Raw genomic sequence first — 72089 nt, 5'->3', positions numbered from 1 at the left:
ACTCATCATAACTCATAGTTTTATTGAGTTCAATAGCTGAAAGAGGAGAAAAGATATTAATATGAGTTTGCAGCCTGAAAAAGAGTGTCATTCTAAATATTTCTTTGAATATAAGGAAGGAAGGAAGGAAGGAAGGAAGGAAGGAAGGAAGGAAGGAAGGAAGGAAGGAAGGAAGGAAGGAAGGAAGGAAGGAAGGAAGGGAGGAAGGAAGGAAGGAAGGATGGATGGAAGAAAGGAAGGATGGAAGGAAGGAAGGAAGGATGGAAGGAATATGAATGCTACCACAATAGTCATAAAATATGAGTTGCTACACTCTAGAAACTGAACATTCCACACATCCACTTCAATGTTAAAAAGGGTCCAAAACAAACTTAAATTACATAAAAACTATAAAGAATTTAAAAAATCTGAATAGATCGTTTACTCAGCTAAAGGTCCTGAATATTTTAAACTTCGAAGGAGGTTTCTAGCACAAAACATGAAGGAGGAGATAGGTTTCAAAGCTGAAGAGGATATCAAGGTCCGCCCATAGACTTCCATTGTAAAAAAAATATTGAAAAAGCTGAATATTTTAAAAAGTATAAAATATATTAAAAATCTGAAAGAAGTCCCATCGTGTCCATAAAAATACAAACGTTATGATATTTGAATGGTTTCTGTAGCTCAAAGTATGAGGGAGTTAAGGAGAGCCAAAGTATGTACGGAAGGAAAAAAGAGAGGTATCAATTCTAATACTAGAAAATTGCATTTCCTGCAGAAAATGCGTGTGAATGCTGAGCAGCTGAACGGAATAGCAAAAGCATTGCTGAAAATGCATGAATGTGAAAAATCTGAAATGTCAAATGCATCACACCTGAATGGTTGAAAATCCTGGAAGCTGAAATGCCTGGAAGCTGAAAAACCTTGAAGCTTAGCTGAACTGTGAAACTGGCAGATTTGGAAGTTGAAGTGCATTAAATAAAGAAGCTAAGAACTTAAATGCATTGCTACAAAAGCTGGAAGATAAACTGTTACACTGTAATGATGGAATGTATAGCTAAAAAGATTGGAAGCTGAAGAACCTTGAAGCTTAGCTGAACTGTGAAACTGGCAGCATTGGAAGCTGAAGTGCATTACATAAAGAAACTAAGAACTTAAATACATTGCTACAAAAGCTGGAAGATAAACTGTTACACTGTAATGATGGAATGTATTGCTGAAAAGATTGGAAGCTGAAAAACCTTGAAGCTTAGCTGAACTGTGAAACTGGCAGAATTGGAAGCTGAATTGCATTGCCTAAAGAAGCTAAAAACGTAAATACATTGCTACAAAAGCTTGAAGATAAACTTTTATACTATAATGATGGAATGTATAAAAAGATTGGAAGCTGAAAACCTGGAAGCTTAGCTGAAATATGAAACTGGGAGAGTTGGAATCTGAACTGCATTGCCTAAAGCAGCTAAAAACGTAAATACATTGCAACAAAAGCTGGAAGATAAACTGTAATACTGTCAAAGCTGAAACTGAATAAATTACGGAAAGTATTGCTAAAAAGCTAGTAGGCTGGAAAACCTGGAAGCTTAGCTGACATGTGAAACTGGCAGAATTGGAACTGCATTACCTAAAGAAGCTAAGAACTTAAATACTTTTAAACTTTTCAACCTGAGTAGTTTAAGCTTTGAACTGAGCCTTTAGCTTGAAATATGAGCAATAGAGTAATACTGTCAAAGCTGAAAGATGGAATAAATGATGGAATGTATAGCTTAAAAGCTTGGAAGCCTGTCGGGGACAGTACAGTGATCTCTGGGCAATCTCTATGCACCAGATGGTGAAGACCGTGTGTCTATAGCCCACATGGGCTGAGTTCTGTGGTCCATGGCGTGGATAGTGGCGTGGTGGAAAGACTACTCACCTGCCTTCACCAGTGAAGACCGTGTGTCTCTAGACACCTCAGAGGCTGTGTTGTGAGGTCCGAGGCATGGTAGTGGCGTGGTGGTGAGACTCCGCCCCCTCTGGTCAGAGCCGGTTGTGGACAGTATACGCCGCACTGGACTACCCACCTGCCTTCACCAGTGAAGACCGTGTGTCTCTAGCCACCTCAGAGGCTGTGTTGTGAGGTCCGAGGCGTGGTAGTGGCGTGGTGGCGAGACTCCGCCCCCTCGGGTCAGAGCCAGATGTGGACAGTGTAGACCGCACCGGGTTACCCACCTGCCTTCACCAATGAAGACCGTGTGTCTCTAGCTGCCTCAGAGGCTGTGTTGTGAGGTGCGTGGCGTATTAGTGGCATGATGGCGAGACTCCGCCCCCTTGGGTCCGAGCCGGTCTTGGACAATGTACACTGCTCTGGGCCTCCCACCTGCCCCCACCGGCAATGACCCTGTGTCCTTAGCCCACTCAGGGTCTGAGTTGTGGGGTGCGTGGCGTTGATAGTGGCGTGGTGGCGAGACTCCGCCCCCTTGGGTCAGAGCTGGTTGTGGACAGTGTAGGCCGTGCCGGGCTACCCACCTGCCTTCACCAGTTAGGACCGTGTGTCTCTATCCACCTCAGAGGCTGTGTTGTGAGGTCCGTGGCGCGGATAGTGGCGTGATGGCGAGACTCCGCCCCCTCTGGTCAGAGCAGGTCGGGGGCAATGCACTGACATCCGGGGAATTGCCATGCACCCAACAGTGAAGCCGTGTCTGTAGCTCACTCAGGGGCTGAGATGTGGGGACAGTGGCGTGGATAGTGGCGTGGAGACGAGACTCCGCCCCCTCAGGTCAGAGCTAGTCGAGGAGAGTGTACTGCTCCCCGGGCCACCCACATGCACCCAACCGTGAAAACTGCATCTTTAGCCAACTCGGGGTCTGAGATGTTGGGACGGTGGCGTGGATAGTGCATGCACCCCTCACCCCTCATCCCTCATCCCACCATGTGTCTATAGCCCACTCCGGGGCCGAGCAGTAGATGTGGAGGTGTTGTATGGAAGTTGAGGTTAGAAGCAGTAGTAGTGAAAAGCAGTAGGTGTTTGTTATAAGTACTGCTAGTACTACACTCAAAATTGGATTAGACCACTCATCATAACTCATAGTTTTATTGAGTTCAATAGCTGAAAGAGGAGAAAATATATTAATATGAGTTTACAGCCTGAAAAAGTGTCATTCTGAATATTTCTTTGAATATAAGTAAGGAAGGAAGGAAGGAAAGAAGGATGGATGAAAGGAAGGAAGGATGGAAGGAAGGATGGAAGGATGGAAGAAAGGAATATGAATGCTGCCACAATAGTCATAAAAGGGTGCCTGTACAGAGAGCCTGCGCGTGTCCCCAAATTCAAATCTCAACTGACACTGTGAGCATCCTCTCATTCACTTCAATGGAAAGGCATGCCGGCTTCAGACAGCTCTCCCTCAAAAAGTATGAAGGTCACAGCCTAGATATTGACACCCTAGGAATCCTGAGAAAATGCTGAACATTTCAGGCTATGATATGTCCATGTAGCTTAAAAACTGTAGGCATGGCGACGAGTTAGAAAAAGTGTAAAAATGCAAAATTAGCAGCTCAAAAGTTAGAGGGTGGGCCCATACGTTTCAATGGAGAGCGCAGTTGCCGAACAAATCGTCATACAGCCAAAACTATAAGTCACATGGCTTAGAGACTTACATTGTACGAATCAGCACAGTTGTGTGAACGTTTTAATGTAGAATATGTGTATGAGCTGTTAAAACTGTAGGAGCGACAGCAGTTTACAAAACGTGTAGATGTTTTCAAAATACGAGCTGCTACACTGTAAAAACTGAACATTCCACACATCAACTTCAATGTTAAAAAGGGTCCCAAACAAACTTAAATTACATAAAAACTAAAAGGAATTTCAAAAATCTGAATGGTTACTTTACTCACCTAAAGGTCCTGAACATTTTAAACTTTGAAGGAGGTTTCTAGCACAAAAAATGAAGGAGGAGATAGGTTTCAAAGCTGATGAGGGGTTTCAAGGTCTGCCCATAGACTTCCATTGTAAAAAAATGTTGAAAAAAGCTGAATATTTTAAAAAGTATGAAAGTTATTAAAAATCTGAAATATATCCCATAAAGACCTTAACAAGCTGAACATTTTGATAGTTGAATGGTTTCTGTAGCTCAAAGTATGAAGGAGTTGAAGGCTGAAGAAGATTTCAAAACTCCCCCATTGACTTCCATTCAAAAAAATTGTTGAATAAGTTGAATATTTTAAAAAGTATAAAAGGTATAAAAAATCTGAAAGGATTCCGATAATGTCCTTAACAAGCTGAACATTTTGATACTTGAATGGTTTAAATAGCTCAAAGTATGAAGGAGCTACAGAGAGCCAAAAAACGTACGGAAGAAGAAGTAAGAATAAACTATAAAGAACTGGATAACAATAGTGTGAATGCTCTAAAGCATTCACACTAACTAGAAAATTGCATTTCCTGCAGAAAATGCGTGTGAATGCTGAGCAGCTGAACGGAATAGCAAAAGCATTGGTGAAAATGCATGAATGTGAAAAATCTGAAATGTCAAATGCATCACACCTGAACGGCTGAAAATCCTGAAAGCTGAAAAGCCTGGAAGCTGAAAAACCTTGAAGCTTATTTGAACTGTGACACTGGCAGAATTGGAAGCTGAAGTGCATTACATGAAACAGCTAAGAACTTAAATACATTGCTACAAAAGCTGGAAGATAAACTGTTATACTGTAATGATGGAATGTATAAGAAGATTGGAAGTTGAAGAACCTGGAAGCTTAGCTGAAATATGAAACTGGGAGAGTTGGAATCTGAACTGCATTGCCTAAATAAGCTAAAAGCTGAAATAAATTGCTACAAAAGCTGGAAGACAAACTGTAATACTGTCAAAGCTGGAACATGGAATAAATGATGGAATTTATTGATAAAAAGCTTGTAGGCTGGAAAACCTGGAAGCTTAGCTGAAATGTGAAACTGGCAGAATTGGAACTGCATTACCTAAAGAAGCTAAGAACTTAAATAATTTTAAACTTTTCAACCTGAATAGTTTAAGCCTTGAACTGAGCCTTTAGCTTGAAAGATGAGCAATAGAGTAATACTGTCAAAGCTGAAAGATGGAATAGATGATGGAATGTATAGCTTAAAAGCTTGGAAGCCTGTCGGGACAGTACAGTGACCACTGGGCAATCTCTATGCACCAGACGGTGAAGAGCGTGTGTCTCTAGACCACATGGGCTGAGTTCTGTGGTCCACGGCGTGGATAGTGGCGTGATGGAAAGACTCCACCCCCTTGGGTCACAACCCATCGGGGACAGTACAGTGACCTCTTGGCAATCTTCATGCACCCACCCGTGAAGATCATGTGTCTCTAGCCCACTCAAGGGCTGAGTTGTGGTGTCCGTGGCGTGGTGGCGAGACTCCGCCCCCTTGAGTCAGAGCCAGTCGTGGACACTGTAGGCCGTGCCGGGCTACCCACCTGCTTTCACCAGTGAAGACCGTGTGTCTCTAGCCGCCTCAGAGGCTGTGTTGTGAGGTCCGTGGCGTGGATAGTGGCGTGATGGCGAGACTCCGCCCACTCCGGTCAGAGCAGGTCGGGGGCAGTGCACTGACATCCGGGCAATCTCCATGCACCCAACAGTGAAGACCGTGTGTCTGTAGCTCACTCAGGGGCTGAGATGTGGGGACAGTGGCGTGGATAGTGGCGTGGTGACGAGACTCCGCCCCCTTGAGTCAGAGCCAGTCGTGGACACTGTAGGCCGTGCCGGGCTACCCACCTGCCTTCACCAGTGAAGACCGTGTGTCTCTAGCTGCCTCAGAGGCTGTGTTGTGAGGTGCGTGGCGTATTAGTGGCATGATGGCGAGACTCCGCCCCCTTGGGTCAGAGCCGGTCTTGGACAGTGTAGGCCGTGCCGGGCTACCCACCTGCCTTCACCAGTGAAGACCGTGTGTCTCTAGCTGCCTCAGAGACTGTGTTGTGAGGTGCGTGGCGTATTAGTGGCATGATGGCGAGACTCCGCCCCCTTGGGTCAGAGCCGATCTTGGACAGTGTACGCCGCTCTGGGCCTCCCACCTTCCCCCACCAGCAATGACACTGTGTCCTTAGCCCACTCAGGGTCTGAGTTGTGGGGTGCGTGGCGTGGATAGTGGCGTGGTGGCGAGACACCGCCCCCTTTGGTCAGAGCAGGTCGGGGGCAGTGCACTGACATCCGGGCAATCTCCATGCACCCTACAGTGAAGACCGTGTGTCTGTAGCTCACTCAGGGGCTGAGATGTGGTGAGAGTGGCGTGGAAAGTGGCGTGGTGGCGAGACTCCGCCCCTTTGGGTCATAGCCGGTCGTGGACAGTGTAGGCCATGCCGGGCTACCCACCTGCCTTCACCAGTGAGGACCGTGTGTCTCTATCCACCTCAGAGGCTGTGTTGTGAGGTCCGTGGCGTGGATAGTGGCGTGATGGCGAGACTACACCCCCTTCGGTCAGAGCAGGTCGGGGGCAGTGCACTGACATCCGGGCAATCTCCATGCACCATACAGTGAAGACCGTGTGTCTGTAGCTCACTCAGGGGCTGAGATGTGGTGAGAGTGGCGTGGAAAGTGGCGTGGTGGCGAGACTCCGCCCCTTTGGGTCATAGCCGGTCTTGGACAGTGTAGAGCGTGCCGGGCTACCCACCTGCCTTCACCAGTGAAGACTGTGTGTCGCTATGCACCTGAGAGGCTGTGTTGTGAGGTCCGTGGCGTGGATAGTGGCACGATGGCGAGACTCGGCCCCCTTCGGTCAGAGCAGGTCGGCGGCAGTGCACTGACATCCGGGCAATCTCCATGCACCCTACAGTGAAGACCGTGTGTCTGTAGCTCACTCAGGGGTTGAGATGTGGGGACAGTGGCGTGAATAGTGGCGTGGTGACGAGACCGCCCCATTGGGTCAGAGCCGGTCGAGGACAGTCTACTGCTCCCCGGGCCACCCACATGCACCCAACCGTGAAAACTGCATCTTTAGCCAACTCAGGGTCTGAGATGTGGGGACGGTGGCGTGGATAGTGGCGTGGTGGCGAGACTCCGCCCCCTCAGGTCAGAGGTTGTGGGGGGCAGGTCAGTGATTGCCAGGCCATCCCCATGCACGCCTCATTGGAGACAGTGTGTCTATAGCCCACTCCGGGGCCGAGCAGTAACTGTGGAGGTGTTGTATCGAAGTTGAGGTGAGAAGCAGTAGCAGTGAGAAGCAGAAGGTGTTTGTTATAAGTACTGCTAGTACTACACTCAAAAATAGATTAGACCACTCATCATAACTCATAGTTTTATTGAGTTCAATAACTGAAAGTGGAGAAAATGTATTAATATGAGTTTACAGCCTGAAAAAGTGTCATTCTGAATATTTATTATAAGGAAGGTAGGAAGGAAGCTAGGAAGGAAGGAAGGAAGGATGGAAGGAAGGAAGGAAGGAAGGAAGGAAGGAAGGAAGGAAGGAAGGAAGGAAGGAAGGAAGGAAGGAATATGAATGCTACCACAGTAGTCATAAAAGGGTGCCTGTACAGAGAGCCTGCGCGTGTCCCCAAATTAAAATCTCAACTGACACTGTGAGCATCCTCTCATTCACTTCAATGGAAAGGCATGCCGTATCCAGACAGCTCTCTCTCAAAAAGTATAGATGCTACAGCCTAGCTATTGACACCGTAGGAATCCTGAGAACTTGCTGAACATTTGTATGTATAATTGTCCGTGTAGCTTAAAAACTGTAGGCATGGCAACGAGTTAGAAAAAGTGTAAAAATGGAAAATGAGCAGCTCAAAAGTCAGAGTGTGGGCCCATACGTTTCAATGGAGAGTGCAGTTGCCGAACAAATGGTCATACAGAGAAAACTATAACGCACACGGCTTAGATACTTACATTCTACGAATCAGCACAGTTGTGTGAACGTTTTAATGTCGAATATGTGTATGAGCTGTTAAAACTGTAGGAGCGACAGCAGTTTACAAAACGTGTAGATGTTTTCAAAATACGAGCTGCTACACTCTAGAAACTGAACATTCCACACATCCACTTCAATGTTAAAAAGGGTCCAAAACAAACTTAAATTACATAAAAACTATAAGGTATTTCAAAAATCTGAATGGATCGTTTACCCAGCTAAAGGTCCTGAACATTTTAAACTTTGAAGGAGGTTTCTAGCACAAAAAATGAAGGAGGAGATAGGTTTCAAAGCTGACAAGGGGTTTCAAGGTCTGCCATAGACTTCCATTGTAATTTTTTTGGGAAAAAAGCTGAATATTTTAAAAAGTATGAAAGTTATTAAAAATCTGAAAGATAACCCATAAAGACCTTAACAAGCTGAACATTTTGATAGTTGAATGGTTTCTGTAGCTCAAAGTATGAAGGAGTTGAAGGCTGAAGAAGGTTTCAAAACTCCCCCATTGACTTCCATTCAAAAAAAAAGTTGAAAAAGCTGAATATTTTAAAAAGTCTAAAAGGTATTAAAAATCTGAAAGAGGTCCCATCGTGTCCCTAACAAGCTGAACATTTTGATAGTTGAATGGTTTCTGTAGCTCAAAGTATGAAGGAGCTACAGAGAGCCAAAAAACGTACGGAAAAAGTAAAAATAATAAAGAACTGGATAACAATAGTGTGAATGCTTGCAGCATTCACACTAATAAACTATAAAGAACTGGATAACAATAGTGTGAATGCTTGCAGCATTCACACTAAATATGTGTATGAGCTGTTAAAACTGTAGGCATAGCGACAAGTTAGAAAAAGAGTAAAAATGCAAAATTAGCAGCTCAAAAGCTAGAGTGCGTTGCCATACGTTTCAATGAGGAGCGCAGTTGCCGAACAAATCGTCATACAGCGAAAACTATAAGTCACACTGCTTAGATACTTACATTGTACAAATCAGCACAGTTGTGGGAACATTCTGATGTATAATATGTGTGTGAGCTTTCAAAACTGTAGGAGTGCCAGCAGTTTACAAAATGTGTGAATATTTTCAAAGCAACTGCTGCCACCACTCTAAAAACATAAAGTTTCTGAACATTCCAAAAGCAGTTTCAAGCAGTTTCAATGGGACAAAAAATAGTTTTAAAAGTTAAATTTCTTAAAAACTATAACAAATATCAAAAATCTGAATGGATCCGTTCAAGAGCTAAACATTATGAACATTTTAAAGTTTGAATGAAGTTTCTAGGACAAAGTATGAAGAACTAGTTAAGGTTCAAAAAAGTGGGAAGAAAGAAAGAAAGAAAGAAAGAAAGAAAGAAAGAAAGAAAGAAAGAAAGAAAGAAAGAAAGAAAGAAAGAAAGAAAGAAAGAAATAGTGGGAATATCACAAGTTGGGCTAGCTTCTGCAAGCTAGCCCACCTAATAAAGGAAGAAATAGTGGGAATATCACAAGTTGTTGATTAATCATTAATAATGATTTATTGCTAGAGTCTGGAGTTTGTTGAAGTCTGGGCAACTTTAGCCTATTGTTTTATGTGATATTTTAGTCATCAAGTCATTGTAATTGCTTGGAAAAGTAACTAAGGTACTTTCACTCTGAGTACTTTTTAAATTAGTTACTTTTTTCATTTCACTTGAGTCCTGCTTTACACCAGCAGTATTACTTCTATTTAGTAAAATGCAATTGTAACTAACTTCTACTTCAGTAGGATATCTCTGTACTCTTCACACCCCTGGAATTATATTGAATTAATTAAAGACTAGACCAGTTACAAACTTCTAATCTATAAAAGGCACTGGATATTAACCACAGCTAATCATTTGATGCCATGACAAAATGTCTAGTAGATATGACATAATTTGTTATTGTTCATTTGCGTATGCAGGCCGTTTCAGGATAAAAGTACTGATATGGATATGGGTCACTTCCCAAATGAATGTCAACACTGAGACAAAAAAAAACATTTTGAGCAACAAAAAAAAATAATTAATTGCATTAAGACCCACAGTCTGAATATATCTTAAAATTGATCAAGGATGTTAGGTAGGCTACGGGTAAGGTTCTGTAAGGGGGCCTTAACACAAAGAGTGAGACTTGAGAGAGAGCCAGTCTACATTACTATACAGTGTAGGCTACAATGATGTGTAGGCGTGGTAAATGAACGTTCGTAGAAAAGTAGAAAATAGGTTTATGTGATAGCCGTAATATAGCTGGGTTATATGATGGCTGAAGCGTAGACGCGAGGTTGAAAAGACGTATTGCTTTTTTCCCCCAAAGCGCTTTACAATGGTCTCTCATTAACCCATTCACACTCACAAATTCACACACCAATGGCGGCAGCTGCCATGCAAGGTGCTATCCTGTGCATTGGGAGCAATTTGGGGTTCAATGTCTTGCCCAATGACACTTCGACATGTGGACAGGAGGAGCCGGGATTCAAATCGCCGACCCTACGATCACTGGACGACCCGCTGTACCTACTGAGCTACAGCCGGCCGGCCTACTAAAATGATCGCCAGTAAAACGGCAGTAAAAAATAAAAAAAATAAAGTCTTAACCGAGTGGTTTTAGTACTGGTACCAGCACTCATATAGATAACGTCTAATCAAGAACCAGCATTAAAGTGGACTGGACAAATTGTCTTATTCTGCTCGATGAAAGGCATGACCTATTTCTATTTAAGAAGCCCCGTTTTCTCTCAACTTCTTGATTAGCCCATGTACTAAATCTATATAGCCTAAAGGAAAGCGTATCGTATACCCAAGAGCCCAGTTACTTGTTTGCTGGGACATGTTCAATATGAACACCATTCAGAGTAACCAAACCCAAGTAGGCTACATTCCTATACGATTTGGAGAGTAACATTGATTTGGTTTTATCAGCAACGCCATCATGCCAGGTTAGCGGTTTCTCAAAGGAAGGAAGGATGTATTCAGAGTATTCAGACAGGGTTGGGTTCCAGCTGGTTATTAAACGGGGTCATGAGAGTCCACCAGGGGGCAGTCCAGCTAAAACATTCTGAACCTGTGAATGAGTAGGCCTACTATACTGTATGATCCATGTCTGAGTTAAATTATAACACAACATCATTTTAAATCCCAGAGTGTGATTATAGGATTCAATGTGATTGCTTAGTCAAAATAGGCTGCTCTTGTCCAACCAAGATTCTATATAGATCTATTTGTCGAGCAATAAAGATTGTCAGACAACAAATAGATTACAGGCTATATAACATTATTAAAATAGATTACGAGTTTCCTAATTATATGATTTACAGGTATGTTAAGACTGATGACTGATTGCTTCCATACATAGCCACGGGAGCGTATTTTGAGCAGGGTGCTGCTGAAAAGTTGAAGTCCAGCCCAATCTCAAAAATGCATGGCTGTGCAGCATTGTAAAAGTAGGCCTATCTTTGTTTCATTTTGTTAGGATATTCTATTCGATTTGATTATTTTCTGCTATTCTAATCTGTTCTATGTTATTGTTTTATGCATTATAATAGTCAAAACACAATATCCAAAGACACAGCAGCAGCATTATATAATTTAGACAAAGTGCAATCTCCAAACACTAGACTTCGAGAAAAAAAAGAAAGTCTGACTCCCTTTCACCTCTAGACGTGGAGTTTTTAGTCACAGCTACAGAGTATACAGTACAATTTTGCAAAGACTGTATGATTCAGGTCATTTGCATTAAGACTAAAAACTTCAGATAATATTAAACATGGCTTTACCAGAACTTCAATTGAAAAAGTCTGATTTAAGACTTTGATTGCCACCTCAAATGGGGAGCGCGATCGGACTCTATTAAAACTTGTGATTTTATTCAGACATTGGAAAGTGCATTTATAGAAATCATTTGAATGGATGGACAAGGTCGATTATCACAATTCGATTCAATTCGATTCAATATCGATTCAGTTAGTGTTACTAAAACCTGTTTTATTTACATGACTGCCAAGTTATGCAACACATCAATACTAGGGCTGGGTATCGATACTGATTTCCAAAAATGAATGAATGAATGAATCATTGAATGAATTAATGAACTATTCATTTCTTCATTCATTAAATAAAAGATAGATTTTGGGATTCATGAATCGATTCAGAATCAATTAATCGATTTTTTAAACCCATCCCTATTTTGTATCTATTGTTAATTTGTACAGCACTGCTATAAGTGGAATTTACTACCTACCTATCAGAGGAGGCTCGTCCATTTAGGCAGGGGAGGACAGTCCTCCTCAGTTTTTGGAGAGGGATTAAAATAGAAATATATGCATTTATTTATTTATAATTAATATTTAATAGTATCTCAGTTTTGTTCATACATCAGGTTTTCCCTATGGATAAAAACCCATTATTGAAATTCTAAAACTCCAACAGTGACATCTATAACATGCAGCTGGAGCTTCCATAGATATCTATGGAAGGGAGGCTAGCCTCTTTTATATTAAATCAATGTAATGCATTTTTTTTCATGCTAATTTGTGATTGGCCAAAAACACTGAAAAAATACAGAAAGGGAGGCTAGTACTCCGGCCCTGTCTGAACAGGATTGAGATATTGACATTTTGTTAGTCCAATCACATTCCAGATTTTCATGGAGTGCTCTGTAATGGTTAGTAACCATTTTTGTGCGTGCCTATAAGCCAGCGCACCTAGGATACCGATTGTCCGGTTATCACTCCCTCCCTCCCTCCGTTGAATGTTGACCTGCATTTCTCTGCTGGCACCACAAGAGGCAGTAGTCCCAGCACACCAAAATGAAGAAGGACACCAAAATTATTTTGGTCATGACCAAAAGAACGAGATCACGGATACAAGCGGCCGAAATTAGTTTTCTCCGGAGAGTGGCTGGGGTCTCCCTGAGAGATCGGGTGAGAAGTTCAGTTATCCGGGAGAGACTCGGAGTAGAGCCACTGCTCCTTTGCGTCGAAAGGAGCCAGTTGAGGTGGTTCGGGCATCTAGTGAGGATGCCTCCTGGGCGCCTTCCTAGGGAGGTTTTCCAGGCGTGTCCGGCTCGGAGGAGGCCGCGGGGTAGACCCAGGACTAGATGGCGGGACTACATCTCCGCACTGGCCTGTGAGCGGCTAAAGATTCCCCAGGCAGAGCTGGTTGATGCTGCTAGGGAAAGGGATGTCTGGGGCCCTGCTGGAACTGATGCCTCCGCGACCCGACCCCGGATAAGTGGACGACGATGGATGGATGACCAAAATCATCCCGTCCATTTCCACTGCACAAGTAAAGTAGCGGTGAAAGCAATGGTCTCCCACGCGGGAGATCAGGGATTTTATGGGACTATACCCCAAACATCCCTATGTTCATCCTTTCACTCCGACCTTTACCCCTTGCCTTATAGGTCAGATCCTGTCCCAACCCCAACCCTTATTCTAACCCCAACCTACACTAGGGACAGGAAGAAGGACACCAAAACCAACTCGCCGATCTCCACTGCACAAGTAGAGTAGTGGTGAGAGCATTGGACTCCCACCCGGGAGACCCGGTGGGGATGACTTTATGGGACTACATCTCTACATCTCTACACTACATCTCTGGGCTCTGTCATTCGCTCGCATGGCTTCTCCTATCACTGCTATGCCGATGACACCCAACTGGTTCTGTCATTTCCCCCTTCTGATACAAAAGTGGAGACACGCATAGCTGGGTGCTTGGCTGACATCTCGGAGTGGATGACGACACATCACCTCAAGCTCAATCTTGACAAGACTGAGCTACTGTTCCTCCCGGGGAAGGGCTGTCCGCACCGGGATCTGGCCATCACCATTGAAGACACAGTGGTGACCCCGACTCGGACTGCGAGGAATCTGGGTGTGACCCTGGATGACCAACTGTCATTTTCCTCACATGTCACATCCGTCACACGTTCCTGCAGATTCATGCTCTACAACATCAGGAGGATTCGCCCTTTCCTCACTAATGAAACGGCGCAGGTACTCATCCAGGCCCTGTTCATCTCCCGCCTGGACTACTGCAACTCCCTCCTCGCGGGGGCACCGGCGTCAGCCATTAAACCTCTGGAACTTGTCCAGAAAGCTGCTGCTCGCCTGGTGTTCAACCACCCCAAATTCTCCCACACAACTTCCCTCCTCCGTTCCCTACACTGGCTCCCTGTAGCGGCTCGCATCCAGTTTAAAACTCTGGCGCTAACCTACAGGGCAATGAAAGGAACAGCCCCCTCCTACCTCCAGGCCATGGTCAAACCCTACACCCCCTCCCGACCGCTACGCTCTGCTACCTCAGGGCGACTGGTTGCCCCGTCACTCCGAGGCTCCTGCGGTCGATCGACACGGTCACGGCTCTTCTCTGTCCTGGCCCCGCAGTGGTGGAATGAGCTGCCCACTGATGTCAGGACAGCAGAGTCGCTGCCCATCTTTCGTCGCAGGCTCAAAACTCATCTCTTCAAGAAGTTCTACAACAATCCTCCCACCTAAGCACTTATTGTATTATATTATATTGCACTGTACTTTAGATTGTGATTCTTGCACTTTGCCTTCAGCACTAGATTATGCTCTTAGTCACTTGTTTTAGAAAGAAGATGCACTTGTGAGTTCTGGCGAGTAGTAGTACATTGGCTCTTCCTACGTTAAATGCAATTATTGTTAGTCGCTTTGGATAAAAGCGTCTGCTAAATGACTGTAATGTAATGTAATGTAATGTAAATGACTATACCCCAAACCTCCACACGTTCATCCTTTCACTTTCAATCATTTTATCCCTTACCTTTGTCCAGAAACAGAAGTTGATACAATTGCAGAAAAATAGCTAACATTACAGGAATCATCAGTGTAACTTCTTTAGCCACTGACCATTACCATTAATGTTATGGAAGCTGTTGCTAGTTGTTGTGAGCTCATGAGCTAACTGGCTATCCCGCTCTTATTGTGCTGGATTAGCATTGGAAGCATTGGAACTGATGTGTCCAGGCGAGGCAACAAGACCTATCTTAATTTATCAGACAATATTTCATGTCATTTCAATTCACAGCTATTTCAGTGGCATGACTAGCTTCTGTCCTACCAGTCCTGAACAGAAACAATCCAGCCACGCACATAAGCCAGGCTGGACCTGGTTTATATAACTGCTTGCTTTGAACCCAATTCCGTGAACCCGTAGTCTTTCTGTCTCTCTCTCTCTCTCTCTCTCTCTTGCTCTCTACCCCTCCCATCTCTCTGTCTCAATCTGTCTCTCTATGTCTGTCTCTCTCTCTTGCTCTGTGTCTGTCTCTCCCTCTCTCTCTGCTTCTTTCGCTGCTATGTCTTCCATAGTGAACCACTCAAGTGTGTGAGCTGGCGTTTACATCTGTGGTGAGACAATGGTGTTTGCATAGTGTCAATAGACCTTCCCTGACTCTCAGTAATTGATGGATGAGTCAGGCACACGGATAGCTGACTGCGCTGTTCAAGATTCAAGATCAAGATCTGTTTTATTGTCCATGTATGGTTTACACATACTAATTTGTCTAGGGTAATGGCATACGCTGTTGCAGATGACATCAGGTGCAGGACAGGACAGTGCAAATACAATACAAAAAAAAAACTCAGTGCAAATACAAAATGCAGTGCAAACAAAATACAGTGCAATATACAAAATATGATATACTGATTAAAAAAAAAGGGGGACACATACAATGTAGGTTCTATACAGAATAGAGTGTGGTGAGTGTGTGAGGCAGATTGCAGTGCGATGTATGCAGTGTGTGTGCCGCGTGTGGAACAATCAGAGGTCGTGTGCTAGTGGAGCAAGGGGAGACAGTGGTGTGGTGTGTGTGTGTGGGGGGGGGGGGGTACTGTGGGAATGTGCTGTCGGATATTGTGTGTGTGTCGGCGGGCATGTGTGTTTCTGCGTGTGTGTGTAAGAGAGGGATGGAGGCAAAAAAAAGGTGCCAGTAGAGATTTGGAATTTCATCTGACAGCTGTCCCTCAGGGCAGAGTGGGAGTGGACCCCCCACTGCACACACACACACACACCACACACTTTTGTTGTTTTGGGAGAAAAACAGAACAAATCCATTGCTGGTCAATATCGGGCCACTTGGAGTCTTGTTTCAGATTGCTCCTGTGGAGCAGCTATCGGATTCCCGTCTCCTTCAGTTCCACCGCCGAGCTTTCCCAATGTTTTATGAATGCTGAGAACCTACTGTCTGAGTACATTCGATATTCATTTCATTTTTTATTATTGGTTTCATTTTCGCTATAAAACACAAAAAATCCTAACCTAAATACAAACCAAACATTACTAGACTTACACCAAACATGCAAATTCACATAATTGCTCAGTCCTACATAGAGTATCTACTATATATCTAAACCATTCTCCATAATTCATTTGAACACCTTAGCACCAAATACCTTTTCACACAGCCTCAAATTAACCCATTGTCTAACATAAAAAAAGAGATATTCATTTCAAAAGATTAATTTGAAGTTATTTAGTTAAGTAGATGATAAAAATGAAATGTATGAATATTAAAGTCAACACAAGTCAACGTAGAATAACAGTAAGATGTTCATTATGAAGTGACATTGAGTTATACATGAAAAGGAAATCAAAAGAATAAACAATTGTAGCCTATTGTTTTGTTTCACAATGCATGTACTATCATTCTATCAGTGAGAACAAACCACTTTCCAGTGCTTGTTAACTTGAGTGGCTCGCTAGACGCCACTCCGGGCCCTATCATGTGTGACCGACCATTGTTGTAATCCGTCGCAAGACGACTAGACTCCTTGCCAGAGCAAATGCCAGCCTTTCTCAAACAAACAACTGAACAGATAACGCCAAAATAATCTTTGGTTTCCCCTCCTCATTGCATTGCCCAGAACTTTGCAAATGAATTAGTGACTTTATGAGTGCAACAAAACACGACAAAATCTTGGCACCATGCATAAAGAATCCATTGAGAGGATGTTAACAGTTACTAAAAGCCACATGGGAAGATAAGTGCCACTTCTGTGCAATGTACTGTAAACATTGTGCTTCCGAAATGGTTTATCAAAAATAATTTCCTTCATTTTGATGTGATGGATAAATGCAAGCACTCAACACAGACGCATAGCTTCTGGCTATCAGGGTTTTATGATAGCGGCGTAAAATGATGTTATCTGCCCCTGGAAATCTCACGGCAGGAGATTGGGCTCTTTAATGGTATTGCCTTTTGGTGCCGGGCATGTGTGTGTGCATGCGTGCTGGTAGATGTATACATCCTTTGATGTGTTGTGCCAATATGATTTGAAGACCTTTGTACAGTAAGTGTGTGAGTGAGTGTGTGTCTGTGTTAGCAGCACCGGACCTTTGTGGAGTGTGTGTGTGTGTGTGTGTACACGCGTGCGCTGGTAGATGTATAGATTCTTTGATGTGGTGTGCCAATGTGTGATTTGGAGACTTTTGTACAGTAAGTGTGTGAGTGAGTGTGTGTCTGTGTTGGCAGCTCCGGACCTTTGTGGAGTGTGTGTGTGTGTGCGTGTGCTTGTGCGTGTGCATGTGCATGTATCAGTGTGCCTGAGGTGTTTCATGTGGTACGCGTGCGGCACATTACCTGTGTGATAAGAGCCACTCCATGTCGTCTGCAGTCTGGAGTTTATCTAAACGCTGATTAGGATTTCAGGCCTGTTTAGTTTGGTTTGGCCCAGGTTGCCCCAGAACAGGATATTAAACCCTGTGTGTGTGTGTGTGTGTGTGTGTGTGTGTGTGCTCGTGTGTGTGCGCGTGCGTGTGCGTGTGTGTAAGGAGGGTAGTAGGAGTTCATTTCAGAACACTGAACCATTTATTAGAGCTGTTATGTTTGAATATCAGTTGTGTGTGTGTGTGTGTGTGTGTGTGTGTGCTCGTACCTGTGGGTGTACCCTCATGTTTCTGTAATCCTGTATGAGACGTTGCTGTGTGATGTACAGTAGGAAACCTGCCTCCTACAGGAAGCAGATCGGGATCCAAGGATTTCAAGATTCTAGATGGCAAATGAACAGATCTAGAATCTTGAAATCCTTGGATCCCGATCTGCTTCCTGTAGGACGCAGGTTTTCTTACTGTACATCACACAGATATTATGGTTCACACCTTCTAGGAATCTGACTAGGCTTAAGGCATACCCTGCTGTAGACAACATAGGACAGGGTGCAGGACATGACAGTGCAAAACAGTACAAAAAACTGCACAAAATACAGAGTCATATGTACAGTATTTAGACTCATCACAGGCACGTTGCTGGGTAGGAGCCAAACTCCTGAAGACGCCATGATGTTTAGGTAGTGTGACTGCTGTGAAGGGCATGGATTGTGCAGTGGAATGCATTTCCTCAACATATTTCCTCTACACGTGGTCAAAATGATACCAAGCATCTCCAGTGTCACATTGTAGCAGATTATCACACCAAGGTTTAGTGACCTGCTATCTCTTGAGTTAAACTGCTTGATCAGCAAGCATTTTTGTGCTACTGCTGTAAATGCGGTGTGTCCAGAATGTCCTTTAGGATCAGGTATCATTTATAGAGCACTGAGACCACCACACCCATGTGAATAAAAACATACGTTTTGTCTACACAGTATGAATTCACAAGCCTCTTGTACAGTACTTCAAATAACCCTAATACCAATACGGCCCACCCCACCAAAAAAATACAAATAAAATAAAAACCCAATCAAGTAGCTAAAATATTGGGGAATCAACTATGTAGAATACTGTGATATTGTAAGTAATATGTACAGTAATGACAGCCATTGAAATTCTGCAGATGGCTTGTTCCACCTTCTCTCTAATCCTCTCACCATAGCCACCTGTCCTGCTGTAAGTATGCAGAGCCACAAGTCAGCTCTGATTGGCTCACAATAGAGCCAATCACGTGCATGTTCCAAGGGGAGGAGCATGCGATGCAAACACTGAATATGTATGAGCAACATACATGGCTAAGAGTAGTCTGTCACTGAGCCGGCCAGAACAGTTATGACCTCACCGCTTCTGACTGCTGTCTAGTAGAAGTGTGTGTGTGAGAGAGAGAGAGAGAGAGAGAGAGAGAGAGAGAGAGAAATCAGAGAGAAACTGAAGGAGTACAGAATAGAAAGAGAGATAGAGGGAGAGTAGAGAGAGAGAGAAACAGTGAGGCAGAAAGTGAGGGAACAGAAGAGACTGGAAGAGAGAGCAGTGATTTGTGAGACTATCAAGAGTGATAGTGATTTTTTTAAGTGAGAAAAGGGGACAGGTATTCAGAGAAAAGAGTCCGAGACTGAGATTGAGACTGAGATCTTCTAGAGAGCAGGTTTCCTTCTCAGAGCATGGTGAAGCAGAGCACATGGATTTAGTCGAGCTCTACCTCCCGGAGTGTTTCACCTACCACTCTGACACTGAGTGAGTATCCTTACTCATCTATACTCTCAAACTATACTCTTAAATACTGTATTCTTATTGTCAGATGGCCAACTTCTGTCTGTGTTACACGTGAGAGTGTAAAGTAAACATTGTGTGTATCATTTATGTTTTCTGTTGCACGTTTGGGTTACAGTCTCTACGGACATGTGATAATGACAGGTTTATCTGTGTATCAGAAGTTGTTGTTACAATAACACACGTCGGTTGGTTTAGACAGACCCAAGTCCACACATATGGTACGGATGACCAGGCTGGAACTGTGTGTTGGATCTGCTGTTGATCCCAGATGTCTATCCGCTTCGCTCAGCACCGCTCCTGTTGCATGAATTAAAAGTGTTTCATGGCGAATGGGCAGCCCGCTGTCCTTGTCCTGAAACAAAGGGGCATGCGAAGCCCACTTTTTTCTGCTGAGAAAGAAGGAGGGCTTGGATGAGAGGATGGGTATGATGGATGAGAGCTACACACCTGCGCTGTTAGACAGAGGGAACCGGTCTGAGGCTGGTTAGGGGAGGAGGGAAGGAAAGTGTGGGAGAGAGACAGGAAGAGAGAGAGGGAGAGAAAGGGAGGGAGAGAGGGAGAGAGAAAGGGAGGGAGAGGGAGAGAGAAAGGGAGGGAGAGAGAGAGAGAAAGAGAGATAAAGGGAGAGAGAGGGAGATAGAGAGAGAGAGAAAGTGAGGGAGAGGGAGAGAGAGAGAAAGGGAGGGTGAAAGAGAGAGATAAAGGGAGAGGGGAGAGAGAGAGAGAAAGAAAGAAAGGGAGGGAGAGAGAGAGCCCTGACACCATTTCCTGTTCGTGTTTACTCATCTTCCCTGTTTGTTTGTCGTTTGGTATTTGTTTGTGTTTTCCTCTGATCTGTGTTGTGTTGACCGAAGGGATGAAGTGAGTGAAGAGAGACGAGAGCCCGGGTTGATCCGTCTGACCTCGGCCATGCTCACTATGTGAGAACCAACAGAAAACAACATGATCAACAAGCCGGCGTCAGGCCCACGGCAGGGAGAGGAGAGAGAGACTCGGGATGAAGGAAGAGACAAAGAGAGACAGGGTAGAGGACGCTGTTCTCCTCATCCTGTATCCCCACGGGTCCAGGACCTGTTGGAGGGAAGCGAGGAATGGACAGGTGGAGAGAGAGGGAGGAGAAGAGAGAGAGAAAGGTGTAGAAAGGAAAGAGACAAGGGGAAGACGCAGGTTTGGGGGGGGGAGAAGGATCCAGACGGTAAGGATGGTACATTCTGTATGTAGTGTAGTGTATCAGACTCAGAGACAGGGATCTCCAGGCCTACCCTAAGCCCAGCAGCTAACCTTAACTCCCAAGCCCATCTGAGAAATGTAAACGAATAGTCTTTACATGTAGTTTGGCCGTGTGCCAGTCCCCACACAACCCCTCCTCATCTTCTATTGGCTTATTAGAAATAACCCTGGCTGGGACCTCTCTAACCCAAATCAACCACCTGGGTCTAAAGGACTAGGGGCTAGGATCTGGGGGCTAAGGGTGTTATCTGAGGTGAAATCGTATTTGAGTTTGGAGTTTGTAAACATTTTGTTTATTTACTTTGGAATGTTTGTATATTTACTTTTTTAGTACATGCTCTGATTTTTCTGTCTCTTCCTCTCACTCTCACCCTGTCTCTCTCATGATCTGTGCCACTCTCTCCATCTATTTCTCCCTCTCTCTCTCCCTCTCTCTCTTTCTCTCCCTCTCTCTCTTTCTCTCTCTCTCTCTCTTTCTCTCCCTCTCTTTCTCTCTCCATCTCTCTTTCTCTCTCTCTTTCCACTCCCTCTGGTTTCCTTTTCCTTTCCCTCCTTTCTACAATCTCCATCTTCCTCCCTCCCTCCCATCTTTTCTTTTCTATCCCCCTCCCTCTCTGTCTCTCATCCGGCTGGTCATTGTCAATGTTATGACTCTGCTCATTTGAAAGTGAGTGTTGTCTCATCTACTCTCTTTCAACACACTCACGGTTAATGACCCTGAGACAGACCCCTTTCTTTCTCTCCCTCGCTGGTGTTTGCACGTTCTCTCTATCCGTCTGCCCCACGTTTAGCCCCTCCTCTCCTCTCCTCTCCTCCGTCGCTCAATGCTGTATTCTACCCTTTGTTACCCAGGTGCAATCAGACTTGTTTTGGATACAAACGGACAAACAAAAACACACGTGTCCTCTCTCTCCCTCCTCTCTCTCTCTCTCTCTCTCTCTCTCTCTCTCTCTCTCTCTCTCTCTCTCTCTCCCCATCTGTCCCTCCCTTTCTCTCCCCTTGTCTCTCTCTCTCTCTCTCTCTCTCTCTCTCTCACACACACACACACACACACACACACACACACACACACACACACACACACACACACACACACACACACACATGTCATACACGTGCACACATACGGACACACACAGACTTTCACTAACACACTCCAGGTCTTGTGATTTATGCCCAGTCTAACAGGACAGCTCTGACAAGTCTTTGATGGGTTTTTACCAAGAGCTGTAGATGATGGTCCTGCCAACCAAGCAATCACATCACATCTTATTATACCACTCTCATGTTAGTTAATCATGTGAGAAATATCTAACCATCCTCTCAGGCACATTTTAATGGGAGAAAGACAGAATAGGTCTTTGAAGGAGAGTGGGATTTCAAAAGCCTTTTTGTATTCCTATAGCTTATTAACAGGACAGTGTGAAAACACTGGAGCCAAGACTTTAAGTGGGTGAAAAAGTGAGAAAGACAAAGACAAGATTATCTTTGTAAAGTTGAGTGATGTCAGTTAACAAAATCCATTCTTCATTCATTTCATTCCATGATTGCTGAATGTTTGTGAATCAGTGAAGTTAAACAGAGAGAGAGTTGCACAGGGAGAGGGGAGGAGAGAGGTAAGAGTTGCTAGAGTTTCTGGGATCTCTGACTCCCCTTCTCTCATTCCCTCTCTCCCTTTATTCCCTCATTCTCACCCCTTCTCTCTCTCCTCCTCCTTTTGTCCCTCTCTCTCCCCTCCTCTCTCTCTCCAGTGAGCTCTAGTGCGGTTGATGGTGTGTGGCCGTGCTTGACTCTGCTGGTGATTTCAGCCAGCCAGTGGGTTTGCCTACCAAATGAGCCTGTGGTGGTTGTGGGCCCATTTACATGGCAGGAACCAGACCTCTGATTCACTCCATAGACTTCCCCCACAGAGCTCTCGGACAGTGTGACAGTGATGGAGGGATGAGGTTGATGGAGGGATGAGGACCGTGTGACAGCGATGGAGGGATGAGGATGGTAGAATAGAATAGAAGAATAGAATAGAGGGTTTATTTGCCATATATAATCCATACAGGTACAGGCACTCAGCATCAAGGGTTGGATTGGGGGTGAGTCCTTGCGACAGACTAGTGTCATGTCCAGGGGGTGTACTTGTACATCAGGCTGCTTCATGCTAAGGAATCAGGAGATAGGCTCCTATGGGCCGCTAGGCTCGAGTACCATTGGTTCTCCAGGCTACTTACTTAAAGGTACACATTGAAATTCCTGTTATCGCTTGTCCTTACAGTATCTTATCAGCACTAATAAATTCCTCATTCCAGTTCCTGGATACACAACTTGACATTAAAGGAGAATGCTCTTTTTCGACAACCTGGACCTTATTTACGGCATATTATAAGACGTTTGACTCACCGAGATAACTTTGGTGTAATTTGGAGGCCTGTAGAACAAATTTAAAATCCAGCGCGAGCCAAGTATATCCATGTAATGGCGGCGGACGGGGCACCAAGAATGCAGCTTCTAAAAAATTTATTTTCTGCCGCTGAACAGTTGTTTTCATCAATCTTTTTCAATTTTTATAAATCGCTAGTTGTGCTTCCATAGAGCGAGGGCTTGTTGTGGTTTTCACATGCCTCTGTAATATGATCTTTAGAAACGTCTTTAAAAATGAAATAAATCTTCCCCACGGTCCGTGTAATGTTTATCAGTTTAATTTTATCAATGACGTGACTAAATGGAATAATATGTAATTGGTTGCAATATTTCAATTTTGCATTTTCTATACCTGATGTTAAATAGAAATTTGACTATTTGGACTCGTTTTTCCAATTGTCGATTTTTGCATAGGCTCCTTTGAAAATAGAAAATAGAAATATTGACGCAGGTCAGAAAACTGGAGTATTTCCTGTTTTTCGCTTCATCTGGAGGGGAGGGGAGGGGAACTGCTCTGCACGTCATCAAATGTGATAGCGGAATCAACCAATCACACCGCCGGCTTGTTTCTGGCACTATTTTCAGTATATTTCTGTCTGCGTAATGTTACGATAAGCTAACATAATTAAAATAGAATACATTTTCGGCCAGTACATCAATATAGTATGCATATTTATCAACACAACTACTTTATATATATCCAGCGCTATATATATATATATATATAGTAGCCTGTATCAGTCAGTAGACATTAATTAATTATCATATATAAGGCTCAACTAGTGTAACAATATAGTCTACATTGTGGAAGTTCGAGACAGGCTAAGAGTGATTCATAGAGCAGGTTTCATTTCACTATAATAAACGTTTCACAAAAGACGGATGCAGATTTTATTCCGTCAGACACGCATTGGCACAAATGACCCCAGTCTACACTCAAGTGAGAAGGGAAGGCACTGCAAGGCAAATTAATCCTCATGTCTACTAAGCAGAATACGCAGGGCATAAACTACATATGGATCAAAACGAAAAGCTGATTGATTTTCGTGTGACCGAAGTAGTAGCATCTGACGGGTTCAGTGGCAAAATTGTGGGCTTCTCGGTAATGCCAATCAAGAACAATCTAACCATATACTACGAGGTCTACAGAGACATCTGCCTCAAATATGGTTCATTCGATCAGCTGAGGGTTGATCATGGTAGAGAATTCTATCTGTGCTTATATCAGCAAGACAACCTTCAAGCTCACCATACCAACACTAACAGGCCCCCTTACATCCAGAGCCAGTCCAGACAGAACCATGCTGCTGCAAGAAAGTGGGTTGAAATCAACGCGCGGATACATGACCCCATCAAGCACGCACTATGCAACATGACCAATGATGGTTTGTTGGACATTGATGATGGATATACAAAGTTCGGTGTCTCCTCATTTGCAAAACAATGTTGCACGTTTGGGCTACAAAACTTCATCCCGACGTGGAACGCTCACACGATACCAGGGAAAGGAATTCCAGATGTTTTGTTTGCCAACAATCTAAGGGCTGCAGTCACAGCGAATCATCTCCCCCCCGCTGATGTCCTGGCTGCAGATTACAGCAGGAACGGGGGAAGCCTTACCCATCCTACAGCTTTCGGAAATGACCCCCTTGATGGTCAGTCAGTCCTGCAGGATCAGAGGGACGGCCTCTTCAGAGCTTCTTATCCCCACTTTGACTAAATATTTTCCAGTGCTGTTGTTGGTCATAATGACATGTTCAAAGATGCCCTTCTATATTATATTGACATTACTTGAAGATTATGACCAGTCAACTCGTCTGAGGTTTAGACCTAGTAGGCCTAGCAGGAGCACAGACCTGCCCTCTTCTTCTGATCTGTCTAAAAGTTGCCTGCAGCTCAATTTAATACAGATCTTTACCTAATCCAGCGTGCGGATATCTTCTCTTTTCTCAGAATTGAACCATTTGATCCTGCACCTTGCCAACGCTGTGCACACGGCTACTCTGTCACGTTTATACGCAAAGTTGAGTTGGCTCTGAGCCTAAGAATTTCATTACCAATAATGATGTAGCATTGTTATTGAGTATATATGACAATAAAACCTGAACTTGAACTCACTGTAGGCTACATATAGCCATTACCACTACCCTTGTTCTATACCTGGAATAAAATCTGCATCCGTCTTTTGTGAAACGTTTATTATAGTGAAATGAAACCTGCTCTATGAATCACGCCTGTCTTGAACTTCCACAATGTAGACTATACGTATTGTTACACTAGTAGAGCCTTATATATGATAATTAATTAACGTCTACTGACTCATACAGGCTACTATATATATATATATATATATAGTAGTTGTGTTGATAAATATGCATACTATATTGATGTACTGGGCGAAAATGTATTCTATTTTAATTATGTTAGCTTATCGTAACATTACGCAGACAGAAATATACTGAAAATAGAGCCAGAAACAAGCCGGCAGTGTGATTGGTTGATTCCGCTATCACATTTGATAACGTGCAGAGGAGTTCCCCTCCCCTCCAGATGAAGCGAAAAACAGGAAATACTCCAGTTTTCTGACCTGCGTCAATATTTCAATTTTCTATTTTCAAAGGAGCGTATGCAAAAATCGACATTTGGAAAATCGAGTCCAAATAGTCAAATTTCTATTTAACATCAGGTATAGAAAATGCAAAATTGAAATATTGCAACCAATTACGTATTATTCTATTTAGTCACGTCATTGATAAAATTAAACTGATAAACGTTACACGGACCCCCCACTTGCTCCAGCACCCATGTGCACAGCGCGCAGATTGGCTATTCTCCGTCTGTAGGCTACACTCGCGGCTCACATTCTCTACACTACGATCGGCTTGTTGGTGCCTGGAATATTGTGTGCAAAATGGCTGAATATTTATCAGATTTTGAGGATAGAGAAGATGATTTAGAATATGATGGAAGCCGATCGCAGCGTAGAGAATGTGAGCCGCGAGTGTAGCCTACAGACGGAGAATAGCCAGTCTGCGCGCTGTGCGCATGCGTGCTGGAGCAAGTGGGGAAGCTTTATTTTGTTTCTAAAGACGTTTCTAAAGATCATATTACAGAGGCATGTGAAAACCACAACAAGCCCTCGCTCTATGGAAGCACAACTAGCGATTCATAAAAATAGATTGATGAAAACAACCGTTTCGCGGCAGAAAATACATTTTTTAGAAGCTACATTCTCGGTGCCCCGTCCACCGCCATTACATGGATATACTTGGCTCGCGCTGGATTTTAAATTACTTCTACAGGCCTCCGAATTACACCAAAGTTATCAAAGTTATCTATCAAACGTCTTATAATATGCCGTAAATAAGGTCCAGGTTGTCGAAAAAGAGCATTCTCCTTTAAGCAACAATGACGGGAATGGAGTGATGAATGGAGAGAGGGGGAAGCAGAACAAGGGGATTAGAAAAAAGATGGGGAAGTAGTGTGGGGAAAGAGTGTGTGTGTGTGTCAAGGTTATTATAGTTAACGAAAACTAACTAAAAAACAAAAACTAGGTGTGACAAAACATTTGAGTTAACTGAAATAAAAATGAAAACTACAGAAAAACAAACTAAAACTGTATTGTGTGTTTACACAACTAACTAAAATAAACTAAAATTATAGAGAAATTGTCTTTAGTTTTAGTCTTTCTGTTGCACGCTTGACAGTGTTTCATTTCATACATAGGCCTAGTATTTTGGGTGGATATGAAATCTATACTCCAATTTTTTTTAGCTGTGCCCCTGTGCACAGAAACCTGCAAGTAACCTGACGTGCGCCAGATGGTTTGTTTCACATGGAGTAAAACAATGTGAACTTGTAAGATCAGGATAGTCTCATGAGGCTAGCACAGAAGACAAAACTAATACTGAGACTAAACTAAATCTAAGCATTTTCAAAAAATTAAAACTAAACTAAACTAGCAAACCTGCTTTAAAAACTAATTAAAGCTTAATTGAAATTTAAAACAATAAGTTAAAACGATGAAAAACGCAAAACTATTATAACCTTGGTGTGTTTGTGAGTGTGTGTGTGTGTGAGAGAGAGAGAGAGAGAGAGAGAGAGAGACAGACAGACAGACAGACAGACAGAGAGAGAGAGAATTAAGAGAGTGGAGTTTATGGGAGGGTATGGTGACATGGCATGTGAGCATGTGTCAGTGTTGTATGTGTTGGAGTGTTTATGTTGACACATGAGCACATTTGAAAGCATGTCTGAGTTGTGTCAGTGTGAATGAAGTAAATGTGTGTGTGTGTGTGTGTGTGTGTGTGTGTGTGTGTGTGTGTGTGTGTGTGTGTGTGTGTGTGTGTGTAAGGATCACATGTTGGTATTTTCTGTCTGTCTGTCTGTCTGTCTGTCTGTCTGTCTATCTATTGTATGCAAATGGAGGTTCTGTGAGAGTTCTGGGCTAGCTGATTTGTTTATATTTCCATGTGTTTGCTTGGGCAGTCTCCTGGTCTCACAACAAGGAGGTATAATAGACCTTAGTTTTGCATATGTGGGAAAATTAGCTCAAGTTGGGTGGATTGCTGGTCGGATGGACAGATGATGGGAAAGAGAGAAAGATGAGGAGATAAATAAACGTAAGGAGATTTAGGAACGTGGATAGGTAAATGGATAGAGGGTGTTAGCAGATGTGGGGGAGGTAAAGAAGGACATTATGAGAGGGAGAGAGAGAGAGAGAGAGAGAGAGAGAGAGAGAGAGAGAGGTGTGCTGACTGACCCAGTAGTACATACAGTAGTGTAGGTATGTAAATAAAACAAGTAACATTACATAAGATTTGTCTGTTCATTCATCCATCCCTTATTCCCCTTGTCCCTCTCTCGCTCTCTCCTCTCTCTCTCTCTCTCTCTCTCTCTCTCTCCCAGACTCTTGGGCAGGATGTCAGTGAGGGGCTCAGACCTCCCCTGCCCCCCGTCTATCAAGCTTGAGCCGTCCAGCCCCAGCCCCAGCTCCCAGGGAGACGTCAGCCCCCCCCAGCCCAGCCCCGGGGGCTCGTCCTCGGACACCAACTCCAGCTACGGCCCCCTGAGCAAGAACCAAAGCAACGCCAACGGACTGGACTCACTGGGCCCGTACGGACATACAGCAGGGCTAGCCAGCAACGGGGGAGCTAATAGGTACTGTAAGGTTAGCATGCGTGTTTTGTGTGTGTGTGTGTGTGTGTGTCTGGCTGGGGGAGGGGGATATAATTGTTTTCTATCTACAGTAACTGTAAGCCCTCTCTCTCTCTCTCTCTCTCTCTCTCTCTCTCTCTCTCTCAGGAGGTTTGGTGGTGAGGATGGCCAGGTGAAGTGTGAGTTCATGCTGGGCTCGGCTGCCAAGCGGCTGTGTCTGGTGTGTGGGGACACAGCGTCAGGATACCACTACGGAGTCGCCTCCTGTGAGGCCTGCAAGGCCTTCTTCAAGAGGACCATCCAGGGTGAGACACAAACACGCACACACGCACACACACACACACACACACACACACACACACACACACACACACACACACACACACACACACACACACACACACACACACATTTTTATCCTTTCATTAAATGAGGACATGTTTCAGGCCTTTGCTAAAATGCATGAGAATGTACATTAAATAAATGCCCATAGGAAACAACTGAAAAAATATAACAGAAATAAAAAATAGAAACCAAACTATAAAGTAGACAACCGGACAATGATACAGTTTTGGGAAGCATTTCTGGAGGCTCTTAGCCAAAGCACACCTTTTAGTGTGAACAAACATCTACTCAGTTGAAATGGTGCTACTGCAACTAGCTACAGTAAGCTACAGTATGCCCATATAGCATCAATCTGCAATCAGCAATCTGAACGACCTTACCTGCAATGTGTTTTGAAACAGTGTGTTTCAAACTGTGTGCTGTGTGTGATCGCTTTGTCCATGCATAAGTTTGTGAGCACTAAATCAAATCAAGCTTTATTTGTATAGCACATTTCATACACAGAGGCATCACAATGCACTTTACAGTTCCACTATTGTTCAGTTCTGGTTTCTGCCCCCACTTTCCCAGGATTCCTCTAAATGATTCCTCGTTTTAAATGGTGGTTGAGTAAAAGTGTATTGAAAAATATAGGACATGGATTTGTCTTGACAATGCCCCCCCCCCCCCGTATTTTACTGACTTTTTTTTAATCTGTTTATCTGTCTACCGCTTTCTTTATTCTTTCTGCTTGTTTACCGTCCTCCCACCTCCCCTCTCTCTCTTTCTTCCATCTCAATCCCTTCTCTCTCTATCTGTCTCTCCTCTCCTTCTCTCCACCTCTCCTTCCTCCAGGTAACATCGAGTACAGCTGCCCGGCCACCAGTGAGTGTGAGATCACCAAGAGGAGGCGGAAGTCGTGCCAGGCGTGTCGCTTCATGAAGTGTCTGTCTGTGGGCATGATGAGGGAAGGTGAGACCTGGCTGCCCTTCACATTCTCATATTCAGGAAGCAGGGGTGTAGTGCTGACTAAAGAAGTGGGTATACTCTGACTAAAGAAGTGGGAATACTCTGACTAAAGAAGTGGTATACTCTGACTAAATAAGTGGTATACTCTGACTAAAGAAGTGGGTATACTCTGACTAAAGAAGTGGTATACTCTGACTAAAGAAGTGGGTATACTCTGACTAAAGAAGTGGTATACTCTGACTAAATAAGTGGTATACTCTGACTAAAGAAGTGGGTATACTCTGACTAAAGAAGTGGGTATACTCTGACTAAAGAAGTGGTATACTCTGACTAAAGAAGTGGTATACTCTGACTAAATAAGTGGTATACTCTGACTAAATAAGTGGGTATACTCTGACTAAAGAAGTGGTATACTCTGACTAAAGAAGTGGGTATACTCTGACTTAAGAAGTGATACTGCAGAAGAAATATTACGGTTTTTACATTAGTGCTGTTTTAAAAAGTGGGTATATCGTGGATCCATGGATGAAGACACTACCGCACTGACAGGCAGTGTAGACGTGCCAGAGCGCGGCCGTCCTCTCCGACTCCTGTGTGAAACTGGATCCCTGCAGCCAGTTAAACAGGTCCCAGCGCGCCGGCCGCCCTGCTCTGTGTGTGATCAACAGGGAGCAGCAATGCAGAGCATTTCTATGGGAGCTGGGGAGGGGGGAGTGTTCAAACGAGCCACTCGGCGCAACAATTCCGCTACAGTGTGTGTATGTGTGTGCGTGTGTGATTGTAACTGGTGACATATTGTCAGCCAGATATAGAGGTGACCCAAAAAGGCAAAGAGCAGCTAGCTAACGGTCAGTAGCTCGTACTGTAGGAGCCACTTGTGGAGGCCTGGATATGGACAGCAGAAACCTCTACTGATAAAAGGGGGGAGGGGTGGCTGGGCTGAGATAAAATGTAGGCGGAACTGAGAGAGATATGAAAAGAGAAGGAAACGGGTGACAGAGATAAGGAGTGATAAAGAGATGAGATAAGGAGATGGAGAGAGAGATAAAGAGTGAACGATGGATAGATTTTTACTGCCACTTCAGCTCACCGGCTCGTCAGCCGGGACCAGCATATGTTTACTGTGACATTTGTGTGTGTGTGCGCACTTGTGTGTGTGCGCACGTGTGTGCGCACGTGTGTGTGTCTGTGCGCACATGTGTGCGTGCTTGTTTGCTTATACGCATACTTATGTGTATATATGTGTATATGCTCCATGCATGTTTCTGAGTATAGCTCTGTGTGTGTGTGCGTGTTTGCGTGTGTGTGCGTGTGTGTAAGAGTGTTTGTGTGCACGCATACATGTGTCTATGCTTGTTTGCTTATACGCACACTTACAAACCTGAGTATACCTCTATGTGTGTGTCTGTGTGTGTGTGTCTTTTTTAAATTAGCTGCCTGTAGCAGGGTTAGGACATCTACTGCATCCAGCCTGGCTTCCCCGCCCCCCGCGGCCCCTCCCCCCCCCTTGTAAATTCCTCCAGATGCCTTGTGGGATTCCTGGACCTCCATGAAACGTGAAGCGCCTCTCGTAACTGCCATCGTAACCGGCCTCATAACGCGGCTCGTTGTGTCTCGTAACGCCTCTGTTCCTCCGGGAGGCTGCAGTAAACGCGGAGACAGAGGGGTGTGAATTTTAACAGGGAGGCTGAGGTCCATATTAAATGCAGCTAAAGTCGCTTTCAGTGTTTGGTTCCAGAGCGCTAACGGTCATAAGGGGCTGGGGTTACCGCAGGAGAGGCCCCAGGATGAGCTTCAGTGGATGGAACATAGTCAGGCGGCCTCTACGGTTTTGATGCCTCAAAAGCTGGATTTCAGACTGGCCGCTGGGCATGTTTTGTGGCTTGTGCTGGTCATGTGTGGGGCCAGAACAGTGTTACCACACACGAAAACAACCTACAGTATAGCAATCTCCCTTCCCAGACCCTTTCCTTTTTAAACATCACATCATAATCATCATCACCTGAGCAAAAAAAAATAAGGGGCGCATTTTGGCTTGGGAATCGTTGGGACACTGCTCGCTGGTAACACTTTATAATAACGATGTGTTATAACGCATTTATAAGATAATAGTATATAGTAAACTAATCATGAATTAAGCATTTGTATATGTTTGTAAATGATAAATAAATAGTTTGTAACTTAAGTTATACAACATTTGTAAGCTATTAGTAGATAATTTACTCATCATGAACAAACCATTCATAGATACAGTAGTAAACTAATCATGAATTAAGCATTTGTATATATTTGAAAATTATAAATAAATAGTTTGTAACTTAAGTTATAAATCATTTGTAAGCTATTAGTAGATAATGTGCTCATCATGAACAAGCCATGAATATACATTTGTTAATGATTATCCAATAATTTATAACTGATTAGTACATAATTTGAAAATGTACTACTTCATCGTTCATATGATCAGTAGATCTTTTTTTTTTTTTTTTACACAAGATCAACCTTATTTGTAAATTATTAGTGAAATATTCAAAATGTTATCTAATGTGTAGAAACATTTGTAGATGCGTAAAAACTCACAATACCTTCATTTGTTTTTTCATGTTTAACAAATGCTTTATAAAACATTCTTAAAAGATCTATAGATCATTGTCAGATGTTATTGTGTGCCCTAATCTAAAGTGAAGACTATTCATTATTTAGAAATGTCAGTTAATGTTTATAAATTATTTGTGGACTTTTTACTCACCTGTTATGAACGATCTAGCTTTTATGAAGACACAAAGCACTTACTAGACTTCTCTTATCATGTTTAACAAATGATTTGCTAGACATTTAGTAAAAGTCTATAAATCATTTGCAGACACAATGGTGTGCCCTAATCTAAAGTGAAGACTATTCATTATTTACAAATGTTTGTTAATGTTTATAAACTATTTGTAGACTTTTTTCTCAACCTGTTATGAACGATCCGACTTTTATAAAAAGACACAAAATTCCTAGACTTCTCTTATCATGTTTAACAAATGATTTGTTAGACATCCATTAACAATCTATAAATCATTTGCAGATGCTATTGTGTGCCCTAATCTAAAGTGAAGATTATTCATTATAAACAAATGTCTAATAATGTTTGCTAATTATTTGTAAATCCATCCTTCTTTGTGACATCAGTGAGAGAATAGGGAGTACTGTATGATGTATACATTTTATTAAAAAGACCCAATATTGTTTATAAAAAAAGGGAAAAAATCTGTCATTTCTCACACTGACATGGTTTCTCAACTGTGTGGATTCTTCTATATGTATAAAATATTAATTGAGGCAACAAGAAAACATTGTTCATAGTCTTCTAACAGTCTTCACTTTAGATTAGGGCCCACAATAACAACTGACAATGATCTATAGATCTTTTAAGAATGTTTTATAAAGCATTTGTTAAACATGAAAAAACAAATTAAGGTATCGTGAGTTTTTTTTTACACATCTACAAATGTTACTACACATTAGATAACATCTTTGAATATTTCACTAATAATTTACAAATAAGGTTGATCTTGTGTAAAAAATGATCTACTGATCATATGAACGATGAAGTAGTACATTTTCAAATTATGTACTAATGAGTTATAAATTATTGGATAATCGTTAACAAATGTATATTCATGTTCATGATGAGCAAATTATCGACTAATAGCTTACAAATTATTTATAACTTAAGTTACAAACTATTTAATAATCATTTTCAAATATATACAAATGCTTAATTCATGATTAGTTTACTATCCACTAATGGTTTGTTCATGATGAGTAAATTATCTACTAATAGCTTACAAATGTGTTATAATACATCGTTATTATTATTAAGTGTTACCCATGTTTTCTCCAAACGGTCACATTTGAACGGCTTTTAATGAACGGTCCAAATAGTTCGCATAAGCACAACAATCCCCATCTGGAAGCACATCTCCAGTAAGCCTGGGTGCATTGTGATCCTCGTTCCGTTACTGGCGAACTACCTCTCCAGACTGTTAGCTTCTGTTAGCAAACGTTTGCGGCGAACACAAAGCTAACGGAAAATAGTTCGCTATGTTCACTGAATTTGAACACACCCCAGGTGAAAAGTTCTCGTCTCCTAGCAACTCAGCTCCGGGTTAGAGCAGACCGTTAAGTGGTTTTAAAAACCGTTCAGCGCTCAAAGTGAGCATTCGCTCACTGAGCGCGCAGCTACTAAACGCACCCAATGACATTGTATCCATTATTTGTTGTCAGCCCATTGTGATGTAATTTTTTGCCATCAATTTCAAATCTTTAACAAGCCATGGGGATGTCATCCAGTGTCAGCTACATTGTTAAACAGTAATAAGATAAATTATTTTAATAAAGCACTTTTACATTATGCTTATATACAATGAAACCGTGGGGTATAAGTGAAACTGGAGACAATCATTTTTAAAGATACATTTTCAACAAGGACTCCTTTTGCCAAGAACAAAACTCTCAAAGTGTCTTATATAAAAACAGAAAGTTTTCTCAAAATGTCTTATATTGTATATATAAAAAAATATGATTATCTGTTTACATTCTGCAAATTTCAGAATGTTAGCTTACTGTATGACGAGCTAACAGGAGTGAAGCGAGTTCAGGCAGGCAACTCTAAACAGTATTGCCAGCTGACCGTCATTACGGCCTGAGCACCTGTTAGGGATCAGGATGGAGGACCCAAGAGCAGACACGATTGGGGTGAAAGCCCGTAGGCACGTTTATTGCGATCCGGGGAGAGGCAGGCAGTAACGTGATCCGTAGACAGGCGTGGGTCAGGCGGGGACGTGGTAGTCGTACAGGCGATGGTCAGGCAGGAGCGTGGTAGTCGTACAGGCGATGGACAGGCAGGAGCGGGGTTGTCGTACAGGCGTGGGTCAGGCAGGAGCAGGGTTGTCGTACAGGCGTTGGTCAGGCAGGAGCGGGGTAATCGTGCAGGCGTGGGTCAGGCAGGAACTGGGAAGACAGGGAGAACAGGGTAAGGCAAGGTTCAAAAGACAGACGAGGCAGGGAGCTAGAGACGTGTACCCACTAGGTTAGTTAGTCAACGATCTGGCGCCGCATGCTGTGTGGAGTGGCTTCTTAACCTCCTGGGCTGATGGGCTGCAGGTGGTGGCTGGCCAGGATGGGGTGCAATCACCGGAATGGCTGCAGGTGGTGGCTGGCCAGGATGGGGTGCAATCACCGGAATGACCGGCAGCTGCTCACGCCGACGAGCCCGCAGTTCCCTCTGTGCCCTCTGGGAGGTGCCAGGGGACTCGTTCTCGGAGATAGGGTTAGGGGCAGGCAGAGAGGCAGGGTTAGAGGCATGGGTTGTGACAGGACCCCCCCCTCTACGGGCGACTCCCGGCGACCGACCAGGCAGGCCAGGGTGGGCCCGGTGGAAATCCCGGACAAGAGAGGGGTCCAGGATGTGCCTGCGGGGCACCCAGCTTTGCTCCTCAGGCCCATAACCCTCCCAATCGACAAGGTATTGCAGACCCCGGCCCCGGCGACGGACCCTCAGCAACCGCCGGACAGTCCAGGCCGGATGGTCGTCGATGAGGCGGACGGGGGGAGGAGCATCGCCTGGGGGGCAAAGGGGACTGACCTTCACAGGCTTGATCCGGGAGACGTGGAAGACCGGGTGGATCCTCATGGCGGGGGGCAACCTGAGCTTGACCGCCACAGGGTTGACCACGCTCTCAATGACGTAGGGGCCGAGGAAGCGGGGGACCAGCTTCCTGCAACCTGCCCGCAGCGGAATGTCCCTGGAGGAGAGCCAGACCTCCTGGCCAGGCACATAGTTGGGGGCCGGGGTCCGACGCTGGTCGGCATACCGCTGGCTTCTGCGGGTGGAGCGGAGCAGGGCCGAGCGGGCGGTCCTCCAGATCCTGCGGCAGCGGTCAATGTGGGCCTGGACTGACGGGACAGCCAGCTCCTCCTCCTGCTCAGGAAAAAGGGGCGGTTGGTAACCCAGGGAGCACTCAAACGGGGACTGACCTGAGGAGGCGTTGGGCAGGGTGTTGTGGGCGTACTCGACCCAGGAGATGCGCTCGCTCCAAGAGGCCGGGCTCCGGCCCGTGATGCACCGCAGGGCAGTGCCCAGGTACTGGTTGGCCCGTTCCGCCTGCCCGTTGGTCTGGGGGTGGAAGCCCGAGGACAGGCTGACCGTGGCCCCCATAGCCCGACAGAACTCCCTCCAGACCCGAGAGGTGAACTGCGGCCCCCTGTCTGACACAATGTCGAGGGGGATGCCATGGAGACGGACCACGTGAGTCACCAGCAGGTCCGCAGTCTCAGAGGCAGAGGGGAGCTTAGGCAGCGGCACGAAGTGGGCAGCCTTCGAGAAACGGTCAATGATGGTCAGGATCACCGTGTTTCCCTGGGATGGGGGGAGACCGGTGACGAAGTCCAACCCAATGTGGCTCCAGGGTCGGCCGGGAACAGGCAGGGGACGCAGAAGACCTGAAGGGGGCTGGTGGGAGGACTTACTCCGGGCACACACCGTACAGGCCTGGACGTACTCGGTGGTGTCGACGGCCATGGTGGGCCACCAGAACCGGCGCCTAAGCAGGGTTAGCGTGCGGCTGGCTCCTGGGTGACAGGCGAACTGGGACGTGTGGGCCCACTGGAGGACCTGGGTACGGACCTGGTCAGGCACAAAGAGGCGGTTTGCCGGACCACCGCCTGGGTCTGGCTGAGTCCTCTGGGCCTCCCTCACGATCCCCTCTACCTCCCAAGTGAGAGCACCCACCACACAGGAGGAGGGCAGAATCGTGTCCAGCTCTGCACTCCGCTCCGGGGGCGAGAACTGGCGTGAGAGTGCATCTGGCTTCACATTGCGGGACCCTGGTCGGTAGGTCAGGGTGAAATTGAAGCGGCCGAAAAACAGAGCCCACCTGGCCTGCCGGGGATTCAGCCTCTTTGCGTCCCGGATGTAGATCAGGTTCTTGTGGTCAGTCCACACGATGATCGGCTGCTCCGTCCCCTCCAGCCAGTGCCTCCACTCCTGCAGTGCGAGTTGGACCGCGAGAAGCTCCCTGTTTCCTACGTCGTAGTTCCTCTCGGCCGGCTCCAAGCGGCGGGAGAAGAAGGCGCAGGGGTGGAGCTTGCCGTCCGTCACGGCCCTCTGGGACAGGACCGCCCCAACCCCCGTGTCGGAGGCGTCAACCTCCAGGGTGAATTGGAGTGAGGGGTCCGGTTGGATGAGGACAGGTGCGGAGGTGAACAGGGCCTTGAGGGCCTTGAAGGCCACGTCCGCCGCAGGGGTCCAGGCGAAGGGGATGGCCGTGGATGTCAGCGCTGTCATGGGGCTCGCCACCCGGCTGTAGTTCCGGATAAACCTCCTGTAAAAGTTAGCGAACCCCAGGAACCGTTGGAGCTCCTTGCGGGTGGTGGGGACCGGCCACTCAACCACCGCCCTGATCTTCTCTGGGGAAGCCCTCACCCTCCCGGCCTCAATGACAAAACCCAGGAACTGGATCGTGGGCACGTGAAACTCGCATTTCTCCGCCTTGAGGTAGAGCCTGTTCTCCATGAGCCTCTGGAGGACCTGCCTGACGTGCCCGGTGTGCTCCTCCATGGTGCGCGAGAAGACGAGGATGTCATCCAGGTAGACGAAGACGGTGTGGTTGAGGAGGTCTCTGAGGACGTCGTTCACTAGGGCTTGGAAAACGGCCGGGGCGTTGGTTAGGCCGAAGGGCATGACGCGGTACTCAAAGTGCCCGAGGGGGGTGTTAAAGGCCGTCTTCCACTCGTCTCCCTTCCTGATGCGCACTAGGTGGTAAGCGTTCCTGAGGTCGAGCTTGGAGAACACTGTGGCGCCCTGGAGCGGTTCGAAGGCGGAGGCGATGAGCGGCAGGGGGTAGCGGTTCTTGACTGTTATGTCGTTCAATCGCCGGTAGTCGATGCACGGGCGTAGGGTGCCGTCTTTCTTGCCCACGAAGAAGAAGCCCGCTCCTACGGGTGAGCTGGAGGGCTTGATGAGGCCGGCGTTCAGGGACTCGTGGATGTATTTCTCCATGGCCTCTCTCTCAGGACGAGACAAGTTGAACAGACGGCCGGAGGGCAGGGGCGCTCCTGAAAGCAGTTCAATGGCACAGTCGTAGGGGCGGTGAGGAGGCAGGGAGAGGGCCCTCTGTTTGCTGAACGCCTCTCCAAGGTCATGGTAGATGGAGGGAACCGTGGACAGGTCAGGTGGCTCCAGTGAGGCGCTGACGCCCTCTGTAGGCGGGGTGGCAGAGGTGAGACAGGTCCTGTGGCAGTGATGACTCCAGCCAATCACCCTGTTGGTCTCCCAGTCGATGTGGGGGTTGTGGCGCCGGAGCCAGGTCTGCCCCAGGACGAGGGGACTCTGGGGTGATGAGATCACCAGCAGGGAGAGGGTCTCGTGGTGGTTGCCAGACAGACGGATCTCCAAGGGCCTTGTGACCTGGGTGACCTCGGCCAGCAGTCTCCCGCTGAGGTCGTGAACGGCAAGGGGCGTGTCCCGGGGTTGTGTGGGGATGCCGGCCTGACGGACGAGCGTGGCATCGATGAAGCAGTCGTCCGCGCCCGAGTCAATCAGAGCAGGTACGGGAAACGGCCGGTTGTTAGATGTGATCACCGCTTCCAAGTGCAGGCGCCCCTGGTGGCTGGGGGTGAGTACGCCGCCCATCAGTGACGCCCCGCCCAATACCATGGGCTCGTCCTCAGGGGATGGAAAGGCAGACAGAGCAGAGGAGCGCAGGGGGGCGGAGTCGGGGCGAGACGAGAAGGGGGCCGGCTGGCCTGGGGGACGGTGACTGGGAGGCCGGACAGAGCCAGAGGGACGGGTGGCTCTTTCTCTCCTGCGCTCCCGGAGCCTGTTGTCCATCTTCACGGCGAGCGAGATGAGGTTGTCCAGGGAGGTGGCATCTTCCCTGAGCGCCAGCTCATCCTTAATAGTCTCTGTGAGGCCTGAGCGGAAAGCGGTCTGGAGGGCGGCATCGTTCCACCCGCTCCCCGCAGCCAGGATGCGGAACTCCACAGAGAATTCTGCCACACTCCGGGTGCCCTGCTGGAGATGGAGCAGGCGTGAGGCGGAGTCGCGGCCGTGGGCTGGATGGTCGAAAACTTTCCTAAACTCCACACAGAAAGTCTCAAAGGACCCGAAACAGGCCGCCCCTGACTCCCAGACTGCTTCAAACCAGCGGAGGGGTTGGCCGGTCAACAGGTTGGAGACGAAGGCAATCCTCTCCGCGTCCCCAGAATACCGGCTAGGCTGGTGAGCGAAAATGAATTTGCACTGCATCAGGAAGGGCCCGCACTCAGCCAGGTCGCCGTCGAATGGCCTGGGGTTGGAGAGCTTGGGCTCTCTCCGGGGCCGAGCGGGGGAAGCGGCCTCGCCAGGAGCTGGAGCGGCGGGCTGGTCCTGGGGTGGTGCTGGGTCCTGGGGTGGTGCTCGGGCCTGGAGAGGGGTAAGGTGGGCGATCAGGTTCCGGAACTCCTGGGTGAGAGCCTGCAGGCCCTGGTCGGTTTGGGCTGCCTGGGTGGCGAGCACGTTCACGCTGGTGGAGAGGCCCTGCATGGCACTGGCCGCATGTTGGAGGTCAGAGTCGTGTCTCCCAATCAGCGTACCTTGGCGGGCGATGACAGTGCGTATGGCATCGACGTCCGCTGGGTCCATGTCTTGGCCAGATCGTTCTGTTAGGGATCAGGATGGAGGACCCAAGAGCAGACACGATTGGGGTGAAAGCCCGTAGGCACGTTTATTGCGATCCGGGGAGAGGCAGGCAGTAACGTGATCCGTAGACAGGCGTGGGTCAGGCGGGGACGTGGTAGTCGTACAGGCGATGGTCAGGCAGGAGCGTGGTAGTCGTACAGGCGATGGACAGGCAGGAGCGGGGTTGTCGTACAGGCGTGGGTCAGGCAGGAGCAGGGTTGTCGTACAGGCGTTGGTCAGGCAGGAGCGGGGTAATCGTGCAGGCGTGGGTCAGGCAGGAACTGGGAAGACAGGGAGAACAGGGTAAGGCAAGGTTCAAAAGACAGACGAGGCAGGGAGCTAGAGACGTGTACCCACTAGGTTAGTTAGTCAACGATCTGGCGCCGCATGCTGTGTGGAGTGGCTTCTTAACCTCCTGGGCTGATGGGCTGCAGGTGGTGGCTGGCCAGGATGGGGTGCAATCACCGGAATGGCTGCAGGTGGTGGCTGGCCAGGATGGGGTGCAATCACCGGAATGACCGGCAGCTGCTCACGCCGACGAGCCCGCAGTTCCCTCTGTGCCCTCTGGGAGGTGCCAGGGGACTCGTTCTCGGAGATAGGGTTAGGGGCAGGCAGAGAGGCAGGGTTAGAGGCATGGGTTGTGACAGCACCAGCTGCGTCCTGAGCAGCACACCCATCTCATCCAATCACCCTCAGCCTGGCGCTCTGCTCGCGCTGAACCACACATCACTCACCCTCCGCTCTACTGCTGCTATGCATTTGCTGCATGTATCACTGTTGCTGCTGCTCGCCTCCACCCCAGCCTCCACCCTAGCCTCCACCCAGCCTCTACCCCAGCCTCCACCCCAGCCTCCACCCAGCCTCCACCCCAGCCTACCTTCACCCCAGCCTCCCTTCACCCCAGCCTCCACCCAGCCTCCCTCCACCCCAGCCTCCACCTAGCCTCTACCCCAGCCTCCACCCCAGCTTCCCTCCACCCCAGCCTCCCTCCACCTCAGCTTACCCCCACCCCAATCCACCAAGCCTCAACCCCCTTAAGCTGCAGCAAAAATAAAAGTCTTCAGTCTTGATTTAAAAGAACTGAGAGTTGCAAAGTTTTTTCCAGATATGTGGAGCATAAAAACTGAACGCTACTTCTCCATGTTTTGTTTTAACTCTGGGGACAGAAAGCAGACCTGTGCCAGACGACCTGATAGGTCTGGATGGTCCATTTCATAGCAGCAGATCAGAAATATATTTTGTCACTAAACCATTCAGTGCTTTACAAACGTTCCATGCTTAATGTGACTGTTGAAATTCCGGTCTGAGTCCATTACTACACCAAGATTTCTGGCTTCGTTTGTGGTTTTTAGAATTACTGATTAGAGCCTAGCACTGACTTAATTGTTTCTATTCTTTTGCTCCAAAGACAATTACTTCAGTTGTATTGCTGTTTAGTTGAAGAAACGTATTTTGTGTGTGTGTGTCTGTGTGTGTGCGGCGTGATATGTGAGTGCAGTGTGTCATACACAGTACATTCGGTGGGTAAGTGAGGGTGGAAGCAATACTGACAAACGACGCAGTGACACCTGTGAAACCTGTACTCCAAGTGTAAATACACTGCTATTCATTAATACATGCTATTCATTAATACATGCTATTCATTAATACATGCTATTCATTCATTAATACATGCTATTCATTCATTAATACACGCTGTTCATTAATACACGCTATTCATTAATACACGCTATTCAATAATACACGCTATTCATTAATACATGCTATTCATTAATACACGCTATTCATTCATTAATACACGCTATTCATTCATTAATACACACTGTTCATTAATACACGGTGAATGAATACAGACATATAGCTGGTGTGAAACCTTCGTAGCTGGTAGGTGAAGTAAATGACACATCTTTCTTCTCTTCAGCTGGCTTGTTGGTTCCTGTGTGAGAAGGACAGAAAACTGATCATATCACACCCAGAGACACATCATGATGAAAACCAAAACCAAAATAATAGCATTGATATTGTGTGGTTGACTCACTCCAGCACACTACGTAAGCAACTGAAGAGTTCCTTGTTCTAGATCCATGGTTTGTCTTTCAACACAGGAGCTTTTCAAATTGGCCGCTGTCAAATCATTGTTTATGGTTTATGACTTGAAGCAATGAAAGATCACAAGAAAGAAGGGTGGTGGTCCTTGAAGTAATGCAACGTCCATGTATATATATTATTTATTTTTTTGTGTGTGTATGTATATATATTTTTTTGTTGTTGTTATTTTTTTGTTTTGTTTTGTTGTTATATATGTGTCTACCATGTGAGTAGCGTGGGATTGTTTATCTTAGCTTCACTGGCTCACGCGTACAGCCCACTGTGACATGGTCAGTCACAGGGGGATATGATGTCATAGAGAATGCTCTGGAACCCGCCGGGAGTTTTTATTTGTGATGGCGTTAAGCCCCTCCCTCTGGAGGGACTTCAGTCAGGATTTGAGGTTGGAGGGGAGATGAGGGGGGCAAGCATCTCACACATCCCAGTTTATCCCACTCTTCAGATCACCCCGACTCAGGCGAGCTGGGCTAGTGCGTGTGTGTGTGTGTGTGTGTGTGTGTGTGTGTGGTTATGTGCCATTATCCTCTAAGGCTATTCTGGGCCGTTTGGTTGTCAGCACATTCCTTTCTGAAGAGTTACTCTTAGCTCAGATCTGTGTAAGTAACCCTTGAAAACACACACACACACACACACACACACACACCTCCATCTCAACCCTCTGAGAGCCCCTGCCAACCACTCAGCTAATCCAGACCTCCTGGCCAGCCACAGTGAAACCATTGCCATCAGTAGTACACATCTGTAGACATCAGCAGTACCTTCAGACCCCACACATCTTCTCTAGGCATCAGTAGTGTGATTTTTTATTAGGTGGGCTAGCTTGTAGAAGCTAGCACAACTTTTGATATTCCCACTATTTCTTTATTATTATTATTAGGTGGGCTAGCTTGCAGAAGCTAGCCCAACTTGTGATATTCCCACTATTTCTTTCTTAATTATTATTATCCCCATTTTTGTCTCCTTTACAACATCTTCATACTTTGTGCTAGAAACTTCATTCAAACTTTAAAATGTTCACGATGTATTCAGATTTTTGATATTTTTTATAGTTTTTATTTATTTTTATTTTTAGAAATTTTACTTTCAAAACTCGTTGTTTCCCATTGAAACTGCTTGAAACTACTTTTGGAATGTTCAGCAACTTTGTTTTTAGAGTGGTGGCAGCAGTTGCTTTGAAAATATTCACACATTTTGTAAACTGCTGGCACTCCTACAGTTCACGCTCAACGCTCACACACATATTATATATCAAAATGTTCACACAACTGTGCTGATTCGTACAATGGAAGTATCTAAGCTGTGTGACTTACAGTTTTCACTGTGTTACGATTTGTTCGGCAACTGCACTCCCCATTGAAACGTATGGTGCTGCACTCTAACTTTTGAGCTGCTAATTTTGCATTTTTACTCTTTTTCTAACTTGTCGCTATGGCTACAGTTTTAACAGCTCTAGGAATGGGATGGTTTGACATTTTTATATCACGGTTATAGTGACCAAAATTATCACGGTTCACGGTTTTATCACGGTTAGGGATGGGTCTCGTTAATTTTTATCGATACTGATACCATTATTGAGACTGCTTAACGATTCGAGTCTTTATCGATCCCACTATCGATCCCCTACTTTTTTACTATTTGATGGAAAGACAAGACAACTATAAATTCTTGAAAGAACTGAATTGGTATTGTTAATTTGTGACACTACTGATGCACAGGGCATAACGTGAAAAGACAAAAAATAAATTATACTGCAAAAAATTAAATAAAGTAGCCTATAGGCTATACTTTACATAACAACATAACAACACACCATTACATAACAAATGGCTGCTCTTAACTAAACAGAATTAGAGAAAGACAATCTCCCTCCCTCTTTCCATCCCCTTCTTTCTTCCCTCCCCCTAGTTGACTTTCTTGATAATCTGGCTGATGTGATATTTATTATACAGTAGTACCTTCATACCCAACACACGTTCACTAGACATCAGTAGTAAATTTATGCCCCACACATCATCTTTATCTGTTGCGGTGGAGAACCAGATGGTGAGGATGGACTCTGATGGAGGTGTAGAAGAGCACTGAATTTCTTCAGCTGCCTCAAGAAGCACATCCTCTGCTGTGATTTTTGGTGATGGAGCTGATGTACATCTCCCACTTGAGGTCCCAGGAAATGGTGGTTCCCAGGAAGAAGGACTCAATGGGGTGTCAATCAGTGTGATGAGGGGGAGGGGGGGGGGGGGGGGGGTTCTAAAGTCCACAATCATCTCCACTGCCTTGAGAGCGTTGAGCTCCAGGTTGTTCTGGCCGCACCAGGACAGCAGCTGGTTGATCTCCCGCCTGTAGGTGGAGATGAGACCGATGAGGCACACTTCAGGAGCTTGACAGACTGGTGGCTGGAGGTGCAGCTGTTCGTGTTCAGGGAGAAGAGTAGAACAGAAAGAACACAGCCTTGGGGGGAGACTGTGCTGATGGTCCTGGAGTCAAAGACGTGCTTGCCCAGTTTCACATACTGCTTCCTGTCTGACAGGAAGTCTGTGATCCACCTGCAGGTGGAGTCAAGCACACGCATCTGGGAGAGAGCTGCCTCCAGAGTGGGCAGGAGGATGGTGTTGAAAGCAGAGCTGAAGTTCATAAACAGGATCCTTGCACAGGTGCCTGTGGACTCCAGGTGCTGGAGAATGAAGTGGAGGGCTATGTTAACGACATCGTCCACAGACCTGTCGGCTCTGTTGGCACACTGCAGGTGGTCCAGTAGAGGGTCTGTGATGGATTTGAGATGCCGCAGAACAAGCCGCTTAAAAACCTTCCTAGCTATAGAGGTCAGGGTGACGGATCTGTAGTCGTTGAGGCCATGAGACATTGGAATGCCGTTCCAGCACCTGTGCAGTAGAGTTCCTCTTGGCCCCGCCCATCCCTCTTCCCTATAGACCAGTGCGGCGCTGCCATAGACATACATGTGGACAGAAACATGTGTAAACTCAGGCTCTTGGTGGCTTCTTAAGAAAATGGACCCAATGATTTAAAACCTGATAATTCAAAGAGTCTCTTTTGAGCAGTTTTAGTTTCCTCCCCCAGCTGTTTTCTGTCCCCATGTACGTTAATGGGAAAAATTATTTTTGTCCCCAAATGCGTCATGTAACATGCAATACCAAGTTTGGCCACTGCGCTCAAAATGTTTCCCTGCAGTTTCTGGGGGTTTGCTCAACCCCTCTTTTACTCTATTCGGATTGGCATAATATTTGGAACAGTGTTTTTTCTTCCTCTAAGAACTCAGCTCATCAACTGATAAACTTGAAGTTTGTACACAGAGTGTATTTCACTCCAGGGCACAGATTTAACTGACATTGTCTATATAGATACATGTGATAGGTGCCTTCAGGCAGATATAGGTAATTAGATGCATATGTTTTTGCGCTGTACTATTGTGAAACCTCTTTGGGAGTACATAACTAAAACATTAGCAAATATATTAAATAAAACCATTCCATTCTGTCCAGCCCTCTTACTTTTTGGATATATAATTTGATATCCATCCAATCGTAATCCCCCATCTCCGTGACGGTAGGGTTAGCGTGGAGCTTGTTACATTGAGCAGCTGTCATCAAGGGCCAGAGCGTTGCTGTGCATCGGGTTACAGGGCTGATGTTGCCATGCTAGCAATGTGACATCTCTCTTTAAGTCTCCTAAATGATCTCAATGAAATCATATTCAAAGAAAGAAGTCAGTAGAATGTGAGCAGGGTTATGGAGAATTTAGTAATGTGGCAACATTCACTGGTGTGTGTGTGCTACCTAAAAGATGTAGTGTACAGGTGCATCTCAGAAAATTAGAAAATGTGGAAAGTTAATTTTCCGTAAATTCATTCAAAACGTGAAACTTTCATATAGATTCATTACACTTGTAGTGAAATATTTCAAGGCTGATTGCCTCCATGTCATGGTCCACGATGATGCAGTAATTTGTGCAAAAGGAGCCTCGACCACCTTTAGACCTGTCTAAGACCATGTCCCTGTTTGTAGGTGTGCGTTTGGACCGCGTGCGTGGAGGGAGACAGAAGTACAAGAGGAGGATAGATTCTGAGAACAGCCCGTACCTCCTCCCTCAGAACGGCTTGCCTCAGAAGAGGACATGTAAGGGTCCAAACACAGTACAATACTGAATCCAGCTGACATCCTATACACGGTTCTCTCTCTCTCTTTGTCTCTCTCTCTCTCTCTCATCCTCTCTCTCTCTCTCTCTCGCTCTCTCTCTCTCACAATCAGGTTTATGTATCAAAAAGCGCACTCATCAAAGTTCACATTCTGTCTCTGTATCTCTCTCCCTTTCTCTGTCTCTCTCTCCCTCTCTACACCCTCATCTCTCTCTGTCTCTCTCCCTATCTACACCCCCATCTCTCTCTGTCTCTCTCTACACCCCTCTCTCTCTCTATCTCCCTATCTCTCCCTGTCTCTCTCTCCCTCTCTACACCTCCCTCTCTCTCTGTCACTCTCTCTATCTCCCTCTCGCTCTTTCTGTCTCTCTCTGTCTCTCTCTATCTCCCTCTCTCTCTCTCCCTCTCACTCTGTCCATGTCTCCTCAGTCTCTCTGGGAGGCCTGGTGGAGAACAAGGTGGTGTCTGTGCTCCTGGCGGCGGAGCCCGAGGGGGTCTTCGCCATGCCGGACCCCACGGTCCCCGACAGCGACATCAAGGCCCTGACCACACTGTGTGACCTCGCCGACCGCGAGCTGGTGGTCAACATCGGCTGGGCCAAGCACATACCAGGTACACGCATGAGGGTTTAATGCACAGCCTAGCACCCGTCAGCACGGTGGTAGGAGTGAGTTTGACATTGGTGGAAACATGTTTGCCGCGGAGCGCACAGATTATTATTATTTTTTTTTACCATTATCTGAAGGTACCATTAGCATGAGCTGTCAATAGTCAGTCAGTCACAAAATGAAATGATCAGTGCAATCTCTAAGTTATATATACAACCCACTTCTCCTTTTTCATATTGAAGAAAATGGCTTCAACTCTCTATCCCTGTTTCTGCTTCGGTCACATGCTCTGAACCCCCTAAAGCGAAAAAAGTCAGAATCTCACTCAAAGCCAAGAGAATACACTACTACAGGCAAGCAATACCAACATGTTTGTGTTTTTTGTTGTTGTAATTATTTATTGATTTTAATTTAAGTGTGACAACAATACATGGGGGAATATTCCCTCTTCATCTCCACCCGAAGAACCTATTCTCACATTGAGCCTTATTTTTTTTGGCAATCAGTACACCTTTAGTTTTGTTCTGGGCACAATAATAGGAAATAACCGTATATGTCTTCTCATGTCATTCTGATGTACATCAAGCTCACAAAGACCAATACATGTCTGAAAGCCACCTGAACATTATGGAGTGGAAACCTTGTGATTCCATTACAAGTGGGAGCACACTGATAGGAGACAACAGATAGAGAGACTGAAGTAGCCTACTGACTACCATCACTATCTCCTCCCAAGCAATTCTAACATTATTATAGAATTATTTGGCTCTTATTCTTTTACTTCACGCACAAGGATGATGATCTCTTCCTGCGTAGCCTAAAGCTTTTCCTCAGTTGTGTGCAACTTTTGAACAGGCACTGTATCTATATCTATATATATCTATATATATATATACACGCACACACACACTCTGGGATGTCTTTGTTTTGTAGAGGCCCCTGGGCATGGGCCATCTGTGTTTGGGCAAACCTGCAGCGACTCTCAGGGTGACAAGCTTGATGCATGTTTGTGTGTGTGTGTCTGTGTGTCTGTGTGTGTGTGTTTCTGGATCCATACAGCCAATCTCTTTTCTAAGTGAACAGTTCATCAGCAGTGACTGTCCACACCCAAAACACCACCAGGGACAAACCTGTGTTTTTGTTTATGCTCGTCCAGTCATGCTTACAAAACATCCCAGTGTGTGTGTGTGTGTGTGTGTTTGAGAGAGACAGAGACTCATCAGCACTTTCATAGTTCTCAAAGAAAAGGAGGGGAGGCGACAAAGCTCCCCACGGACAAGGTGAACTACCCCTCTCCTCCTTGTCACAAGTCCTCACTATCAGAGCCTGAGCACAGCCCAGTCTGGCTGACGTGTGGATCTGTCTCCCTGCCAGAGGAACGGTGGGCTGGTGTAGCGTGGCAGAGACGAAAGAGGCTTGGGAGAATATCAGTGTCTAAGCCACTGTCTTCAGTCTCTGTAGCTCTGGAGGATCTATTAACACGCCCCGCTTGAGAGGGGACGTATTAACATCCCCTTGCTGCGACAAGACTGATTTCTGCCTTGTGCTAGCGACATTTTAAACTGCAACAGAAAAGTAACCGAATCTCCTACAATTACATATCATAAAGAGTCTACATTCATGTTTTCAGCATTTTATGTGCATATTTAGCCGTATAAAAACAACTTCATATCATCACTATGAATTCTGTTAAGTCTCACCCTGAAAATGTTGCCTGCCGATGTCGTGGCCTGAAGAGAGAGAGAGAGAGAGAGAGAGAAGGAGAGAGAGAGAAGGAGAGAGAAAGAGAGGGATAGAGAGAAGGGAACCAGGCCAGGTCCAGCCTGGCTTATGTGCGTTGGCTGGCTTGTTTCTGTGCAGGACTGGTAGGACGGAAGCTAGTCATGCCACTGAAATAGCTGTGAATTGAAATGACATGAAATAATGTCTGATAAATAAAGATGGGTCTTGTCACCTGGACACATCAGTTCCAATGCTTCCAATTCTAATCCAGCACAATAAGGGAAAGCCATTTAGCTTATGAGCTCACAACAACTACCAGCAGCTTCCATAATATTAATGGTTGTAGTCAATTAATCAATCAATCAGTCAATCAAAGCTTTATTTGTATAGTGCATTTCATACCCAGAGGCAACACAATGCGCTTCACAGAGAACAAGGGAGGTGGGCCTACATCCCACCCCTACATATTCCAGAGGGAAGCAGAAAACCAGTGGCTAAAGCAGTTACACTGATGATTCCTGTAACGTTAGCTATTTGCTGCAGTTGGTTCAACTTCTTTTTCCCGACAAAGGTAGGGATAAACCAAGATAACACAAGGCTAGCGGACCTACAGCGGGCTAGCGGACCTACAGCGGGTCCCCGATGGACGAGCTGGCGGACGTCCGGCCGAATCCGCTGGCGTGTTCCTGACCATTTGCACATCGAATGACTAGCGGACCTCCGGCGGATTATTAGCGTCAGGGACAGCGGTCCGCTAGTAATTCAAAATTGTTGGTATAATTTCGAAACAGGAGTATTTCAAATGTTCAATTACTGCACATAAATTCAATAACTGACATACAACCAACAGGTAACCACATTTTTACATAGCTTCTATAACATCCAGTGATTGTGTGCACATATTTGGGCTGACGTAGGCTGTAAATGGGTCTAAACAAATATGACTCGTTTATTTATGGGCGATGGCTCTACCACAATTCAATAACTGACATAGCACCACCAGGTCAATAGAATCGATGCATTTGACTGATGGACCTGATGGCATCTGTAGTTCATTCTTTTGTTGCCAAAATGCGCGCACTGTCTATAACATAATCTGTGCAATGTCATCATCCTGTTTCGACATTGTGCACACATCGCTATAATGACATCGGTGAATAGATGTATTTGATTAATCTGGACCTGGTGGCATCCGTAGTTCATTCTTTTGTTGCCAAAATGTGCACACTTAATTGTTTACCAACAGTAAAAGGGTCTATATATAATGGGTAATTAGTGAGACACATATTGTAGGCATAATTTCACAACAGGAGTATTTCAAATGTTCAATTACTGCACATAAATTCAATAATTGACAAACAACCAACAGGTAACCACATTTTTACATAGCTTCTATAACATCCAGTGACAAAAAACTGTCCACAACACCAGTTTTGAACCCACAAGTTTTGTGGGTCTTGAACTGGCAGTTTCAGCATGGCAGACTAGCTCCTTAACCACTAGGCCACCAGAGCTCTTGAAAACTAATGGTTTCATAGTCTTTTGTTTTGATGTTCTGGGACCACTGCCTCTTGTGATAGCGACATAGAACTGCAGGTCAACAACGCCAGGACATACTTACAACCCAACATTGGCTCTTCTAGGTGCGCTGGCTTACAGCCAACGCACAAAAAAGGAAAGAGTAGGGGAGCGTTCGCTGGGGAAGACTAACCTGACGCGCCAGATGGTTTGCTTCGCATAACCATCTGGGAACTCGTTGGAAACTGTTTGGAAAAGGGCAGGCACTTTCAAAAATACTTGGCAGGTGATTGGATGAACCATCTGTCTATCACCATCTATCACGTGCTAGCTGACCACCGCTCCTCACTGTCGTCACACCTAAACCCGCCCAGCGTACAGCAGCTGTTTGAGACAAGAATGCTGATTGGTGAGATCATTTTCTGATCTGGCATGAACTGATCTCTATGGAGAGTATCCTGACTGATTTGCCAGAGCAACAGAATGTGAGCTGTGTAAATCAGGACGGTCTGACGAGGCCGGGGGACGACACCGAGAGAGAGGTGAAACGGGGATGGACGGAGATGGAGACAGAAAAAAGACTTCTGTGCGCCAGACCCCCTCGTAGCACGTAATGGTGGTGTCATATCAGGTCTGTGTGAGTGGCAGGTTATGGCCCGTGGCTGGAGGTACCAGCAGAGGAGCCCAGACTGTCTGGGCCAGCCTCCCAGGGGGAGGTGAGTCCAGCTGGGCCACTCGCCTGCCTCCCCCTGTTGTCTGGTCCTGTCATGGAGACAGACGTTGATGTGGTGTGAGTTGTGAGTGCCAGACTACTAGCAGATGAGCCACACACAAACCCTCCCAGTCTTTTACAGTCAGTTGGCTGTGATATGTGAATACAGAAGAGGGGCTCAACAATATGTGTGAGTGTGTGTTTGTCTGTTTGTGTGTGTATGTGTGTGTGTGAGTGAGTGAGTGAGTGAGTGAGTGAATGAGTGAGTGAATGAGTGAGTGAGTGAGTGAGTGAGTGAGTGAGTGAGTGAGTGCATGCATGTTTTTGTTTATGAAATATTGACTATGACAGATGGACACATCACACCTTTAGCAAGTCCTCCAACACACCTTGAAACTTCTAGGTTTATGGTCCCCATATAGTATGACAGTGTGTCCTCAAAGATACACACACACACACACACACACTCCCCCTAAATCGATTGTCCCGTGTCATGCTGATCCCTATCGACCAATTAAATTGTCCACAGTTAGCGTTTCCAATCAATCACAGTGAGATAAGACAGGATGGGCAGCTCCAGGCATTCCCATGGTGACAATAAAGTGCCAGACCCTGATAACAATCACTAGTGGCGTCAAAATTAAAAGCACTCCCCCACCCACTCGCCTCCCTCTTTTCTGTAAAACAAATCATCTGGTGTTTAATTATGGTGTGTGTGTGTGTGTGTGTTTGAGGACACCATAGTGTGTGTGTTTTAATCATCATCCCTGGGGCTGTATAACTGTCAGGAGAGTATGTCCTTCAGGGGACGATTAGAACCGTCCACTGTTCAGCCCGTGTCCTATTGATCCTTGGTTGCCCTTCGTTAGATTCCGCCCCAAACGTGTCGGCCGAAACCCATGATTTTTGAGTGCTACTTCCCCTCTTTTAATACTGTACATTAGATATTTATTTTCCAGCGTTAATTCCCCACAGGATACCTGAATCATCCGTCCATCTCTCCTTCCTCTCATCCTTGTCCGTCCCTGCAGGCTTCCCCTCGCTGTCCCTGGCAGACCAGATGAGTCTACTGCAGAGCGGGTGGATGGAGATCCTCATCCTGCGAGTGGCGTTCCGCTCACTGGGCCTGGAGGACAGGCTGGTGTACGCCGAGGACTACGTCATGGACGAGGAGCAGTCCCGGCTGGCCGGCCTGCTGGACCTCAACAACGCCGTCCTGCAGCTGGTGCGGAGGTTCAGGGCCATGAAGCTGGAGAAGGAGGAGTTTGTGGTCCTCAAAGCCGTGGCGCTGGCTAACTCAGGTGTGGAGGTTTACCGTCGGCACTGGTGTAATGGCGGGTTGAAAGAAGTCTGTCATTTCAGCTGAGGAATTACATTGTAGATGTAGAAGAACAAGGGTGACAATAGTTTAATTGTTTAGCTAGTTTAGTGTATTTCTTTATTTGGCAGGGACAGAGCTCATAAAAAAATATGTGCCAAGAAGGCTAGTTTTCATCCATTTTAATCCGTAGTAGTTGTTGAAGCTCTACAACATCAACTCAACCGTCTTCCCCTAAAATCCCCTCCTTTCATCCCCCCCCCTCCAGACTCCCTGCAGATCGAGGACGTGGAGGCGGTGCAGGGCCTCCAGGACGTGCTCCACGGGGCCCTGCAGGACTACGAGAGCGCCCGGCACCCGGAGGACCCCCGGCGGGCCGGCAAGCTCATCATGACCCTGCCGCTGCTCCGGCAGACTGCCGCCCGGGCTGTCCAGCACTTCTGCAGCATCAAGCAGGACGGCCGGGTGCCCATGCACAAACTGTTCCTGGAGCTCCTGGAGGCCAGGGTCTGACGCCCGGGGAGCCGCGGGCCGACCTCGGAGGCGCAGAGATCAAACTGTGGCTGAGATGAAGGACAACATAAGGGGCTGTGCTGAGGCGTGCGCGAGGACTCCTTCGGAAATGCGTCTGGACATGTTTCGAATTCAATGAAAGCCGAATAATTGGCTGGTTCTTAGAACTGGATCTCTACTTCAAGCTTGTTAGTGATGTTCTAAAGCTTAGAGCTGAGGGGGATGGAGGGAATGGACCAGGAGGGGCTCCTATGGTCCAGTGTCTCCGACCGCTGCAACACCATCTTCTTCGGGTGCTTCTGTTAGTGTGGAGCAGGGTCAGTGTGTCACAGTGTCAGACTCTAGGACAGGCCAGGTGAGGACAGCAGACGGTTATCTCACCGTCTTCTTCCAGGGGAAATCATGGCCGCATATCGAACCGAAGGACTTAACAAGCGCTAACGAAATTAAGACAAGAAATTATGAAACTTGAAGATCCTCTAGGATTATCCTACATATAAAACCAGCTTGAAGTGTGTTTCATCTGTATTTTAGTTTTTTGGGTCTTTTTAGGTCTCTTTCTATGCTGTTATTTCCATTTAAGAGGTAACTAAGGATGGACTAAGGTATACTGTACAGTAGGCTTTGCTAAAGAATGGAGTGGCTGTATCATTAATGTATCAAAGGGTTCTAGCAAATATCCTGAAAAAAATGATGGTGTCCTGTGATGCCCTCACCCACCAAACCATGAAGGAGCATGCAGTCTTTCACACTGGACCTGACTTGCACATTAGATCACGTGCAAACATCTTTCCAAAACTCACAAAGCAACTACTGGAAGTCATAAGGTGTTAAGATCTGTTCATTGTCTGTTGATGGAAGCTCACATAAGCCTGTCATCCTCCTTTAAGGTCTCCGGATGAAGTTATTGCCTTCTTAGTTTTTGTTCTTGAAATATGTTCAGGGAAACACATGAAGTATATTAAACTCACCGTGTCCGAAGGCAGGAAAATAAATTGAGAATAAGAGTTATTTATTAATTGCTTGATTTGTTTTATTTTCATTTACCAACATGGCATTAATGAAGGATAATTGAATAGATCTAGATCATTTTCTAAAGATTTTTAAGCCATATTGTTTAATGAAGTGAATGATACCTTTTGTACTAGTTTCACCACTGCTCTTACAGCACCGAGACCAGTTCCATCATATTCAAGACAAAGTGATTTTGCATACTGTACTTGAGGAAACCCAACACTAATAATGTTAGTTTTAGATTAGAACTTGTGCAAAGCACTACATTTTTTTCTCAAGACAACGGGAAAGGTGGCGGTGTTTCAAATATACAGTATGTGTCTGTCTCAGAGAGTAGAAAATGTGTATTTTAATGTACATCTTACTGTAAATGCAGCGAAATAAAGAGGAAATCAAGAAAATCATTAATGTTACAGGTTTCCATTATATTATCCTGTTTTATGTCCAAGGTTTGCTCTGTTTGTGCACTATATCAGGATGTTCTGTATATTTTTGTGACAAGGTATATCAGAGTGTGACCCACCAATATGGAAAAGAGGGTGTAAAGTTATGGCATTTCTGCTGTGTACAGAATGATATAAAGTCCAATGCCAAGAAAGATGTTGTTTGATCATGTAACCAACATTCAGATTTCTCAGGTGGATTCTAGGGCAATAAACATGCTTCCAGTTTGAAATGTGTCTTGCTTCTGTCTTTTTGTTGTATGCCCTGGAGGCACGTAAACGAGATGAGAAGAGATGAGTGGAAGGGGTAGAAATGGGGTTCACATGTGCCCAGTGTGGGGAGGATCTGGAGGGTGTGCACAAGGAGTGGAGGAGGTTCAGTCATGAATAATGGACAGGGCCACCATAGTGACTTGCGTCAGACAACAACCTGCCACTTCAAGTCCTTGCCTGGCGACCAATGAATGATGGATTGAGTCGTTTCACTTTAACAGGCAAGGAAAATGCGGAGATGGGGGGGGGGGGGGGGCGGTGGCGTGGGAGGGGGACGGTTTAGGGGCGAGCAGTAGATCCCATTGGATGGAATTTATAATTAACAACATTGCTTTAATGAAGGATGAAGGAGAAGTTTAATGAAGCAGTACTTGGGAGCACTACTGGTCTTCAGGGACTACTGGGGAGGCTAATGAATACAGGCAGCCAACTTCCTCTTGGTTGTGGCTATAGGTTGTAACTAATGGAATGGGGAGATTTGATCATATAAATTGAGAAAGAGAGAGAGATCCTTGTACTACAATGCAACATCTAAAGCAACAGTGATGGCAGCATCTCTCTTAATTTGTATTCCAGTGTGATTATTTCAGCATGGGTGAAACGTGATTAAATGAATTACACGTGTTTCAGATGGATATGTAGAATTTTTGAAAACATGATTGAAAAATGACTATCATGATGATGAACCGTATCAGGTTTTTCAGTTGTCACCTTTGCTTTAGGTGTCATGCTTCTTGACTGGGCTCTGAATCAGTAAGGCTAGCATTAGCCACAGCTACATGGCTCTCAGGATCAACAAGCCAGCAGTACATCATTACTGACAATGACAAATCAAGCACTTGCTCATCAACGGATTCAGACACTGTAATGAAATGTGACTATTTTTCAAGAGTAGACTATTTATGATCTATACTGTAGGCTTAACATGAATTTGTTTGTTGAGAGAGGCGAAACCGAGGACATGAGAGAAGAACAAAGCAGATGTTCGCAGTAGGGTCAGAATATCAGGATTTAGACTTATAGCACTGAGCATCCTGAAGATGGATGGATGGGTGAACTCCATGCCCCGCCCCCCTAAAAGCAACACAGAAATAATCACTTTATTTACCAGTCATTAAGGTCGAAGTGGTGCGCCATGGGAGATGGCCGCACAGCCCTCAAAATATTTTTTTTTTCTTTTTGCCATATCGGCTCGTCTCTATAAGTGAGTTATAGCGATTGTGATTGAGGCCACGTCCCAATATGTCCTGCTTTTCTAAATGAGTTAGTGTGTCCCCTCTGTCTCTCCATGATGGATGAGGCCTGGAGAAGATAGGCTGTAAAAAAAAAAAAGGCTGATTCTGGCACTCAGGAATGACATCACTTCCCCAATAAAAATCCATTGTCTCGAATCATTATGGCGAGCTATGAATGCTGATTAGGACGTTAAAGGGAAGAGCTGTTCCTCCAAGGAAATAAATCAAGAGGAGGAACCCATTTCAATATTGTAAAAATGCATCCTCCCTCCCTCCCTCCCTGCGGCTGATCTCTGATTTAACTTGCTGGTATGGCTAATGGCATGTGCTTCTTTACACAGCTGTTACTAATCCAGGGTCAGATCAGTTTCTCCAGTGTAGGAAGGAAGGGGAGGTCAGAGGTCATCTTGTAGAGCTCCTCTTGCTATAACCCCATGTCCCAGCAGTTCAATGAGATTATCTGTGAGGTGTGCTCATCCCTACCTTTTGACTTTACCCTTCCTAATCCCAATTCCCTTCCCTTGGCCCAGAGGTCAGCAACCTTTACTATCAAAACAGCCATTTTTGGACAAAAAATAAATACTAAATATGATTGGAGCCGCAACACACATTTGAGTCTTATAATGAAGGCAGCATTTCCCCTAGATTTGTTTTCAGCTTGGTAAGCATCCACATTATGGACGGGGTCTTGGGGAACCTCCCCCAGGAAATCTCCCCCAGGAAATTTTGAGTGTCAAGCACTTCATTTCCTACATTCTGGAATTGTTATGCATGAATTTCTGCTGGATTATCCTGTCTGTATGACAGTTTATTTCAGTAATAAATAATTGTATTTAATAATAATACATTTATTTAGTTATTAATTTCCATATATTTTTGGTCAAAGCCAGGGAGTCACTCGAGAGGGGCTGAAGAGCCACAGGTTGCAGACCCCTGCCTTGACCCTAACCCAGTGAGAGGTTTTCACCCAACAGAGGACAGCCAAGGGCATACCTGAACCAGGGACTACACAACTACAATACTGAGTGATTACTTGGCGCCATCTAGTGGCTTCACACTGCTACTATTGCTATATTAGAAGAATAGAATATAATAATGGCAGGCTTTTTTCCCGCCATATATAACCGGTACCTACAGGTAGGCCACATTGGAATTCTTGTCATCGCTCGTCTGAACAATATTTTATCAGCATTTATCAATTAAATTCCTCATTCCAGTTCCTAGCAACACAAATAGACATCGGCCGGGTTTCCCGAACGAGTTTAGAACTCCAAAGTACTTCTTAACTCCCATACAAAGGGTTGATTAAGAAGGGTTCCTTAAGAAGGTTCTTTATCAGGAAACGCGGCCATAAGGTTACCAATCTGGCAATTTACTACCTGTAGTCTAGCCGTCTATCAAATTGATCTTTATCTACTTATTCCATTCAATCAGGTGTCACTGTGGCTATGACCATAATATAGGCGGTTTAGGCCTACAATTAGCCTATTTAAAAAAAAAGTATACAGTATAGAGCCAATTGTTATTGTCTATTGTATATAGGCAAAAGTCAATTGTTATTGTCTCTATAAGCAATATGTTCAATTGCTCAAGTGTTGGTCAGGTGTTGGTTCATGTGGTCAAATTGAATTTCTGTGGGCTACGCTATTTTACAATAGGAGTAGGCCTAAGTTTACACTGAACACGCTAATGCATAATTCTCCTGATAAAGCATTCATACTAGTGTTTTCCATTCATACTAGTGTTTTCCTAGCCTGGCTTCGCCTTACCCAATTTGTAAAAATGTGAAGGGTCTTGAAACTCACAGTTGATTTCCGATGTCCAACGGGCGTTCCCAACGGGTGTAGATCAAAAAGCCTCTGGCATAGATGGCCTCTGGACACAATTGGATAGACCTACAACCAACCAGCGAAAATGCCTCTACGGCGCTCTTCTGTTCCGTCATCTTATTAAACCCGCCCCATATTAGATAATCGGTTGTGATTGGCGCGGACACTTTTCTATTCTAACGGATAGATGTCCAGACTGATCTGCGGAGTGAAATCGAATGTGAGGCTGCATGGCAACGCCAAGCTAGTGTTTTCCATTCATACTAGTTTTCCCTTCAGCCCATCAGTGTTCAATTGGTTCGATCTAGGTCTGCATAATGGTGTAATTTGAACACAACACACCATAACATTGTTTTGAAGGCAAAGTTTAATTTTGCAGGAGATTTGGGAGTTTTGCAAGTTGGAAATTAGGCATGCTTTCCAAAAACGTAAAACTAACGTAGACCTACATGTACGGAGCTGAGTCTACGGAAAACGGAATAAATACATTGTATGAATGTATGACCTCTTAGAGCTTCCGTAGGTGGCTTGTTCTTGTGCTATCTACTGCTAGCCAGCTGGCAGACAGCTGGGGGTCTTGCATGGCTACAGTCCAGGTAGGGTTTGCATGCTACTCAGCGAACTGGAAGTGAATAGGCTACACAAGTAATTGTTTGATGGTTGTCTAAACAGATTTCATATTTGCATAGCTAGTCTTGTAACGTTAGCAAGCTAGTTAGCTAGTGGTGCCATGTCAGCTACTAGGCTAACGTTACAGCAAATAGTGCTAGCATATCACTTAGGATGGCAGCTAGTGCTAGATGGTCCCTGGCCGAGGCATACCAAATACTATAAAAAATGGAACCCAATACCTCCCTGCTTGGGAATCAGCATCAAGAGTTGGATATTAGCGTCATGTCCAGGGGGTGTATTTGTACATCAAGCTGCCTCACACTAAGGAACATACCTGCAAACTAGTCGCCTTTCTGCTACGTTTTTTTTGTCAATTGGGTCATTCATATGAATCGTGCAGATCCGGGGAGTTTTCCAAAAAGGCTAGAATAAACCTTATTGGATAATACTAACTGGTTAGCTTGGCATAGATATAAGTACAAACTTGGATGCTGCAAGCTAAATGTTATAGAGTGGTGGGTCAGTTCAGAACGTGAAATAGTGACTAACCACAGCAGACGAGGGTATAAATACAGATCCAGTTGTTGGATGTAACGTTGCTTGATCTCCAGTTGAATAACGTAAACGTCATGTCAACAGCGTTCAACATCCATTACAATTGCGCGAGTTTTCTCCCAGGATCTCCTCATACAGCGTTTTTTTCATACAGCCCAAATAACCCCAAAGCTGCTGCTGCTAATCACTTGTTAACGAAATCTCTGATCAGCTGTAGTTTGGATATTTTTGCGGTTTAAAATTAGGATAGAGGACACTACTAGTTGCCCCTCAAGCAGAAATGAAACTTATGTCCGGTAGCTTTCTTTCAAGGAATTCCAAAATAAAAGTCACGGAAAACCATTACACAACAAAAAACACTTCTTTTTTTTTTACTCACTTGGCATTGGTCCGAATGGTATACTGCAGTGGTTCTTAACCTTGTTGGAGGTACTGAACCCCACCAGTTCCATATGCGCATTCACCGAACCCTTCTTAATTGGAAAAATAAAATATGATTTTTTCAAATTCAAAACATACTGTAGGTATATATTTTACTGGTGCACAAAATGAACCGTGCATCAACATCACTGTGTTCAAAGAACAAAACCATCAAAACATGATTTTCACACAAAAACAAAAGCATAATAATGAATATTTACTGCAAATCAGTGTGACTTCTGCTGTTGCCTTTCAGAGACCAGTTCAGACCTTGGCAAGTGCCACTCTCATGTCATTTTCGCAACAAAGTCTGTTCCTTTCACAATCACACGACGTACCATCACGACAGTCACAAGTCGACTACTGAGCGCACCAAATTCCCTGCAGCACAGATAGGCCAAGCGATGTAGCGTGATCACCTGCAGCCAATGATGGCCAAGCGGGGCGTGTCATCACGAATCATATGAGTCGAGTGTGTGTCTTGACCTCCGCCGAACCCCTGAGACTGACTCACCGAACCCCTGGGGTTCGATCGAACCCAGGTTAAGAACCACTGGTATACTGTATATTGAAGTATGAAGTCTACTGAATCTGATATATACAGAATAATATTTGGAGGGCCTATTCATCAATTAATATGTGATAATAATGGGCAATCTTAATCTAAAAATATGCAAGCAAAGACAGTGTCATCATATCGATACAATAATATATATAGGTAAGACCATTCTAAGAGGAGAAGTCGTTTTTTGTGTGTTTTTTTATAAATTGGTATCTGTATCGGCCGATCCTGAGGAAAATAAACGGTGATCGGTATCGGCCCAAAAAATTCAGATCGGGGCATCCCTAAAAGCTATCATGTCTCCCTGTCTCATTCTTTCCTGCATTTCAGGCAATGGAGGTTGGTTGTCTTTTTTTGAGAGGCAACAGGGAGAATAAAGTGTAAAAAAGTAATTGTTTGGTTGCTTAAAGTAAACTATTTTAGTAACTTTTTATGAGATATCTGTTCTCTCTTTTTAGGGAAAAAGAAACATTGAAATTCTGATTAAAATGTTTCAACTGTGAATCTGGATATCTACATAATTGTAATTGGGATGGATATACTATGCGCCTCGCAAGAGCCATGTATCTACTCGCACACAGAAATTCTAGTTTCAAAACGCTCCAAAAAGCACCATTTGCATATTAAAATCACAAATAATTTCTTCCGGGGGAGAGTGCCCCCGGACCCCCCTACCATAACTTGGTTTCAGACCTGTCACCTTTTTCACTCTTGGGAGTTTGCAGGTCTGAAAGAATCAGGAGATAGGCTCCTGCTCCTCCTCTATGGGCCACTAGGCTTGAGAACCATTGGGTTTTCTTTTTCAGAGGACTTGAGAAAGCACACCTTGTTATGATGATCCCAATCACACAAAACATACAGTAGCTATAGGCAGGGGTGAAAATTAACTTTTTGGCTCAAGGTGAGTCACCTGCAGAGGGGACTGTAGATGAAAAAATCTACCGGCCAAGTTTTTTTTTTTCAGATGGCCTTCCGAAATCTAGTCGCCAATTGGAAATTTGACCTGCATTTGGCCGGTGGCAGGTGTTAATTTTCAGCCCTGGCTATAGGCATTAAAACAAACATTGCATTGATTCTATTTCTTTATGAAATAAATAACAATTATTATTTTAAAGAATACTGTTGTTATTGCCCATTTTTGGTGTAACATTTGAGCGGAATCATTATCTGTAGGCTAAAATTTGTGTATGTGTGAGAAGAATTGTCTGTCAAACACTGTGCCTCTTCCTCCCTAGGATGGCAAGCTGTGGCGAGGTGGACGTCTCCCCCGGCCGCTCCACCCCCCCCGCGCCGGAGTGCGCCATCTGCCTCCAGAGCTGCGTTCACCCCGTGCTCCTCCCCTGCCGCCACGTCTTCTGCTTCCTGTGTGCGAAGGGAGCCTCCTGGCACAGCAAGCGGTGCGCCCTCTGCCGACAGGAAGTGCCCAAGGACTTCCTGGAGCGGCCCACCCTGCTGTCACCCGAGGAGCTGAAGGCAGCGGCCGCAGGGGTGCGGGGCGGGGTGGGCGGTGGCGCCGTGGTTGGAGGAGACCACGCCTGGTACTACGAGGGACGGAACGGCTGGTGGCAGTACGACGAGCGCGCCAGCCGCGAGCTGGAGGAGGCCTTCGCTACGGGCAGGAAGAGCGCAGAGATGCTGATCGCCGGCTTCCTGTACGTGGCCGACCTGGAGAACATGGTGCAGTACCGCCGTAACGAGCACGGGCGCCGGCGACGCATGAAGCGGGATGTGGTGGACGTCCCCAAAAAGGGCGTGGCCGGGCTCAGGCTGGACCCTGATCCTGCGCCCGGCACGCCGCTGGCGGCTGATTATTTGACAAGGTGCTCGCAAGTAGCCGGGGGCCTGGCCGGTCTGGTCCCTGTTCCCCCGGTCAGACCCCCGACGGTCCTGGGGGGCCACCTGGTCAGCCCCGCCTCCCCCTCGCCCCCCTCCGTGGAGGACTCACTCTCCCAGCTCCTCATCAGCCAACCAGAGGGCGAGGAGGAGGAAGTGGAGACGGCCTCAAGCACCAGCCACGCGTACGACTCAGCGTCTGGTAGCAGTGAGGATGAGGAGGATGAGGAAGGCCCGGGGTGGGAGAGAGGGAGAGCGGGGGCCGCGGGGCACAGACACAGAGGGCCACAGTGGCGGCTGAGGTACAGCCAGCCGGAGAGACCGCCCCCTGGTGGAGGCTCCTCCCGTGGAGGACCGAGCACTAGCTCGCGCAGCCCCGACAGCCAATGACTGACTGAAGTCTGACTGGACCACAGACAGTTTGACCACACTGAATCACGGTGGGTCAATGCACTCAAATCAGCCAAGCAAAAAAAAAGCTAAATGGAGGAAAGAGAATTATGGCAATGAGGAACTTGTTGGAAGACTGTCTTAGTGGACACACCATTTACATGCAGTAGCCTTTACTTCAGCCAGCAAAATAATGCATAGTTGTACCTGCAAATCATCAGCCGTAAGATACAACCCCAGATGCATATCTTTCCCACCTATACCACTGACCAACTGAGAAAGCACCTTTCAATGTCAGTAATTATTTTCACTGTAAGATGTTGATGATTGTTATCTAAATCTGCCTGATCAAGTGAGGTTTTTAAACATGCTTGTTTTTGTGTGCGTTGAGCTCTGATATAATCGTAATGTAGTCTGTTTGATAATGTGTGATGTTACTGTGTGTGAGGGATGCAGAAATCCAAATCAGCATACAGTTTTGGGTTTCTGTTTGTGTATTATTTGAATACATCTGTCAATTTCTCATGTTGTGTGTCTTAATTCTTAAGGACATTGGACACTCAACCCCTGTGTGTTTGTCTTTGTTTTGACCCAGTAAATATTTTTAACATAGTTTATGTTTATGTATTCACCAGTCACAATGGCAGGCAAAATATCCTACTTTGTTCATTTGAACATATAAGGGAACTGAAAATGTGTATTAAAGTCTAGATCCAATTACTGTGATATCACACAACATGAACTTGCATTGTGGTATGGACTGAACCAAAGTGCTCTGAACGGTGTGCTCTATATCCACATGAGGGCGCTATTGTCAAAGGTTTCACCGCTTCTCTCGCTGCTTCAACCCCCACTGGCTCACCCTGGGTACTGTCTCGTGTCCTACTTGCCAACCACATGACAACCTTATAAACACCGCTTTAGCCAGCTATGCTTTGGATGGCGTGGGTGGGCGGTGTACGGTATGTTCCAGGTCTTGAAGCAGCCTGCTTCAAGACTTCCACCATCATCCCCGTCCCCAAGAAAGCAAGGATCACTGGCCTCAATGTCTACTGACCCGTCGCCTTGACCCCTGTAGCAATGAAGGTTTTTGAGCATCTTGTTCTGCGGCATCTCAAATCCATCACAGACCCACTCCTGGATCCCATCGCCTATAGAGCCAGCAGGCCAGTGTACGACACAGTTAACATGGCCCTTCACTTCATTCTCCAGCACCTGGAGTCCACAGGCACTTACTCCAGGATACTGTTTATGAACTTCAGCTCTGCTTTCAACACCATCCTTCTGCTCACCCTGGAGGCATTCCAGATGCACGTACCCGACCCCACCTGCAGGTGGATCACAGACTTCCTGTCAGACAGGAAGCAGCACGTGAAACTGGGCAAGCATGTCTCTGATTCCAGGACCATCAGCACAGGCTCCCCCCTGTGCTCTTTCCCCTCTACTCTTCTCCCTGTACAGGAACAGCTGCACCTCCAGCCACCAGTCTGTCAACCTCCTGACTTCGGCGGAGGACACCAGCCTCATCGGTCTCATCTCCAAGAGCAACGAGTCCACCTACAGGCGGGAGATCGACCAGCTGCTGTCCTGGTGTGGCCTGAACAACCTTGAGCTCAACGTTCTTAAAACAGTGGAAATGATTGGATGATTGTAGACAATAGAAAGAATCCAGCCCCTCCCCTCACACTGAATGACAACCCAGTGACCACTGTAGACTCCTTCAGCTTCCTGGGCACCACCATGTGCTGGCATCTTTGCTATTTGAACAGAACTTTTTCTAGACCATGCACCCTTTCAGATTAAGGTGACCAGATTTATGAAATTTCCACTTCGGCAGTCAAAAGTCATTAAATATCATAATGAAATTAAAAAATTAAAAAAATTATGGTTACATGTATTTTGGCACATTTATATTTCCCAAACTCTGTCAAACATTTTTGCCAAACTTGGTCTTGCTTACACAACGGGGTGTTCTACATCAGGGAGCATGTCTGTGGCACTCAGGCTGCCTGCTGTGTGGTCCAGTTGTCATAGAGCAAATGATGGAATATCATAAACGGCTATAGTGAAAAAAGTAAATAGCTGCAGTAAAGAGCTTTATTTATTTTACCTTCATGCTTTGCTTGCCGGGGCCTCTCTGCTCCTCCTCTGCCAGATCACCTGTTGACATGGGGCCTCAAGTCTCCTTGATCCTGGTGGACCTGTGCACATCAATACCACACAGAGGAGATAGGAGAAACACTGCTAAGACAATTTTGAAGAGACATATAGCCTACTATCAATATCAACAGACATATGGGAATGATGATAGATAATAACGTATGTATCTATGCAATAACACTGAGCAGCCTGGCGGGCAGACATAATTTCCTGTGAACAACTATGCAAAATACATTTTTAGAAGCCTAGCGCTCAATGATTTAGCCATTTGTAATTAAGATGGAACAAAATTGTGTTTTAGCCAGAAGGCTTTGTTATGAAAAACGTGTATTTTTATAGTTGGTCCCGCCCAACAAGGACGCAAGATGGAACGAGGAAGTGACTTTTTGTTATAAGTTCTGTGGGTGCGAAACAGTTTTTCAACCATATCATCTTCATAAATACCACATACACCAAACATATTATTTTGTTTGATACTTTGTATACTTGCATTGATTGGAAAGCCCGGCAATATTGATTACGGCTAGAAGACGACAAGGTGCATAAGCATTTCATCTCCAACTCCTAAAAAGAGGGAGGAACGCTAAGTTTCTGTTGAAGCAAACGCAAAGAGCGTTGGTGGCAGTGGAGGAGTGGGGGAACACTTGGGGCTTTAGAATTCTGGCTGCAAAGACCAAGTACATGATTTTTGGGTACAAGAGGAAGTTACCTGACCTGGGGTTGGTTATGTACTGTATGGGTTTCCTCTATAGAGGGTTAAAGTTTTAAATTTTTTCAAGGTCCCCATTCACATCCATTGTATGACCAAAACGGTGGTAGAGCAATTATCAGACTTTCTCAAAAGTGCTAGTTTTGTCAACGTTTTGATCTGAACCATTGTATATTATCATAAGTAACCTTAAAACAGGGCTAAACATGCATTTTCCCTTTACTACTCCTTTAATGGCGATAATTAGGTCGTCCTCAGGCGAGCTTGACAGCGAAGTCTCCAATCATTTCGGTCTTCCATACATCCAGCCAGTTCCGCAGAACTCTCCACTCCTGCATCCCTCCTCACTACTGTACATCCACGTATGTTGGTGTGGGACGTCCTCTTAATCGGTGCCCGTTTGTTGGCTCCCAGAGCACCAGCTTGCTGGCTGGGAGTTCATGGTGTCTGTGGCAGTGGCCAGCAAGTTTCATCCTCCTGGATGCCACTTTCTCACTCATCTTTGGTAGCCCTCCATACAGATGCTTGTTGGTAACATGCTCGTTCTGGTCAAGGTCAAGGTCAACTTTATTTATAAAGCATGTTTAAAATCAACCGAAGTTGCACCAAAGTGCTGTACAATATATAAAATAAACTAAAACAAAAAACAGAATAAAGTGCACATAATCACAGAACAATAAAAGGACAGGACACAAAACAGGACAAGGGATGTACTGTAGGCTATCAGGCCTCAAAAGCCAGTGAAAACAAGTGCGTTTTAAGCTGAGACTTAAAGAGCCCTAGGTTCTGTGCGTGTCTAATGTGTGGAGGGAGGCTGTTCCAGAGCTTTGGGCCAGCCACCGCAAAAGCTCGGTCACCCTTGGTCTTAAGTCTCGATCTAGAGACTCTTAAAAGAGTCTTGGAGGAGGACCTCATGGTTCTAGATGTCGCCTGAACTTGAATCAGTTCAGCCAGATAGTGGGGGGCCAAACCATGTTCTGGTTCACATTTAGTACCACACGCAGCATTCTGGTGTAGCACCCATCCAGAGACTTCTGCAGGGAGGGCTTCAGGGTCCAAGTATCACAGCCGTATAGGAGGACAGACTCCCCGGTCGCATGGAAGAAGCTCAGTTTTATGTGTCGAGGGAGATTGGAGTTCCACATACTATTCATGCCATTCAGGGCCCTCCATGCTAGCGCTTTTCTCACCTTAAGGTCCTGTTCTGATGAGTTGACCCAGGAACCCAGGTAGGCTATTTGAAGTTGATAACTTCTGCCAGAGCATTGCCACCTGCTGTCTTGAGAGGTGGGTGGTCCAGGGGGGTGTTGTAAGTGATTGCCTCAGTCTTCTTTGCATTCAACCTGAGGCCAACCCTGGCACATTCTGCCTCTACTCTGTTCAAGAGCTCCTGTGCCTGCTCCACACGGTTGGACACGACACACGACAACAGAGACATTCTGGAACTAGTGTCTCATCTCGGTTGTATGTAAACCCGGCTTTAGTTAGACACACAAACACATACACACATGCGCACACACATGCGCACACACACACACACACACACACACACACACACACACACACACACATATTCTCTCTCATCATTTGTCTCTTTAAATTATTTTCTCTCTACCTCTCTTTCTCTGTTTCTGATACACTACATCTCTCTCCAGACAGTGAGGAGTGTGAGTCTTTCTTCTTGAAGGAGTGTGAACTCCACAGCCCTCCCCTCTTCATAGCGGACACCTCGTTGGTCTTGGGGATGTCTGACCGGGCCAGACTGACCCTCCCACCCGGCCTGGAGGTCAGGAAGTCACGGATACCCGAGGTGGGGCTGGGAGTCTTCAACTGTGGGGAGGCGTTGGCCAAGGGAACCCACTATGGCCCCTACGAGGGGGAGGTGATGGAGAAGGAGGAAGCCATCAAGAGCGGATACTCCTGGGTGGTGGGTATGAGGGTGTGTGTGTGTTTGTTGAAGGGTCTTTTGATGATCCTCATTAACTAATGTTTGAAAAAGAAATCTCAGGAGTTTTTTCTCCCTGGCTCTGTATATCATTTCTCTTTCCAAGCTTTTGCCAGCTTCTCCTCTCACTTGGCTCAACAAGAGCATGATCTTCCCTTGGTGTCGATGGTTGTGAGCTCCAGTGATGCAGAATACATATGCTAATGCCTATTGGCCAATTCACTTCATCGTTCTCCCCATTTTCTTTTTATTGGGCCAGTAATGGAGGATTAGCCTCCGTTTATGTGTGGTGATCTCCATATCAACTTTTGTGGTGTTCTGTGTAACTGTTCAGAACTTACAAACCTTCATGTGAAAAGCCACGCCCTCTGCAATATAGATTTTAGCATTTTCTTTAAATTGGAAAATGCCGGGAAATCTACATAACCAGAAGTTATGGGTTATTGAGGCAAATGTGTTCCTTGTGAGAAGAGGCATATGTCTGAAAAGTGTCATGCCTCTAGGTCAAACACGGCATGATATATGCCTGTTCAAAGTTTGCCATTTCAAACGTTTGTATAGCGTTCTCCTTTGGCAAATTGATCTGAGGCTTGTTCCATGGCCTCTTTGCATGCTCCTATACCATTGTGCAAAGTTTCGTAAAAAGTTACCATTCGCTTATAGGGGCTGCCATAGACTTCCATTGCAGAATAATAATAGGAAAACTACCAATTACTATAGGGTGCCTCGCACTTTCGTGCTTGTCCCATTAATAATAATAATAATAATAACAATAACAGCAATAATAATGATAATAATAATAATAATGATGATAATAATAATAATAATAATATAATACTATAATGCATACTATGCAGCAAACATTAGACCAGTGATTCGACTCCACTAACACATAATTATAACCTATGCTGTGCGATTTTAATACAAAACCAGAATAATAACCAACAGTAACACAAATCTCCTATTCTTCCTGTGACCCCTATGGCACTCCCCACTATGGCTAGGAATAACATGGGTAAAATGTAAGATGGACAAAATGTTGTGCATATAACACCTACATACAGTATTATCACTCTATATTTGAACGTGTACTACAGGTGTGAGAATCTTTTTACATTTTCTCTTTCACTCTCCCAGGAGTGATGTCAGAGTTGTCCCAGACTCAGGTGTTCTCCTGCTCTGAGTGGCCATTGTCCTACACCTCCCAGATCTACCTCCACAAGCACATCAAGAGGAACCATGACAACGTCTACATCATTCTGCTGAGGAACGGAGAAATCAGACCAGAGACTCTCTCCTCCTCTCGATCACTCCCTATCACCACATCCAACATCCCCCTCACTCCAGCTCCCTCGTGGAGACAGACAGACACAGTCAAGCCAAAACCATACCACTGTGACCAGTATGGGAAGAATTTCACTCAGTCACAACAATTAAAGAGACATCAGCGTCTTCATACAGGAGAGAAGCCATACCACTGTGACCAGTGTGGGAAGAATTTCACTCAGTCACAGCACTTAAAGAGACATCAGCGTCTTCATACAGGAGAGAAGCCATACCGCTGTGACCAGTGTGGGAAGAACTTCAATATAGAGGCTAATCTCAGGAGACACCAGCATGTTCATACAGGAGAGAAGCCATACCACTGTGACCAGTGTGGCAAGAACTTCACTCAGTCAGGAGAGTTAAAGAGACACCAGCGTGTTCATACAGGAGAGAAGCCGTACCACTGTGATCAGTGCGGAAAGAACTTCACTCAGACAATACGCTTAAAAAGACACAAGTGTGTTCATACAGTTCATCCAAGAGCTTCACGGAGTTCACCGGAGCCTGCCTCAACAAGGACCTTGTCTTTGTAAGTGATAGTATGTGTGTGGGTGTTTGAGAGAGAGGTGTGAGTGTGTATGTGTGTGAGCACGTGGTGCTGCCCAATGTTGAATGAATTTATATAACATAGTCTTTTATATTCTTGAAATGAATGTAAGAGTTTCCACACAAACCTGCCCTCCACACACAGCTAGAGAGCTGCTGAGCCCTTACTTTTCAGTCTGTATATGCTACCCCTACGTGACATCATTAGGAGGCACAATATTAGCTACTATAGCTATGCAGATGACACACAGCTCTATATTTCTGTGACACCCGATGACTACAGCTCAGTTGGCCACTTGGTAGAATGCATTGCTGATATACTGTAAATGTATGGATGTCACTGAAGTTCCTTCAGCTACACCAAGACAAAACAGACATATTGATCTTTGGTGAAAAAGTTGAAAGGGAGAGACTATCTGGGCACTTAAAAACACTGACACTGAACACCAAATGCCATGTCTGAAACCAAGGCGTCATGTTTGATTCTGATCTTAATTTTGAGGCCCATATTAAGAATGTGACCAGGACATCTTTTTATCACTTGAGAAACATTGCTAAGGTGAAACCTTTTCTCTCCCAGGCGGACACTGAAAGACTAATGCATGCTTTTATCAGTAGCAGGTTGGATAACTGTAACGCTCTCCTATCTGGTCTACCAAAGAAAGTTATTAGTCAACTTCAAATGATAGAAAATGCTGCAGCATGTGTCCTCACTGAGACCAGAATGAGATGATCTAAGTGACCTAGCCGGAATATATCTTACAGTCATGTCACTCAGGTAAAGTGGGGCAGGACCTTGAATACATTTAAAAACGAATAAAATAATCTTAATCTTAATCTAAATCAATTCTAAAAGATATGGGTAACCAATGAAGGGAATGGAGAGCAGGTGTGTATGATTCCTCATCTTGGTGCATGTTAGGATTCTAGCAGTAGCATCCTGAACTCATTTCAGGCTCTTAATTGACTTCTGGGTAGTCCAGGTAAAAGTGCATTACAGTAATCAAGTCTGCTGGACACAAAAGTATGTGTGAGTTTTTCACAATCGGCAATGGAGATAATATCACAGACCTTGGAGATATTTCTGAGGTGATGCAGTTTTACAGACATTGCTGATGTGGTTATTGAAACTTGGATCACTATCAAAGACAACTCCTAGATTTTCACATGGAGTCTAGATAGGGTAACAAATGTATCCTTTGTGTTGCATTACCAATAACAAGGACCTTTGTCTTGTCTTTGTTTAACTGCAGAAAGTTTTGGGACATTCACATATTTACTGTATGTCATTCATAGTCAAGTAGGGGGCTGACAGACTTGTGGACATAAGGTAGCTGAGTGTCGTCTGCATACTGAAGCTAATGTTACAGTATGGTTATTGATAATACTAGCTAGTGGAAGCATGTATAGATTAAATAATAAAGGGCCAAGAATGGAGCCTTGGGGGACTCTGTATGACATGGCATGGCGTTCAGAGACATGAGTGCCAAGGGCAACATAGTATTCACAACCAGCTAAGTATGATCAAATCCAGTTTAAGACAGTGCCAGAGAGACCAACCCAATTTTGCCACCGATCAAATAGTATGTCATGGTCATGGGACATACTAGCCTACTTCAAACTATATCACAGAATACATTTCTCACCAACCAGAGCGATAGATGGGATTTTGAAGCAGGCTAAAAGCTGTTGCAATGTTTGGCTCTCAACAGTTAATATATCCCTTTATTAATCTTAAATATTTTTTTCAGATGACAAATTAACAGATTCACAATAATTTGGTCAGTTTATCCAAATAGCCCCTGTTTGTAAATCTGTTCCCCTTCTGTTAAATAACAGGAAAACCAAACTTGTGAAGTGAAGCTATAAACTGGGACCGTCATTCATGTCTGGATGGTGATAGTCAGTCAAAGAACGTATCCAACAAGCTTAGCATTTCTTTGGGAAGGAACACTTAGCTGTTTGGCATAACTAGTTTCCTGCCATTTTGTTTTGACAACTGATAAATTGATAATGATGATACTAGAAATACAGACAGAAAAACTCCTGCTACCACATCATCACTGCACTGTCAATGCGCTGTCATCCGTCTGAGCCATATCAGCAGCTTGTGTCCAGTCTTCCACTGCGTAGAGGATTGTGGGTCAGAATAGCCAGAAAAGCATGCTGGCTTTCAACTGAATGTAGTAGGTCAGGTATTTTTGTTATATTGCATTTGGCATACTATGTACAGTATGGAAGTATTGGGACATACTAAATATTTTTGAGCATACTATACAGTATGGAAGTATGCAATTCGGAATGCAGCCCTGGACAGAAACAGGAAGCGGAAGGCAAAGGGTCACAGCGAATCAGACTCTTTCTCTCTCTTTCTCATTCCGTCTTTCTCTCTCTCCTCTCAGGTTCACCACCACCTAGAGAAGAAAGGATAGATGTAGGATGGGAAGGGAGTTAAGAGAGAGAGAAGGACCTGTTGTGGAAGTTGGAATGGACCTAGTTTCTGAAAGACTTTTCCCAGATCACACAGTACGTGGACTTTTCATTGCATAGCAATAAGTGCCTTGTCGCTCAGCCAAGCTAACAACCATCCGGTGTTCTTCACTGATGTTATAGTGCCACTTAGAAGTGTAGGATGAGAACACTGGTGTGACTCTTCCAGCCAGAATAACACTTGTATTCAGGGTGAATATTGTGAGAGTTAGTTTCGGCCTGAGCTAGACTAATTGCCCTGTTGAGTGGGCTGAGGGAGTGGCCTACTCTCCTGGCAGACGATTAGCAATCAGCAGTTACAGGCCTTAAGCAATGACGGCTTAGACGGCGACAGCTCCCTCTGGCGCGCGACCGAAGGCTAGGGCGACCCAAGGCACCGGGCGACTTATTCAAGAGCGACTTTGTCAAGTAAGACTGTCAGGAAGGTAGTACGTCTGCACCTACCTCTGTACCTGTTTTGTTGGCATTATGTGTTTGCATCCAATTCCTGTTGTGTTCCCTCTCCGAGGGTCACGCAGACACTGGGTCACCCCCAGACTCCGTAACCCCTCTAACCTCTTCTATCCGACTGTCTCAACTCATAGAGAGCAAGTGGTGACAGGGGGACTTTGGAATTGCCAGTCAGCGGTGCCCAAAGATGACTTTATCTCCAGGCTATGCATCCTTGCTCTCCCTCAGCTTCCTTGCTCTCACCGAGACATGGATCACACCAGAGAACACTGCCACACCCGCATCCCTGTCAGATGTGTATTCTTTCTCCCACACTCCCAGAGTTGTGAGGCGAGGTGGTGGTACTGGCCTGCTCATTTCCCCAACATGGAAATACTCACTCGTCTCGATTCCACAGTTCTCCCCTCCCTCTTTTGAATTACATGCTGTCTCTGTCACGTATCCAATCAAGCTCACCATTGCTGTTGTGTATCGCCCACCAGGTCCTTTTGGTGAATTCCTAGAGGAGCTCGATACACTAGCTTCGCACTTCCCTGATGATGGGTCCGCACTCATCCTTCTCGGGGACTTCAACCTCCAGAGTGAGAAATTGCAACCTCGTCATCCTCTCCTTCCTCTCCTCCTTCGATCTTCACCTCTCTTCTTCTCCTCCTACTCACAAAGCCGGCAACCAGCTAGATCTCATCTTCACTAGACACTGTTCCACCTCTTAACCTGTCTGTCATGCCCCTCCATCTCTCTGACCACTATTTCATGTCCTACTCCCTCTCCATCCCCTCTTCCCCTGTAACTCCTCCTCCTACCCACATGGTTACCGCCCGTAGCCATCTCCGCTCGCTCTCCCCTACTGACCTTTCCTCTGCTGTCACCTCTGCCCTCCCCGCCCCTGAATCCTTCTCTCTCCTACCCTCTGATACTGCCACTGATCTTCTCCTCTCTACTCTTTCCTCTTCTCTGGACAATCTCTGTCCCCTCACCTCCAGGCCTGCACGCCCAACTCCACCTGCCCCATGGCTGTCGGACTCAGTGTGTACTGACAGACGGAGCCTGAGAATAGCTGAGCGTAAATGGAGGAAAGGCAAGCTCCCAGAGGACCTTCTTAATTTCCAATCTCTTCTTTCCACATTCTCCTCCTCTCTGTCTGCTGCTAAAGCTGCTTTCTTCCGCTCTAAAATCATAACCTCTGCTTCCAATACTAAAAAAATCTTTGAAACCTTCTCTTCACTACTCCAGCCCCCACCTCCTACTCCCAACTCCTCCCTTCTCCCTGATGATTTCGCCAACTTCTTTGACAAGAAAGTTAACGATATCAGATCCTCTTTCCCCCCTCCCCCGGTCAACGCTCTGTGCACGAAACTCACCCCCCCACCCTCTCTCCCCTCCCTGCTCTCCCCCTCCTCTCCACGCCCCACCTTATCCCACTTTTCTCCCCTCTCCCCCAACGAGGCCCTCAACCTTGTAACATCTAACTGCCCCACCACGTGCTCCCTAGACCCTGTTCCCTCGACTCTCCTTCAGTCTGTTGCACCCGAACTCCTTCCCTCCTAACCCACCTCATCAATGCATCTCTTGTATCAGGAT

At 45.5% G+C, this 72089-nt stretch overlaps 2 protein-coding genes across 4 annotated transcripts; both read left to right on the top strand.

The window, feature by feature from the left end:
* Positions 1–19173: 19173 nt before the first annotated feature.
* On the top strand, positions 19174–51716 carry LOC311321780 (estrogen-related receptor gamma-like; the record flags this gene model as incomplete). Of its 3 annotated transcripts, none has more annotated exons than XM_084453794.1 (8): positions 19174–19229; positions 27819–28070; positions 28218–28372; positions 29247–29363; positions 45195–45305; positions 45755–45937; positions 50917–51186; positions 51472–51716. In XM_084453794.1, the coding sequence occupies 8 exons, from the start codon at positions 19174–19176 to the stop codon at positions 51714–51716; spliced, it is 1389 nt and encodes a 462-aa protein (XP_084309920.1). The 3 variants fall into 3 exon arrangements, with proteins under 3 accessions (XP_084309920.1, XP_084309919.1, XP_084309918.1); XM_084453793.1 differs by having other exon boundaries at positions 28215–28372; XM_084453792.1 differs by having other exon boundaries at positions 27819–28097; positions 28215–28372.
* Positions 51717–59895: 8179 nt separating this feature from the next.
* On the top strand, positions 59896–61405 carry LOC311321933 (E3 ubiquitin-protein ligase rnf146-like; the record flags this gene model as incomplete). Its single annotated transcript, XM_084453948.1, has 1 exon — positions 59896–61405. The coding sequence occupies one exon, from the start codon at positions 59896–59898 to the stop codon at positions 60880–60882; it is 987 nt and encodes a 328-aa protein (XP_084310074.1). The 3' UTR covers positions 60883–61405.
* Between the last annotated feature and the right edge of the window lie 10684 nt (positions 61406–72089).

This window comes from Borostomias antarcticus (genome assembly GCF_949987555.1).
Source record: "Borostomias antarcticus genome assembly, chromosome: 19".
Taxonomy (NCBI): Eukaryota; Metazoa; Chordata; class Actinopteri; order Stomiiformes; family Stomiidae; genus Borostomias; species Borostomias antarcticus.
Note: the sequence above shows the minus strand (reverse complement) of the source record. Positions and strands in the feature narration are given on the sequence as shown.